General features: G+C 45.9%; 2 protein-coding genes and 1 long non-coding RNA gene across 6 annotated transcripts; 2 read left to right on the top strand and 1 right to left on the bottom strand.

The window, feature by feature from the left end:
- Positions 1 to 16,154: 16,154 nt before the first annotated feature.
- LOC141023049 (ubiquitin-like-specific protease ESD4) lies at positions 16,155 to 16,970 on the bottom strand. The gene is made up of 5 exons (XM_073499354.1): positions 16,902 to 16,970; positions 16,702 to 16,818; positions 16,512 to 16,627; positions 16,358 to 16,433; positions 16,155 to 16,271 (listed from the first exon to the last, which is right to left on the bottom strand). The coding sequence occupies exons 1-5, from the start codon at positions 16,968 to 16,970 to the stop codon at positions 16,155 to 16,157; spliced, it is 495 nt and encodes a 164-aa protein (XP_073355455.1).
- A 477-nt stretch (positions 16,971 to 17,447) lies between these two features.
- LOC109758724 (uncharacterized) lies at positions 17,448 to 23,094 on the top strand. 4 transcript variants are annotated; one of them, XR_002231870.4, is made up of 7 exons: positions 17,455 to 18,061; positions 18,227 to 18,354; positions 19,614 to 19,717; positions 20,100 to 20,206; positions 20,548 to 20,655; positions 21,274 to 21,423; positions 22,634 to 23,094. It is a non-coding gene; the product is annotated as an uncharacterized lncRNA (long non-coding RNA). The 4 variants fall into 4 exon arrangements; XR_005758058.3 differs by having other exon boundaries at positions 17,448 to 18,354; positions 20,548 to 20,737; XR_005758059.3 differs by having other exon boundaries at positions 17,449 to 18,354; positions 20,548 to 20,708.
- A 10,037-nt stretch (positions 23,095 to 33,131) lies between these two features.
- Positions 33,132 to 36,037, top strand: LOC109758723 (uncharacterized). The gene is made up of 7 exons (XM_073498217.1): positions 33,132 to 33,418; positions 34,487 to 34,549; positions 34,624 to 34,686; positions 34,760 to 34,855; positions 35,208 to 35,324; positions 35,409 to 35,652; positions 35,741 to 36,037. The coding sequence occupies exons 2-6, from the start codon at positions 34,547 to 34,549 to the stop codon at positions 35,490 to 35,492; spliced, it is 363 nt and encodes a 120-aa protein (XP_073354318.1). The 5' UTR covers positions 33,132 to 33,418; positions 34,487 to 34,546; the 3' UTR covers positions 35,493 to 35,652; positions 35,741 to 36,037.
- The last annotated feature ends 36,052 nt before the right edge of the window (positions 36,038 to 72,089 follow it).

Genomic DNA, 72,089 nt, shown 5'->3' on the forward strand with positions numbered 1-72,089 from the left:
GTGGCGAAGTTTGGCAATGCAAGGCCTAGACCCAAACAGAATAGGTACGTACGTACTAGGAGTACTAGTGTTAAAAAAGAAAGGCGGGGTTTTCCTTCGCGTGATTTAATCGATACAAATCCTCGTTTCACGTGTCAATTAATGCGTATTTTTTTCTCCAAAGACCAAAGAGCTAACCATCTCACTCCTCATCGCTTGATTAATGCAGCGCCATGCAAACCAACCTTCTCACTTCCGCATGCATGCAGGGGATATTAATGTCCTTGGTTGCTAACCCCATCAATTTTGCCTCGATTAGTGTTAGTGGCCCTTTGCAGATTGTAATTTTGATATACTGGCCTTGTGTACAAGAAAATGGAGGTAGTAACTATATTTGACTTCCTTCCCCATTGCGGTGACGTCGATGATATCTTTTTTTTGGTGGTTTGGTGAAGTGCGTTCGACGGAGAACACCATTGAGGGAGACCACGGTAAGTCGTTCGCAAGTGCCTCCTACAAGCCGAGACAACCGCCTTATTTGCATCCAGGAAGTCCTTTACTAGTACTACTAGGAGTACTAGTGCGGTGAGATGGTTTCTCGAAGAAGACGATGGAGAAGCGGAGTCAGCGAAGAGTGAAATGATGGTTGCTTCGTCCGTGCTTTTGTGATTTGACGCCTCACTGCTTTGTGATTTGTGACAGAAGGGACAGGGGAGTAGACTCTGTGCTCTATACTGTACTACATGCGTCCAAGCATGGGAGAAAGAGGAGAGACGTTGCATTTTTCTATTCCTTCAATCAATCAATCAGGGAGCTTCAGTTCCATCTTTTTGGCTTTGGCAACACCGTCCACAATGGTTCCCACGATGCCAAAAGCTATTTTCACATTTGGCTACACATTGTGGATGCCCTTAACCGTAGCACTTGGTTTTGCTCCTGTGTGTTATCTATACAAATCTCAATTATATTGATCTAAAAAATTATAGAATCAAGATTAGTAAAAAAGGAGGTGATTTTGCCGCATGGATGGCAGGGGTGGTTTCTTATTTGAGCAATGCTACATCCACGTAATGGTTTACGTAAAGTTACGAACTGATGTGATGTGGGACTATTTGATTGGATTAAAGGAGAGGATTAGGCCCACCCCACCTGAAAATCAGGGGGGCATATATAGATTAGATGGAAAGTATACGTAGCAGCTACGTAGCCCTTTGTAAGTCTAGGATTAGGCTTCTTATTTTCAGAGGACGTTGTCCTGGCGGTTTGCTAACATGCGGTCCCACGTGCCAGTGCTTTACCAAGCTGATCCGCGTCCCACATGAGGCAGAACAACGACAGAAGCAACACGTGGTTAAGTTGAAGAAGATGAGGGAGAAGCGGATTCAGCAACGAGTGAAATGATGGTTGCTTCGTCCCTCCAACTTAACTGCGGGAAAGGTGCAGCTTGTGATTTGACGCCTCATTGCTCATTACTACGCCGGCGCCATGACTGGGGTGCTTCACCCCGGCTGCTCTGCACTGTATTCCAGTATGGCACGTGGACCCGGTAGCTTGATGTCCCACATGTCGGCGAAAGGGACTAGAAGATTTATGAAAGCGAGCGCTCCACTCTTACGACGGAGGAGTAGACGACACGACGACCCAGTGAACTGTCACTTGTAGTACTGTATAGTACTATAGTTTTGCTGTTTCGCACGATCCATCGATACAAACCCGATTAAACAGGAAAGGGCGGGATTTTTCCCGCGCGGTAGATGATACTGGCCATACATTTCAAAGGCAATTTTAATGTATGCAAACTGAATAATTATAAGTAACAATATGATATCTAGTAAAACTAAAAACACATATATTTATTGTGTTAGAGTGTAGTAGTAGTGCTGTATTGCATAGTTGTTAGATGTAACATGCGAGAACGTGTAGAGATGTAGTTTTGGAGGGCCTACAGAGAGAAAAGCGTAATACGGTCACCGAACTTCAGAATAAGCTGATTACGGTCACTATATACGTTTTGCGTTGATTATACGGTCACTTGCTCACAGTTCAGCATCGGATTGCACTCTGTTGACCGGCCAAATAGTCTGCGTGGCGCCATGTTGACTAGTTAAATTGACCACGTTCCTTGTGGGTCCCACTTGTCAGTTCGCATAGGTAAAAGGTCAGATAAACACAAATTTACGCAGGCGCGACAAGGCTCCAACCCGTGCGCGGGAATCACCTGGTTGTGTATGTGTCTGTCAGGGCCTGATGTGTGCGCATGCACGTGTAGGTTGAGCACTTGAGCGTGAGAGTGTGTGTTGGTCGTGTGGTGTACTGGTGTGTGCATGCATGCGTGCGTGTGTGCGTGTGAGTGTTGCGTGTGTGCGTGGCTGCGTGTGTACGTGTGAGTGTTGCGTGCGTGCGTGGGTGCATGTGTTTGTGTGAGTGTTGCGTGGATGCAGTTCGTGTGCATGCGTGCGTGTGTGTGTAATCACCACACCATCTCCTGTGTGTTAAAACAGACGGCTCAGCATACCAATACAAGGCCACCTTGTCCGCTGTGCCCGCGGTCATGACTTCGAACCACCGTCCAAATATTTTTTTGTCGTTTGTTTTCATTCTTACTAGCAAGATGCCCGTGCGTTGTACGTAACATCAAGATGCATTTGTATGACTTGTTTATCTTGTGAGAGAAAAGGATGAACGAGGGAAGGCCTTATTTGCAAATATGGAGAGGTGTGTGGGTACCTTTTTGCAAAATTGCCATAGTTTCTTTCCTATCCGTCAGATATAAATCGGACGGCCTATATTGCAGGATGGCAGGCACACCATCATCACCAACTCTATTTTTTATAAGAGTGTATTTCATGTATTTTTATAAGAGTGTAGATGTAGAGTAGATACAAGTCGACAGGTGGGCATGATGGTAGTGAGATAATGTGATGCAACACTAGAGGTGCCACGTGGAGCGTTTAACTGGTCAACTAGTCATGTCATGAGCAAATACAGAGTTGTAAGGTGAGCCCGTGACTGTATAATAACCACTAAACGTAAATGGTGACCGTAATGAGTGGATTCTGAAGTCCAATGTATGTATCGTGCTTTCGCTTCAAATACAATGATCGTCATTGCATATATCGCGAGAGAAAGATGAAACATGCGTGAATTTTCCGGGGGCTTACTTTTAGAGGACCTGGAGATAGTTTTGTGTGCAACATAAAAGGGGCGTACATGGGGGGTATGCAATGGAGAGAGAGATGCTCTTCGTTTCTCCTTATTATGACTAACTTTGTATATAGTATAAAAATATACAAATTCACAGTGCGGAATAAATATCATTGTGGGCACCATGCAATGCAAATTAGCATTCGTACTCCTCCATATAACTTTGTGATGTTGTATATATGTAGAAATTCTAAAATAATTTTTTGGCCACACTTTATTCAAAAGGAATGTTGTATGCGAAATAAACATGAAGAGAGGGCTTTTTAGATCAATGGGGTACGTGATGTAACATGTGTGAATGTGTAGTTGATGCATTTGGCGGGGCCTAGAGAGGTATGTGTGTGTATTACGTATTCGAGAGAGGCATGGATAGAGGGGCCGACAGGGGGGGGGGCGTGGGAGAGATAGCACGATAAATGAGAGTGGTCTAGAGAGAGAGAGACGAATATGACATCACGACAAGAGATTCCATTCCCTTGAGTGTGTATATGCAAGGGGGGAGGGAATAGAGGCACCAAGAGAAATTTTCTGTGTGTGTGGTGTTTGTGTTGGTATGTGTGGGTGTGAGAAGATAATGAGACGTGGGGGCAGAGGGTGTGTCACCGCGTGAGGTCCGGTGGGTCGAGGTGAGGCCGTTCGTTCGGTTCCGACCTGCGCCACATTGGTCGGCCCATGACGCATTTTGGAAGACCCATGGATGACTAGTTGTACAAGACAATGATAGCAGAATTGTGAAGGACTCTATGTCCACTGACAAAGCCGGCTAGGATTTGTAACCCTAGGTTCTCGGACTAAGGTAACCCCTTTATCTCTGATATTACTATTCATCCAACCTAACTTTAAGGGGCATCCTACAGAATGCTCTGCTAGAATCATACTCGTCGATTAGGAAGAGAGGTGTGAGACAATGCGTGAGACACAGGCGTAAAGATAATGTGCGTACATGAGACATGTAGGCAGGTCCATGTATATAGAAAGGGTCGATGAGGATTGTGCGTGTGTATGTTTGCGAGAGGAAGAGTGCTTGTGATAAAGGTTAGTGAAAACAGTTGTAAATGGTTACGAGAGGGAGGGAGGGTTATATCTAGAGCATGTGTGCGAGAAAGACACCTCGGGAGAGAGTGTGTGAGCATGTGTGAGAGACCACCGATGGAGAGTGAAACTACACGTAAAAGACTGCTCTACACATTGATTAAAGATATAAATTGTATCCAAATATTAGGATGGGATCATGATATTTGCAATTCGCGTAAGGAGCCGTCATTGATCCATCAGACATCTAGATTCTATCGAATTTGAGCATGTCTATGTTATTATTCGACACAATTGATCCACATAGTTAGTATTTTGAACTCCAGACAATGCATCGCTTTAGCAATCGAATATAAACGTGAGTATAGTTCATGTTGTGTGTGTAAAGCACATTATACATACGAAAGTTACACAATGGACATTATAAATAGCTACCTATGAAATAGCATACATTTGAATACAACTTAAGGTGGTTTAAAAAAATTGAATTCAACATGAAGTCCATTCAATAATTTGAATTTGATATCATGGCATTTGTAAACCATACCTAAATTATGGGGGCACCAATCTTTGCTCTGATTTTGTACATAATAGCATATGTAGTCATGTACAAAATAGATTCAAATTTAGCTCATCCATTCCAAAATAATCCTAGTTATAGGATTTTCAAGTGTCAAAAATTCAAAAAGAAGCGGATAATTTAGTGAGGTTTTCAAACATACAAGGTCAAATATAACGTTGTCTATTTAGGTCAATCCTCGTAGTTCAACAGTACTCTAAACGTGAATGCTTGTGTTTCAAAATTTCGAACGAAGCGCCAAAAGAGCCTCTACTCGCCTGAAACCGCGTGAGACCAATGTTTGGTAGTATAGGGAAATTACTTTTCTAATAACTCCGACCCGTGAAACCTACCGGCCTGACGTCCAAAGGTCTAAACCGGGGTAGGTTTGCAGCTTCATCTAGACGCCACGCAACCGCATCCAAAAAACATTCATACACAATGGCCGCCTAAGCACACATGCGCGCGGCCGAAATAGCTCCCGCCCACTATTTGGGACACGTGGGATTACCATCCTACCCCCGACCCGCGGTAGGTCCGAAATTTAAGAGGGGGCAAAGTTTGTACTTTCCCCAAATTTCAAACAAGCGCGTCCCATCTTCTGTTCAAAAAAGCCAAAAACAAGCGCGTCCCAGACCGAAACATGGTTCCCCCCACCCATCCGATTCCCCATTCGTACTCCGTGGGCGCCAAAACTACCTCTCCACCAGCCGCGAAACCCCGGCGTCCTCCGTCCGCCACCCCATCCCACCCATCAACCGCGCCCTCCTCCATCACGCCGGAGCCGATACCCCGACGTCGTCGTCCACCGCAACCTCAACCACAACGCCCTCCACGGCTAGTAGTTGAAGCCGAGGCCGAGCCGTCCGTACCCGAGCCAGTTCAACCACGCCGTCCTTCGCCTCACCGCTGCCGCTCCAACTTCGCCACCCTCCACCGCACCAGAGCTGTTCCTGCTACGCCGTCCTTCGCCGCCTCGGATCTGCTTCCCCTCCGCCGACATACGGCCACGGCAACACAGTCAACAATTTGGCCATGGGTTCGTCCAAGCCTGCACCCTCCAGAACATCGGTTTCCCCAATAAAAAGAAGAAGATCGGCGCGACATGTGGAGGTGACCACACCGGCAACCGAAAAAGGTACTCCTCTTCCCTTATTCGTGCAAATCTTACGTCTCTGCTTGCACGGTATTCATCCCACAGAAGACACTAGTTGACCGCTTCTTCTTGATACTAGATGTTCCTAGTAGCTCGCGATGCACAAGGTTTCTCCTCATATACTATTTGACCTTAGCTAGAGGTCCGTCGCCCCCCTGAATTTCAATTTCTGGCCAGTTGATTCCCAATTAACGGAAGCATTCCCCGGCATAACAAGCGCTAGTACGCCTATTACACCGGGGAAGCAGCGCCTTGGTGTTTATCTTAGGGGCGTGTGCGTCCTAGAGCTACTGGCGCCCGATCTGGAGGTCGGCCGGGATTAAAGGGATGGCCTGGGGGCGCTGCCAAGCACGGCGGTGGTGTGAGGTCGATGGGAGGGCGGGGCGGCGGAGGCAGGGGTCTGGGCCGGTGGTCGCTGGCGGTTCGAGAAAGATCGTCAACAGTGACTGGCGGGAGGTAGATGAAGGCCATCTGCCCGTTCCTTATAGATCGGACGGTTCATTAAAAAAATCGACTGACCTATTTATTTTCAGTCGACTGTTATCTTAGATATGACCACATGTGGTGGTGTGCTGGAGGAGTACCTGCATTTCCTGTGCTCATATATTACAAAATCATACGAAGTAGAATCTAATTTTGTTTGCCATGCAATGTTGTAGAGCTATCATATGTCTCCTGTCATTTATTTTTCAGCCACCTGCTATCTGCTACTTTTACAGTGCACAAGTTCTGCACACACTTCACCCTTACTCTCACTATTGTGTTTTTATGCAAGGGTATTTCAGACTCTGCTGCCATGAGAGAAGCCAAAAAGAAAAGAGAGAAGTCGCTCCAGCTTCGTGTGCGGTTAGGCAAGACACGTTACAGCGCTATAAAGGGTGCAGTGTCAGCAGATGGAGACGGTAAAAGTGGCTCTGGAGTTGATGACCTCGCTCGCAATGAACCACCATCCCAGGTGCTTGCTTTAACTTCGCGGTGTCATATGTGGTTGCATGTTCCATATGGTGTCTAGCTTGTATTCGAAAGGCCGAAGTCGGTAAGATAAGGAAAGATATTTTTTTTACATGAACCACCATCCCGTGAGCACCAGAAGACAAATAGCTAGTCAGGGCACTGACCGAGCCAGTGACAAGCCCAGCAAAGATAGGCATCACCTGGAAGCCAACTAAAAAGCTGCGATGGTGGCGAAGCAGCCCGCCTCCCACCAGGCTCTCAGGTCCTAGATGATCATGCTCACCACTCCAACCGGATGTCTAGCTTGTATTGCTTCCAATTTGGTTAAATTGCATCTGCTTAGCTTACACATTATACCTTTGAATATGACATGCCTTTCTGTTTTTGGTACATACTAGTACATCTGTGTATTAACCATGTTCTTACATCAAACTAATGTTCTTGTGTATCCCTCATCAATCACTTATGACGAGGCAGGCAGGCAAGGGGACTACTCCTCATTTAAAGAATGCAGCGTCAGCCTCCCGACATGATTCTCAAGAAACAGAAATGCTAGATGAAGATAGTGAACGTAGCTCTGTAGTTGATTACATCATTTCCCCTACACTAGCATCGCAGGTGCTTGCTCTAACTTGGCAGCGTGATATGTGGTTGCATGTTGCATATGGTGTCTAGATTGTAATTCTTCCAATCTGGTTAAACTGCATGTGCTAGTCTGCTTAGCTTATACATTATACCTGTTAATGTGACATGCCTTCCTGTATTTAGTACATAGTACATCTGTCTATTAAGCATGTCCTTACATAAAACTATTGTTTTTTTGTATCCCGCATCAATCAACATGACGAGACACCTTTAGTATATGCAGTGCGATATTAGTTGCATCTTTCATATGATTTATAGCATGCACTGCTTCTAATTTGTTGAAATTCCATTTATGATGGGACGCTTTTAACTTGGCAGAGTCATATTGGTTGCATCTTTCATGTGGTGTCTAGCTTGCATTGCTTCTTATTTGCTGGAATGGTTTCTGCTTAGTTTACACAAACAGTTGTGAACATGCCATGCCGTCTTGTTTTTCGTACATATTCCATCCTGGTATCATGTGTTTGCCTTACATCAAAGTAGTGATTGTCAGTATCATGCATGAATGAGTTCTGAAGAGAGAATTTTATTGCTTTTTCTTGTCGGTTTTACTTGACAATTCGAAATCAATAAAGCGGAAGGAAGTTAGCAAGGCAGCGGATAAAGGTGCTCCTTCTGAACGGAGGGCCTCTACAGTTTCTACTCCTCCACACCCCCAAGATGATTTCCAAGACAACACATGCATAGACACTCAACAAAGTTGTGTTTATGATGAGCACGTCTCCCCTAGTGCAGCATCACCGGTGCTCCCTCTAACTTGGCACTGTTATATGTGGTTGCATGTTATGTGTGATGTCTAGCTTGTATTGCTTCTAATTTTGTTGAATTCCATCTGCTTACTTTACACATTATACTTGAATAAGACACGTGTTCCTGTTTCTAGAACATACAATATTTGTCTATCACACCATGTTCTTACATCAAATTACTACTGTTGTGTAACCTGCAACAATCACTTATCATAAGACACGTTTGACTTTGGAGTGTGATATAGGTTACATGTCACATTCTTTTCTAGCTTGTACTACTAATTTGTTGAAATGTCACTTATGACGAGACCGTTTTAACTTGGTAGAGTGATATTAGTTGCATCTTTCATACGGTGTCTAGATTTCATTGCTTCTAATTTGTTGAAATGCCTTCTCCTTAGTTTACACATCATAAGCTGTGAATATGCAATGGCACTAATGACGAGGGACCTCTAACATGGTAGTGCGATGTTGTTTGCATATTGCATATGATTTATTTCTTGTGCTGCTTCACATTTGTTTAAATGCCATTTATGATGAGACACTGTTAACTTGGCAGAGCAATATTTGTAGCATCTTTCATATGGTGTCTACCTTCCATTGCATTGCTTCTAATTTGGTGAAATGTCTTCTTCTTAGTTTACACATCATAGTTCTGGTTATCTCTTCCGTCCTGTTTTTCATACATATTACATCCTCCTATCATGTGGTTGTCTAACATCAAAGTTCAGTTCGTCTGCATCACGCATCAATTTGTTTTGAAGAACTAAATTGTTATTCGTTTTTCTTGTCGGCTTGACTTAACATGGCACAGAGAAAGAGGAAGAAACACAGAATGGCAGGGAATGAGAAGCGGATGAATCCTTCAGATTCTGCTTTCACTGATGGTGCAATAGAAGGTCAAAGTCCAGCGAAAAATTCTACAAACATGGCATCCCATGCTACACAAGTTGCAAAAAAATCCAAACAGAAACAAATAGCTGCCACCAAACAAGTAGAGTCAGCCCTAGTTCTTGCAACACCTACCACAGTACTACCAGCTGCACGACTTACTCGTGCGTCAACTGAGCTAGCAGCACGTTCCCAAGCTCCCTTGCCACCTGACACTACTTCCCAAGCACTCTTGACACAAGACGAGTTGGCAATATCAGATGAACCTTGTGAGCTTCAACAGCAAGAAGGTAGTTGCTGGAGTCAAGTTACAGTTGCATGCTTCTTTATATGTAGTCTCATAGTTTGATGTACACTAACACTTCCTATGTTCGTTGTTGGACTAGCACCTAGGCGCAAGAGGAAACAAACATCAGGGATAATGCTCGATAGGTTAACTAAATCTAGAGGAGGAAGAATGGAGATCCGTTTTGAGGCAGGTTTAAAAAGGCCACGTGATGCTACAGAGTCAGCCAAGTTAGTATCAGAGGCAGCGGTTGCCGTTAAGTGTCATGTACGTATCCTCCCAACATGGATTCAGTACAGGAATGACAAAGACGAAACCCAGTTCAACACCTTCCTCGACCATTTATCTGTAAGTATGGTTATGTATGGAAACTAGTAATATCGTCTTGCTCTGTCCCATACTTTCTAGGTTGCTGATAATGAGACTCCCATAATTTTCAACAGATGACGTTCAAGTTGGATAGCCAAGATGATGCAACCAGACAAGCTTGCACCCATGTTTTCAAGTCTGCTCTGCGACAATATCGGTATAACTTGAGGAAAACTCACTTTGAAGGCAAGGCTAACAGTGAACTTTCCCAAACATCTCCAGTGGAAAATATCTCGGATGAAGAGTGGAGGGGCCTTGTTAAACACTGGTCTGATTCGAAGTATCAGGTACATTATATATATGTGATCAGATCACATGTTGAAGTCCTATTTACGCATGTGCCACACAAATCTAGCTTCTTTTAGGTGAACTGTTCAAAGAACAAGGCCAACCGTACGAAAGTGAAATTCCAACAGACGATAGGATCTCGTAGCTATATTGCACACTGCGAGGCTCTTGTAATTAGCTGATGTTTCACTCTTTTCGCTGTACCATATTATCAGATCTATATTGACTTGTTCGAAATGCAGAGGAAAGCCCGCAAGGACCAAAAAGTACCTGAACCAAATGCTGTGGAAATCTTCAAGGACTGTCACACCAGCAAGAAGAAGGGCATGACTACACCAGTCAAAGCCGCTGTTGTAAGTCCTTAATCCTCATGCCTTTTAACTACTACTTACTCTGACTTGTGCCTTGAACTGCATGGTTTGCAGCCAATGTCTATTACTCTTTTCAATTTTATACACAATTGTCTTAGCGTATCATTGCACCTTACAAGGTTTAAAAGAGAGGAGTGATGTTCCTTTGATCTTGACCCGTAATCTAGTTCCGTGCTGGACTTGCCCACACAACGTTACAATTGCCTGTTTGTCTGTTCTCAGTTGTTTTGTGATATGAATGATGTCATACTATGCTTACCGTATTATAAACTTCGTCTCTTTATCCTTAGCCCTCAATACAATGTGAAGAAATAGACAATACATTAGCGATGGTACATGGTCATATGTTTGGAACCTGGTTTTATTATGTACTTTGCAATAAAATACAACTAATATTTACATGGGTTCACCAGAATAAGTTCTGTATATAGACCAAAGCTATTTTGTTTGGTTTTGCTGCCTCCTTAATATCTTCTGTTCTGGTACTACTAATGTAAAACCTCAACTTTTCAGCAAGCTATGGAAAAAATGGTGGAACCGCCACCTTCTGAAGGCGGCGAGGCAACTATAACCGCAATGCCAGCTCTTGCTGCAGTGGGTCAGTACCTGTCCACTAACAGTGCCAAAAGCACATTCCTGCATAATACTGGGTTGGTTGTTAAGGCAATATCGTCCAAACTGCCTCATGATCAAGATATGCAAGCTCAAAGCAATGTTGTATCTGCGCTCCAGGCACAAGTCCATTCCCTAACAGAGACCCTTTGTGAAACAAGGAGAAACATTGCTCAATGTCGTCAAGATATTAATGGTTTTGAAACCAGACTATCAGACATTTGCTATGTTGTTCAGGAGCCTAGGGGAAATGAAGGCGAGGGTTATGGTGCTCCATCAGACAATACAGCATGAAAACATAACAGTCAGGTCAAATGAACTGAGCTTCTGAACTTCTGGTGGTGCATTTATCTGCTAGACTGTTAAGTTTTATGCCAACCTTCCTTTTGTTATATAGTTGTAATTTGTTTTGGTGCGATACAAAATTTATTCTTAACGTGCAGCCACCGGCTGAAGAAAATAGCAAGCCATTTTTGTATAGTGTAGGGTGTTCCCTATATTTGCACTGGTGGCGATCTTTGATGCCGAGTGGATGTAATCTGTGCAATCGCCTTAATAGCCTAGCATTAGTTTCGGCCTTATTTATTTCCTAGTCTTCTTTTTCCCTGGTTTGCTAGTGGCCGCAACTACCATGGGCCATGTACGGGCCGTAGGATCCATGGATCTCCTACGGGCCGTCGATAAATGTGCCTGTAATCGGTGGGCCTCGGGCCGTCGGATAAATGGGTCTACATGGGCCGTAATCGGGCGTAATTGGTATCGGCCCAGCACGGTAACAGGCCGTTAACAGGCTGTAGGACAGCAAAGGCTTAATTCTGTCACAGGCATAACGGGTCGTTAATGGGCCAGAATATAGGACGGGCTGGAAACGGCGCAACGGGTTAACAGGCCAGAAACGGGCCGACTCTTGCCATGGGCCGAATTTGGCCCATTAGGGTAACAGGCCAGTAATGGCCCGACTCTTGTCATGGGCCGAATTTGGCCCATTAGGGGAACAGGCCAGTAACGGGCTGACTCTTGTCATGGGCCGAATTTGGCCCATTAGGGGAACAGGCCAGTAACGGGCCGGAAGTAATCGAGGGCCGAAAAGGAGCCAAGAACGTATGGGTCATCAATAGGCCGAAAGCTAACACGGGCTGGAAACGACCCATGTAAATCACGGGCCGTTAACGGGTATAAAGAAAATTACTGTTCATTATGGGCTAGAGTCATCGTGGGCCTGTAAAGGGCCGAAAGATACGAAGGCCTCATATGGGCCGAAAGACGTCGTGGGCCATACATGGGCCGAAAGTGAAATGGGCTGGTGTTATATTCGATGGCCCACATGATGTTGTTGGGCCGATTTCCTTTAGGGCCTAACGGGCCGTGAGTTAACGGGCCGTAAAATGGGCTATTTGCAAGGAGACCGTTAACAGGTTTTTCATGGGCCAGCCCGTTAACTTTTGACCAAGTCAAACGGGCCGTAAAATGGGCTATTTGCAAAGAGACCGTTAACAGGTTTTTCATGGGCCAGCCCGTTAACTTTTGACCAAGTCAAACGGGCTGGCTTTGTAAGCTAAATGGGCCAGTGGTGGGCCATGGCACGTGTCGACATATCATAGGCGCCTAGCTGACCCACTGACGAGCTGACACGTGTTTCGTCCGGCCAATAAGAATTTTACACGTGGAAATTTCCCATTGGTCGGGGCTGTTAACGGGTTATCGGATCCAAAACCCGACCCGATAGCTTAACGGCGTTCCGTTATGGTGGATGCCACGTGTCGGTCACCCTTGACGAAAGCACTTCTGTGACGCGCGATTTATCGTCATGGAAGTGGACACTTCCGTGATGATAATTTTGGTAATGTCATGGAACACTTCTACGACAGCACATGTATGACTATCTTGATTCTGTCATAAAATCGTCATGGATGTACATGCATGACAAAAAACGCGACCTACTGTGACAAACACGTATCATCACGGAAGTGTATTTTTTTTGTAGTGCATGATATATACTCTTGCAAGAGGCCAGGACCTTGAGATAGCGCTTTTAGCATATATGGACTAAACAGGAGGCTTTCACTAGGGACTTCAATCATGGAAAATGGATAGCATTTTAGCCATTGTAATGATGGCATCTTTTGTGTTGTCTACTCGAGTTATATTATATTAGAAAACTAGACGATACCCCGCACGTTGTTGTGGGAATGTTTTGCAATATATTCATAGAGAAATGGTTACGTGGAACATGTATATGTTGTTGCGGGAATCTTTTGTTTGCATGTTGTGGTGGACCTTTCTCCATGCATGTTGAATGATGAGGTGGAAAACTTGCATGTTAAGAGAAATAGGTTAGTGGGGGCTAGTTTTTTAGATATAGAAGATGTAATTATGTGTGGTAATAATTACTTTTTTTCACTCCTCTGGCTCATCACCATTTAGATATAGAAGATACCAACACACTTCGGTCTAGAGTATAGACTTGGTACCGAAAACCCCACCATTTTCCCCGCATAAAGAAAAGAAAAACCCACCATTTTATGGCTTGTTGTGTAACTCGGGCCGCTTGTCGCGATGCCGTGGAGGGGGGGGGGCGACGGATGCCGTTAGACGGCGCGACACACGGCCGCTCCCGTTGCCGAGCCCATTTAACAATTTTTATTTTGATTATAGCCCGTTTAAATGGGCCGCGCTGGCCACCTGGTCGGGGCGGTTCTTCCCTCGCGATCTCCACGCTCGTTCTTTCTATCCACTGCGACCGCCGCCACCGATCCATGTCTTGTCGCCGGTCGCGTTACGCCATGGTTTTGGGGAGTGACGAGTCGAGCTCTTCTTCGGACGGCGAATCCGTGACTACCCTGCAGGTACACTCCTGCTATATAATCTCCAGATAGTGCTAGTCTTAGGGTTAGGGTTCTTCATTTCCGGTATTTAATGCAGGGCGTTGATTTGTGCATTATCTCCGTTGCTTAGCTTGACTATCCCTTTCTATGAATGGAGTGGCATTGCTCATGATCTGTCTTCTCGTTGTCTGCATCGAGAACCTTGCGTTAGGCTAGTTGCTTTTGATTCCTTAGACACTGGCAGACGTTTTCTTGCCTATGGTCAGAAGGTATGTTGTTCCGTACTGTAAATATATGTTTACATTAGCTCGTGCTCGATTTACTTCGCAGTAATCCATTGTTCTGCCCATAATTGCATACAATTTCAATTAATTTGTGCATTTACAAAGTCCGTATTTATGTTGTCTTTTTTACGGTCTAATATTTGTTTTAGCCCATAATAGCATATACTTGCAGTTAATTGATCCATATATATATATATATATGTGTGTGTGTGTGTGTGTGTGTGTGTGTGTATGTATATCATTGCATGCTACATTTTTTGTTCATATGATTGAGACCATATTTGTAGTGCATTGCATGTAATTGTAGTGCATTTGTGCATATATGATTGAGACCATATTTTTTCATACTGTAGGAAGAAGTGAAATGTAACTATGTGGAATGGGTAGACCCAGAGTGGTCAGTGGCTACGAAGTTCTGCCTCAGAGAACTATGGAGCATGTATGACGAGAAGCTGAGACAGAATGTTAAGAATGCTGAAGAAAATTTCAATTTAATTGGAGAAAAGAGGAGGACGGAGGAAGAGCTGAGATTTTTCAAAATGGACTTTGCTATAATGGTGGCTGATAAGGAGGATGCTCTCACGCAGTTGGGAAATGCAAGATTGTCACTTAGCGATCTCAAAGAGGAGCTGGAGAAGAATAAGATGGCAGACCATGGTTGTGCCAATCTACATCAGGTCGTGAGGGCAAAGGCTGAGAAAGACCGGGATCGGGTGGTGCTAGAGAGAGACCAAGTGATGAGAGAGAGGGACCAGCTGAAGCAAGAGAAGAAAAAACTTGAGTATATTATTGCAAATTTTCTCAAACAGAAACATGGGTACGTTGATAAGATCAAGAAGCTGAAGGAGATTTATGATGAATTTTAAGTATGCATTGTGGTTTATTGTTGAACTGAATGATCAAGTCCTATCTGCATTGTGGGCAGTTCAATTGTGTAAGGCCTAAGTATATTATATTAACTAATAAATTATATCACTTTCGAAACAGTTTTCCCTTCTCTGGCGTGCATCCTAATACGGGTTCTCGGCTAAGCGTTGAAATTCTTTTGCTTCCACCGGAGCTCCTAAATCCTACTCATCAAGGGGGCGAAAGAGTTGTTGATCATGTGATTGATGGTGCTACTGATCCTGATCTTCATGATGCAGAAAAGGAAAAGGCTAACAAAAATGCAGCACAAAAATCTGTACAACGTGATTTCATGCAACACATAACGCCAAGGGAGTCTGGCGCAAGACACGAGGAAGATCCACCTGTGGACGCCGATCCCGAGAGATCCAGCGGCAATCATGCGCACGGGATCCCAGGCGGATCCGCCTACTCCACCCACCGCAGGATCCACGGGTGGCCCGTCTGCGTTCGACACGCGGGCTGTCTCCACCGAGCGGTCGGCGGGACCGGACCTGGCGCGTCCCCCCATGCCAACTGGCGCTCGTCGACTGGGTCGCCCGCGCCTGGTCCGCTACGCAATGATGACGCTGGCAGGCGGTCCCCACAGCGTGTGTCACCCATGCGTCAGCCGCATCTGTCGTTGTCTCAGGCACGGGATCCCACACCGGATCGCACGACAACCGAGGGTGATTCTGAGGCAAAAAAAATGAATTTGTCGAAATTTTCTTTTTTTATTGTTGAATAATGCCAAATCAAATAAAAAATCCAAAAGTAAAAAGGAAATGAATTACTCTTCCATGGAAGAAAAGAATGAACACAACAGCAAAAATCATTAAGCTAGAACAAATGAAGGGAAGCAAAAATGTATTGGTATGAAACGTATAGTCTGACTGCATTACACATACACATGTATGTGTAAGCAACCAAAAATCCACATAAAATCCAAGGTATCGTGCTTATTACATGAATGATAGAAAATCCAAGTTGTCCATGCCCGGGAAACGTGCTTCCAGACTTAAAACAAACGACTAAAACTAGAATCTTGAATCATGTATGATCTCTTCACGCCTTGCTTTTCTTTGCGATGTCGCAAATTTTGTTCTTCACACATTCGAGCGTGTTGGTAGGTGAGAGAACCAACTCGGCGACGAGACGTCTTCTCCTTGCATTAACCGTGTCCTACAATTTTTAGAAGAAGGTTTAATGAATAGAAGTTGGTATTATATGACAATTGTACAAGTGTACGAACAGAGAGGACAAATTACCTTGGTAAAATCGGCAGTCCATCGTTCCCCGTCCCAATGCTCCATAACTTCAATCACAAAAAGGCCACAAGAGTTCCTAATATATATGCAAACATTAGTCACCGTGCACACGAACATGTCTTTCGTAAGTAGAAATTGATGAACCATAACTCACCCGTCCTCTTGTTGTGGCATGTCCATCTGAGCTGTGATAGGCCACTTAGTGACGTCTGGATATTTTCCAGGTGTAATACGGTTTGCCTCTTCCATATCAATTGATATTGCTAGTTGCTATTTCAAAGAAAGTAGTAGTGAGAAACCATACGACATTTCATATGAAGAATGCTCGATGTTGGGGAGAGTACCAGTGCTTTCACAGTGTCGAGAGGATAGAGCGAATCCATAACTTGGAATTGTTTCTTGCGGTTGTGCATCACCACGGTGATCCAGTGTGTATTGCCGACGTTCAACGGGATAAACGACTAAAATGTGGAACACATTTGTAATCAGATGCAATAATGCTTGTTAAAATGAGTGTTAATGAACTAGTAAGAACATATCGTACCTTATCACGGATGGTATACTCGTCCAGAACCCTACGTACTGCTCCAGCTCTACTCAGTGCACTATCCATGTTGTATACCGACGGTTTTGGGTTGTCTCGTGCCTTAGCACGATCAACAAGGTATTTGGACCTCCAGGCTAGACAGAGGTATCGATCATGACCAACGCGCAGCGCCAAATGTGTCTGATAAGCATCGATAATCTGCATAAATAAAAGAACATTTTATGTTCATAGCTGACACCTAGATTATGCACTTAAATAACAGGACATCAGACTATAAGTATCTAGGGAGAACATGAGGCTTCTCAGAGCTCAGCGACTCTCGGCCGTCGGATCATTTCGCTTGATGCGTTTGGGACCGTCAGAGCGAGCCCTCAGGCGCTCCCAGCCGCCGGATTGAACTGAAAACACTGTTGCAATGAATAGTTTGCTTCCCAGCTAAAATATCTTGTGCCACCGCCGTTATTACAGTGCCCTGCCGAGGGCGTTTTCGTCTTTTCACATGTTGGCCCATGACGCGTTGATCCCTGGTTGGCCCGTCAATGGATGAGACGAGGGAGGGCGTCTGCCTCGCCTCTTCGTCCTCCCAGTCACCCCCACCATCCCCGCACTCGCCGCTGCCGCCACCCTTCATCCCCCGTGGTCCGCCTCCTCCCCTCCCCTCCCATCGCCCGAATCACATGCCCGCTGGTCGGGCCGCGGTGGACGGATTCGAAGATGGCCGGGCGGCGACCATTCCCACGAGGCCCGGCGGCGAGCAGCGCGCGCCGAGGGGTGGAAGGGCGCTCTGGATCCGGGCGCGATGGCGGCCATGGCCGAGCTCGAGCCCAGGCGTGTGGGTGCGTTGGTGAGCGCGGCGGTGGTCGGGGCCGAGCTCTGAGCACGGCAGCGGCCATGGCCCCGTCCTCCCGCATCCCAGCCCCGCTCGCCCCAGCCCTCTCCCCGACCTCTCCCTCCACCAGACCTCTCCGCCCTGCCCACTTCGCCGCCACCAACACCCCGTAGACCTCGCCGCCACCGACGCCCCTCAGACCTCGCTGGCGTGGACCTCTCTCCTCGTCTCCCTCGCACCACGCCGCCCGCAGCCTCCCCCTCTCGTCATCAGAAGGGAAGGGAAGGGAAGGGAAGAGGGAGAGTGAGCAGGGCAGGCGGCGGCCAAGGTGCTCACAGATTCGCCGGCGATGTCGTCCGACCTTGGCCTCCGAGTGCTTGTGCTCTGCCTGCTCCCGGCCCATGCAATGGCCTGCTCGGGATGCCACCCTCCCCCTACTCCAACCCTAATCCCCTCCCCTTCCCTCACGATGTTGCTTCTTTTGGTCATGCAGGTGCACGCACGCGTCCCTGCTCCTCTGGTGGACAAGGTCGGTTCCGATCTGGATGAGCAGCAACTGCTGCAGGTGGACGAGGCACGATCCCTCATGGCTCGTCCCTCCTCCTACTCCCCCTGAACGTGGTGAGCTCCACCCTCTCTTCCTACCCCTGCACATCTATCTTATCTAGCCAATTTGATTGCAATTTATCACAAAGTGCCAAGCAGCAGGGCTCGATCATCCGCTAAAAATCTATTTGCCATTTGTGCTTCTCTTATTGTTATACCTGAATGCTTATTGCCTTCCAGCTCTATGTTTCATGTGCCAATGGCCACTGGTGTTAATTGTTTGGTCAGTGTGCGCTTTAATTTTCATAAATTGCGAAAACAATATATGTTTACCTATTTTGGATTTTGTATCCTATCAGCATAAGGGATAATATTTGTCATCTGCTCTCATATTCTGATATACTTCCTATGTTAGTTTGCACTTCCTCCAGTCAAAGTGTTTAATGTATGCTTGGCTGCATGTTACTTGTATTGAACGTAGATGAATGGTTGCAAGGCGTAGTAGCAGTAGGTCGGTTTAGTCCTAGCCTTGGATCTAGCACGATTCATCCAAAGTAGTTTTTTGTTGTCTTCCTGGTTCTATTTCTCTGTCAAGAAAGGGACAAACTTTTGTTTCTTTCTGTCCAGGAGGAGCTTGGATCTAGCTACATCCTTGGAAGGATATATTTCTGTCCTATGTTCTTTGGTTGGTATTTCTTTTTTCCTATCCTAGAGTGTAAAACACGAATCTCGAGTCTGTGCTATGATGGTTAGTGTGGATCTTGCCAATTGTTTTTTGGATAAACTAAGTGGATCTGGTCCAAGATTAAGGATAAAATAATTTTAGAAATCTCAGGTTTGGTGTCATTGCAGACTCCACTATTCAACCTTAGGTTAATGTTGGTGGGTGGTACCAAATTAGGTGCACACTTGTGGCATGTTATATGGTCTAGGTAGGTTCTAAGGAAGGGGATTGTTGGACAGATGGTTGTGCAAGCTTTCTCTTACAATTAGGTTTACTTCATGTGTCTTGTTGTATGCTGGTGCCCCATTATGGCTTCAGGATGAATCTTCTTTTCATATTGGCCTCAATTATATGCTGGCGCCCCATTATGGCTTCAAGATGTGGATGCTTGCTTAGGATCAAATTTACTTCCAGCTTTGTCTTGGCCTTTTCCTGAATCTTGTTCAACTGTTCATTGCAACGTGGGATATACCGTGTCTCTCTTCCAATGCAACCTGCAATTTTTTTAGGAAAATTGTTCTAATACTCTTTTTTTCCATTTCTAATACTCTTTTTAGGCCCACATATGCTGGTTTCTAATGCTCATTTTTTCCTTCTTTTCGTGTTCAAGGAAACAAATCGAGTGCTGGAGTGAATCATCTAATTCAGGGACGAAACACAAATCAGATTGTGCTTATGTCGCTACCTCCTACGTCTACAGCAGTACAATTTCAGGTCCGTATATATGGATCAACCTGTTATTTGTACCATGTCACTGATTCATACTGGTTGTTAGAATTTAGTTGCTTGTCAAATGTTCATTGTATTAAGAAGTATGATGTAGCGTCTGTATCCAATGCAACTTGGCTATAGCTGGCTCTGCCTGGTGAAAGCATTCTTCCATGCTAAGTAGCCAGTCATTTTGCATTTAGTTTTGTCATAATATTAATTCAGGTTCTACAGTCTGCTAGGTCATGTTTTTTATTTACTTAAGTTCCCATCTAATTGACTGAATTAGTCACGTATGGGAGAGCAGTCTGAAAGTTATAACAGGGTATGCAATAATAGTGTGATTTATGTTGCTGGAAGTACTGCCAATGCTTTTGTCATTTTTCAGGTTTGCTCTCGGTTCTGTTGGCAAGGGATCTTTGGTCATGTATCAATTGTAGAATGGCAATAGTTGAGCATCAAGGGACAACCGAAATTACTATGATGATATTCCAGGTAGTAATTACTCGAACATAAACTTTTCCTGTTCTTCTTTATTTTCTCCTTTATTTTGGTATAATGATGTGTTGATGCCCCCTGTCATGTAATTATTCCAAGATAGCCTGACTGTAATATTTCTGGGAGAAATATTATTACGAATAGAGAAAGCTTTATTTCAGGCATCTTAATATTTCATATCGTCCTAATATTACAGTCAGGCTATCTTGGATGAAAGACATAGTTCGTGTGAATCATGACCTTCTATGCAATATTTCTTTCTATGTAATCATTCATGTGTGTATATGTGGGTATGTTTGTTGGTATCTACTCACTATATTATATACCGTGTTATTCAGAGATCCCGGGCCATGCGGGGAGATCAAAGGCTGGCAGTGCATGCAACAGGGCATGTTAATCAGGCAAATTATCGTTCAAAGACTGGGTCTATGATGCTTGGCGCGAAGGTCCTATTTCTCTCATTCCTCCCTTCCAACCCTCAACTTTCTGGATCATGGAAGTAAGCTGTGCACAGTCACATTTTTTTGGGTAAATGCATATGAGCAATGAACTTGGGAGCATTTTTATTCTAGTGTTAGTTTGCTTGATCTAAATATATGATGTATTGATATGTACGCTGATGAACAATTTGGCTGATGCATATTGTTCCTTAGCTGATCCGTCTGACCATCTCAGTTATGTGGCTTGATTGGCTTTGTGACTTGATTACACATTGTGGTTCGACCAGATTGGCTTGTGAGATGCGATATTATGCAGGGTAGTCCTATTTTTATTTCAAAAGCTCAGTATTTTTTTACAATGGATAGCACAACTTAGGCACGCTTCACTTCTTTGCCAACCTGTTCCCAGAATCTTTATTTTAGTTCCTTCCTGCATCAGATCTTTTTTATCTTTAGGCTGAATGATAGAGTGGAGATGTTAAACTCCTTCATGCTTAGAACATGGTGATAAGGAGAACATCTTTTTTTAGTTATGATTTATTTGAGATGTTTAAACAATGATTGCTACTTTCAAATAGATTTGATATGTTTCTCTGAAGTTTCATTCATTTCATGGTTGTTCAGGTATATATACTAGAAGTTATTATGGCTCACTTACATTTATATCACGTCGACATAGCGGATCAGCTGGTTAGAATTCTGTATATTTTCTTCACCTCGTGAGAGGCACATCTTTCAACCAAGAATGTCATCAGCGACTATCCTGAGGACATGGTGAGAACACAATCTCAACACTTGCATTTTCATCTCCTTCTACCTTTTTTGTTTTTTGAGGTGTTAGAAATTGTGGGAAACAGTTCTGGATTGTGTGTGTATGGTAGTTTGCAAGTGAATTTGCGACTATTTTGGATATTGTCCCCAATTGAGGTTAATTTGAAATTGTGGATGCACACATGGTTTGTGTTCTTTATCATGGGGTATCTGTTCTTGTGCACATAGGTAGAAAGTGCTTGGTGGGTTTTTTCTTTTAGTTCAATTGGCATGGCCTACTGATGTGTGTGCTGGTCCTGCGTGTCCTGTGTCATGCCAGTGGCGTCAGTTTGTGAGGATTGTTTGATAGAACATGCTCATCATAGTGTGTTGTCAGGAAGGTGTGGATGCAATAAGACATGTGCCCTTTAGTTTAGTCTCATTTTTTCTGGTACATTTGAATTAGTCTATTAGTCCGTGTCCATGTATTCTTTTGTTTTTGGTTGGCACTTTCAGGTTTGTTTGCCGAGAGACAGAGAGTTGTTTGTCCATTCACAGATGATAAACAGAGGGTTGGATTTTTTTGTGTTGGATTGATGCTTGTGAAAGAGTGTGGAAATGATAGGATGTTTATTGGGTTCTTTTGTTGGATTCGTCTCCCGATGGTGCCATTGTTGGTCTAGTTTGGTTAATCCTTGCTTATTCATTTATCTTAGGGGTTGGATCGCTCACATGGTTTGTTAGGAAGTAAATGGAGGTTGTACACCTATTGTGGTTGCAGTTCTGTTAATCAAAGTGCTGTTTAGTGGGGGTTTTGTCTGGTGCTAACTTTTTGGTAGGAATTTCACTTCTGCCCTGAAAAAGCAACCTGCAAATGTCCAACTGATAATAGTTCCAATGTGCATTTTCTTGCTCAGACCATGAAACCTCTTACAACAGCGACAATGTGAGAGATAATCGTAAAAATAAACAGAAATACCGGGTGAATCATGTATGTTCATACTATGGCAGTTATCTTCAGTCAGTGAGCGAGAATGGACCTGAGCTGCAATCCTCGCTTTTCTCTATTCCTTTTATGAAATTTCATTCATGGTGAAAATGTTCTCTCTTAATACTGTTGTTGCATCACCGTCTGAGATAAGTTACTCCAGTTGTACATAGGTATCCATCCTTTTCCTGCTCAAGTATCAAGTGGATGATATGTTGCTCTCACCTACATCATCTTTTCTTGCAGGCACCTTCTTCTTTCAGCTGCAATATTTATTTGGATCTCTGTTGTGTAGTGCCATATTTTCTACTTATACTCTGCAGGCACAATGTTACAGATTTATTTCCAATCTCAGTATGCCATCTATCCGAATTTTGTATAGCTTGCATAGTGCCTAATATCATGAGCTAATGCTAATATTGTTTATAGAGCTTTCATATTATCATGATGACACCTGTCAAGTATTGTCCACTACTAATTACACTCGCTTCGCCTCAGAACGTGGAAAGAGGAAGTAGAGTTATCAGTAGTGATCAGCTATAACGTACTGTAGATATCGATGTTTCCAGAGCATCGTTTCCAATTGTCTGTTATCTCATTGTGTTTATGAGCAGATACAACATCTCCTGTAACACTTATTCTTACAGTTCCTGATATGAACTACTTGGCATTATTTTATATAATTTATGTCTTTATGTTTTGTACCACTCGATACAAATTAGTTGTCCTCGGCAAACATTTGGCTTGCTTTTGGTAATTTTTTTTCTTTATTATCTATAGTGAAATTGCGGTTATTCTTGGTAACAACTACACTTTGCTTTTGGTATATATTTAATTTGTATGCCCTATATTCAATTCAGTCATCATGGGCAGCAACTTACCTTGCTCTTGATATATCTTTGTAGTTTTTGTGATATATACTGAACACATTTATTGTGAGGTTATTTTAATTCCTTTGGATGTTCTGAACGCGTTGTTATATTGAGGTTTTAGTCGCTGGGTCACCGTGCCGAGCCAGACAACAGCATTGCCTCCTTGACCAAAACATTTGGACCGGCACCCTCGCGCCAAGGTGCGATCCCGATCTAGTGCTAATAGAACTTACGTCATCCGCTAGCCATCTATGCTCATGTACCGGTCGTATGCTCTCCACAGTCACGGAGGTGCCACGTTCATTGTGTAAACTCTTTTTGTCATATTCTTAAACCGAGCAGCTGCCTCCACAAACGTAACAGCAGCATCGATGAGTTCCGGCATCAAATCGTCCTTAACAACCCCTTCCACGTCACGGTCATTAAACAGAGCTGCATGAAAAATTACGAACGTCAAGAATGGTGACTACATGAATTGGTAGTAAATTAAGCAGTAAGTTAGCTAGTAACAGCACCTCTAGTTGTGGTAGTGTTGCCGGATGGCTTAGTACCGCGTGTGTTTCGCTTGCTGGGCTTGTCTAGTGCAAAGGGAATTCAAATTTCTTGGGAACAGTACGTCGGCGCTTCCCGGATATAACATCCTCTTCTTTCGCGGTTGCTGCAGACTTTTCCCCTTCCTCTTACCCACCATCTCGTTGATAGAACTTGCAGAAATGTCAATGTCGGACGATTCTGCTTGAGGAGAATTACCTATGATCCAAGGGTTCTCCGGTGTTGCGCCGCACTCATCAGTAGGCTTCGTTGGCTTGTCAACATTTAACTTGGCAGGTGTTTTCTAGTTAACAAAGAAATAATGTGATAGGTTCAGTTTACGAAAATGAAGATGCATAATTGAGATAAATGAAGACAAATAAATGAAAACATACTTCCTCATCATCGTTGTTCTGGTTTCCAACAGGCTCGTCAGGCTGTGTCAAATCAATCACCGGCTCTAGACCGTCAGAGTCATCCTTGTACATGAATTCTTTTTTTTCTGGCGGACCATTCTAAAAGGAATCCACTTCTTTGTCTGCATCGTTGTTGCCGGAAGCCACAGCAGCCGCTGGCTTGCACATCACACCATTTTGGTTCAACTTCTCCAACAATCTCTGCATTACATAAAAAAGATTAATTAATGTGGGCATGGTTTTGCAACTTAAAAAATGTTGTAAACATAGAATTAAGGGTGTGTCACCTCGGCTACTTGATCCGGTATTTCCTTCATTTGGCTGTGTATGTAATCCATACACCGTTTCATGATGAGCTTCATCATCTCATCCGCGTTTGAGGCTAACTTAGACTTCTTTGCCGCAGCAACGGCGGGCTTCATTTTTGGCTTTTCTGGTTCGGGTACTTTGCGCTCCTGTGCCCTATACTCCTTGGTTATGTTGTCTTCAATCTGCATGTGAAATACAAGTACATGTGATCAATAAAAATATTAATACAATTAATTATGTTATATAAAAGATTTAAGAAGTACCCAACGCAATGAATTACCTTGACGTTACCACGGCCATGGCCGTGGTCATAATCAAACTTGTCTCTCCTAGAGGCTGCAGCTTCAGTCCAATTCCTCATGAGAGGTTGCATGGACAAGCTAGGATTGAACGCGCATTCACCTTCCAAAGGCTGAACCTTCTCCCAGTACAAGTACTGCATGAATATGAAAAATTACAGTTAGTACTATACAGCAGGTAAATTTGCAAGCATATATTTTTTGCAATGGTACAAGTTTGAAAGGTGTACCTGCAGGAGAGCTAAGTTGCCTCTCGGCCATTGGCGGAGGTGTTTGCCTTTCCTTACGTTGTGAAGGCAGTCCAGCAGAACCCGGAGGGTGAACACATTTCAATTAATCTTGGATATACGCTTCACATCGTCCACCAATGCGTAATATTGCCTTGGGACAATCTTGCTCGACATGGGAGCAAGAACTGTTCCAAGCAACACGAGGACAACTTTCCGAAGGAAATCGTCGTCGGCAGATTTATTTTTTATGATGTCCACAATCAGATAATCGATGACTATATTACATGTGGTCTTGCTCAGGAAATGAGGCGACACTCGTTCTTTAACATCTTCACCTTCCTCACCGAGAATATCTTCTGCCGACAGTCCGTGGTTCTCCAAGGACAAGATGCACTCAACATCCACGGCACCGAGAGACACTTCGCCAACCAAGTGTTGTACAATGAATCTGCCCTTGCTAGGATAAAAAATCTCAACCATGTACCGGATCAACAGTGTACGCATCTTCAACGAAGGTATCTGAAGCATGCTACGTAGTGGTGTTTCGGCAAGTGCGGCGCGTTGACCGGAAGATAGACCGGCAAGAAGTTTGCACCATTTTTCAATGGCGCAAACAATTTCTCCATTGAGTTCATCCATCCTGTTGAAAAAAAATAAACTTGGTTACAGTAGCAAAAATTGTTTAATCAACTTTTTTCCTAACATACTGTTGGATAAAACATAATAATGGAATACACTATCCAACAGTAGATCAAAAACTATACAACATGATTCATTCATAATGAAACATTCAGCAAAGACACGTGCAACACGTAAAATGACAGTTTAAGTACTTATTTAATCAATTAGTTTCAAAATCAAAAGTAACATAATTTTTTTAATCATTTATTTTCATATGATGATGTCCAAATAGATATAAGAATCAGTGACACTGCCTAATTAACTGTGAATCGAAAACAAAAGTACAAAATTATGCATACTGGAACATGCATCAAACAAACGTGCAACACATACAATATTAGTGGGCGTCTCATAGTTGCAACATGCATGTCTTAGGGCATTGCTATAACTTAAAGTGACTATGCTATAACTAACACTGATTAAAAATTCTTGTTTATTCATCAAACCAACCTAAAAGTGAAAGACAACAAACTACATGCATAAACTAATTTGCAATTGTAGGGCTATCTAATCTAATACACGCACAAACAAATCTACTGTCATAGGCCTATCTAATCTAATACACGCACAAACAAAAAACATCTAATCCAATAGATGTAATGCGAAGATTATGCGCTAATTAATCTTAGGCCTATCGAATCTAACACACGCACAAAGAAAAGCGTCATGAATGCGGTACGGCAGCCAACATGCTGGATTGCTCGATGAAGATGGAAGTTGTCGGCGTTGCAACGTGGACGCAGTTCATCCACGGCGGCCAGCACGCGCTGATGATCTGGATGTTCTCGACGATCTTGCTGGAGTTGGGCGGATGCTAGGGAGCCGTCGTAGACGACATGTACGACGATGCCGAGACTATATAGGAGGAGGAGGATCTCCTAGGTAGTCGTAACCACCAGGGAAAGTACGTCCGTTATCTTTGCTTTCCTTGGTTGAGGAGAGGCGGTACGTGCTCCTAAATGAAAGGGATAGGCTTCCCATGCTCGACGTTTTTTTGGATATTCCGATCCGGGAATTGTGTAACAAATCCCGGCTGCTCCTCTCTTTGAGCAACGAGGGACTCGTGTCATGTACTTTTTATCTTTTATTTTTTTCTTTTCTTTTTCATATTAGAAAATTTGGAAATCAAATAAATATTTCAACTCAACCAAATGGTCCCAAAGTTTTTTGACACAATGGGATACCATGGTAGCATGCATGCCAATTCTCGTCAATTTCCGACAATCGATGCATTTACTAGGATTTTGCCGGTGAAAAAACCACGAAACGCTGCCCGGACGTGACGCAACATTCATTCGGTGTCCGGAATGGCTTAGATGTTGCATGGGGGCCTACATTGGGCATCCTCACATGGTTCCAAACTTGGTGTAATTTCATGCAGGCCACCACATAGCACATGTGCAACCAGCAACATTCGGGTCTGCCGGAGGGGGAGACCGAAGGACGTTGTTTCTCTAAACTGAAACAAATGGCACGAAAGTTTTTCCACACAATGGGATCACCATGGACAACATGCATGCCAATTCTCATCGATTTCCGACAGTCGATGCATTTACTAGGAGTTTGCCGGCGAAAAAACCTCAAAACGCTGCCCGGACGTGACGCAACGTTCATTTGGTGTCCGGAATGGCTCAGATGCTGCTTGGGGGCCTACATTGGGCATCCTCACATGGTGCCAAACTTTGGTGTCATTTGATGCAGGACACCACATAACACATGTGCAACCAGCAGCATTCGGGTCTGCCGGAGGAGGAGCCCGAAGGATGTTGTTTTTCTAAACTCAACCAAATGGCACCAAAATTTTTCCACACAATGGGATCACCATGGACATCATGCATGCCAATTCTCATCGATTCCCGACACTCAATGCATTTACTAGGATTTTGCCGGCGAAAAAACACCGAAACGCTGCCCGGACGTGACGCAACGTTCACTCAATGTCCAGAATGGCTCAGATGTTGCATGGGGACCTACATTGGGCATCCTCACATGTTGCCAAACTTTGGTGTCATTTGATGCAGGCCACCACATAGCACATGTGCAACAAGCAGCATTCGGGTCTGCCGGAGGGGGAGACCGAAGGACGTTGTTTCTCTAAACTGAACCAACTGGCACCATAGTTTTTCCACACAATGGGATCACCATGGACAGCATGCATGCCAACTCTCATCGATTTCTGACAATCGATGCATTTACTAGGATTTTGCCAGCGAAAAAACCCCGAAACGCTGCCCGGTCGTTACACAACGTTCGTTCGGTGTCTGGAATGGCTCAGATGTTTCATGGGGGCCTACATTGGGCATCCTCACATGGTGCCACTTTGGTGTCATTTGATGCAGGCCACCACATAACATATGTGCAACCAGCAGCATTCGGGTCTGCTGGAGGGGGAGCCCAAAGGACGTTGTTTTTCTAAACTCAACCAAATGGCCCCAAATTTTTTTCACACAATGGGATCACCATGGACATCATGCATGCCAATTCTCATCGATTTCCGATGCTCGATGCATTTACTAGGATTTTGCCGGCGAAAAAACCCCGAAACGCTGCCCGGATGTGATGCAACATTCGTTCGGTGTCCAGACTGGCTCAAATGTTGCATGGGGGCCTACATCGGGCATCCTCACATGGTGCCAAACTTTGGTGTCATTTCATGCAGGCCACCACATAGCACATGTGCTACCAGCATCATTCGGGTCTGCCGGAGGGGGAGCCCGAAGGACGTTGTTTTTCTAGACTCAAGCAAATGGAATTTTGAAATAGAAGAAAAATTATAATTAAGAAGTGAAACAGAAGACAACATACATTCATGGAATTTTGAATTTTAAAACTATAATAAGAAATAAAAGACAAAACATATACTTGATATACAACTATTTTTCAAATAGAAAACATTAAAATATTAGAATTAAGAAGTGAAATAAAAGACAACATACATTCATGCAATTTTGAATTTTAAAATTGTGAGAAGAAATAACAGAGAAAAAAATATTTGATATACTTTTTTTGAAATAGAAAACAGAAAAGATCTATTATAATGAAGAGGAAACATATTATCTAGCATTTTTTGAATTTTAAAAGTGTCAGAATAACTGAAAGAGGAAAAATAGATTTGATTTTAAATTATTGTAAATATAAAAAGAAAATAAATATTTGATTGAATAAGTGAAATATAACACATTAATTTTCCATACGTTAGTGAATTTAAGAACTGTCACAAAAAATAAAATAGAATTGATTTTAAAATATTTTAAATATGATAACTTTTTTTAGTGGTAAACCAAAACTTTATTACGAAGTAGCAGCTCGGTTTAAATATGGTAATATTCTGCGCGCGGGTGAGGCTGGCTTGGGATGGCCCACCCGAAATAGGCCGAAGAGAGCGTCGCGCCGGGCACATCCGAGGGGTGCTGGGAGTTTAGTCCCACCTCGCCAAGCGAGGGGAGCTCGCACCCGTTTATATACCAGGCTGAGCCTCCCCTCTCAAGTTCCTTTCTAAAGCGGGCAGCACATTGCCTAACCCTATCTGTCCCTGCCCTGTGGGGCCTACTAGCAGTCAATATTTTCAATCCGGAGGGCCTGCATCCTGGCCCAATAAATGATTGGGTTCCTAGTCGTATGCAGGTCGTTGAATTGTGAACTATGCAGCTAGTAGGCGGACTTTTTTTCCATATTTCATTTTTTGCATTTGTCACATGTCAATTATTTGTTGTTCTTCAAATCACCTCATAAATTTGTATACATGCTCACTTACATGTATACGAATTTCAACAAGCCACTCTAAAATATAAAGAATATAACACAACATTGTTTCACACATTTGTGAATTTTATAACTGTTAGGACAAATAAAAGAGAAAAATATATATGATTTAAAATTATTTAAAACATAAAACTAAAAAGAAATGTTATAATTAACAAGTGAAATGAAAGACAACCCCAAACTGTGTATCCAGGTAGCATTCCATTACACACCAAATGATCATATACGGTGTTTCGCTTCAACAAGTTCCTATTGACACATCTAACGCATGGACAATGGATCTTGGTATCTGAACTTTTTCCAGTGTATGCAAAATGAAGAAAACCATCTACGCCAGCCAAGTAGTCTGCACTTGGTCTACGAGAACTGAGTAACTTTTTAATGGTTGTTAGATCCGTCGACTCGCTGTGTTAAAGTAGCAAATGTCATTAGTGAATTTATTATAATGCTAAAAGGTTGAAATTGTATTGAACCATCAGTACTTTAATAGCTAATTTATTATAATACGGAATTAATTTAGCACTAATGGCCTCAACGTGAAATACATGGTTGTGCCTTTTATGACAGAGGTAATAAAATTGTCGGTTCTGATGGTTGCAGACAGAGGATTGGGGTTCTCAGGAATACATCCTGATCCAAATGATAATGTTGAAGCATGCATATTGATTTCTTAATACTTTTGTAATACTGAGCTAAGGCAAAGTGGACATCATATTCTGCAGTATGCGTTGTGACTCACAACGTTCTAAGTGCAAGATTTCATTTGCAGCTCTAACAGCACAACAAGGCATTGAGTTTTTCACAAGTTATGGGAAGCATGATTGGCACTGTGTGAAGGCAATGGAATTCCGAATTCTGAACATTATGAACTATCGATATACTCAGTACTATTATGTAACGGAACGCGCCGTGTGTTCCTTTAAAGAAAAAAATTAAATGAGAGGCACAGCAGGGAGTTCTGAATCTCGAGCTCTCAAACCTTAGCTGGCGCAGTCTGACGACATAGAGAAGCAGCGACCCCCGCCGCCAGATTGTGGAGAAGCAGCGTTAAAGGTAATGGTCGGGCGGAGGCGATGTCCTGCGCTCCCGCTGTCTCCCTGTCTTCCTTCTGTGGAATCGGGCGGCAGCTCCTGCGGCCGGTCGACGAGTGGATTCGAGCGCCGATAGGAGGCGGCGTGGGCGACGCTTCGTGTGGACTCGAGCGGCGGCGGCACGGCCTCTCTGTGGCGGCGATGCGGCCAGCGCTCAGGTCGGGCGGCGGCGGAACAGGGGGTCGAGGCAAGAGATGAGGAACGAATTGATAAAGGTTAGAATTTTTTTGGTGTTTTCTTTTTGGAAAATTAATATTTACATAATTCAACCGGCTGATTTGAAGCTTCGTGTAGGTCGCGCAGGAGACGTCCAACTCTTATCGTGTGTGCGTGTGCCCACCTCCCAAAACTCGTTGCCACGTCTTTTCTCTGCAAGTTTCTTATATCCCGTACGTGTCAAAAATAGGTTTCTTATCCCTATAGCAGCTGTCTTTTATCATGTATGCACGCGTTCTTGTATTGGCGGCTCGTGTACATGCCAATCGCACATAAGTAATCAATTGGGACCAAATTGTATTACAAGCAAGTATATTTATTTAAGTATAAGTTGCCTAAAAAATGGATTTGGGTTGGTCGAATTTCATGGAAAGGAAGACGGACGCGCGGCGAAGCACCGAGGTAGTCGACTGCGGCACTGGGGCAAGCTATAGCGAGGCATGGAGACACGACAAGACCTCGGCCAGGCACAAGTGTAGTGCGCGATAGTCGGCGAAGGGATGGCCGGGGACGGTGGTGAGGGGAGGCCGGGGCTGCGAGGCTGGCATGGGAGCACCGCGGGGCGAGAGAGGCTAGTGATTCGACCAAGGGTCTGTGGGGCGGTTTGATGAAGAAGATGAACAACAAAGGTAGGATGTTGTACAATGCCACCTGGGCGTTGGTTTTGCATCAGACGACTCAAAAATGAATCACCCGATCCAAAAACAGCTTCTAGTCGACAGATCTCTAACCTATCCTTTATAGGGAAATTGATCAAAATAGAACAGTTAGTTTTCACTTGAATAACACTTAAAATCACACAGCTGATCCAGGGGTGGTACTAGCCAGTTGATGCCTACCGCAACCTTTTCTCAGTTTTTTTGGGGGGGGGGGGGTATTTGTGGTGATTGAAGTGAACCGGCCAGTTCAGAGCAAATCATTGGTTTCAACTACCCGTGTACGACCTAGCCAGCCGCCCACTCCCTAAAAAGTTAGGGTTCCTCTACCTCCCACCAGCGCCGGTCCACCCCGTCTCCGGTGGCCTTAGGGTCATGGGGCGGAGTGGATCCCGACCCTTGGCGGTGGTAGGGCTCCATTTTTAGATCTTTTTTCGAGTTTTGTTAGTGTTTGTGTCTTACTCGGGAAAGCAAGACGGTGGTGGCTCCCTGAAGATGGAATAAAGGTCTTCCCGTCTAGTCCTCATTCCGTTGATGCGTCTAGCATCGTCAGTGGACGTGTGGATTTCTGGTGTGTTGGTTTCATGGGACCTTAGCACGACGACTTCTCGACTGTCTACTACAACAAGGTTTGACCCGCTCCGACGAGGGAGAGGCGATGACAGCGGCGCACCTTCGACTCGCTTCAGTGCTTGTAGTCGTCTCAGTGCCTTATTTCTATCCCATCAATTAAATCACAAACACAACTTGGTGAATATAAAGCAATCATCGGTTCTGATTGCAAATACCTTTCCCCATGGTACTCTCGAAGAGAGCACTACTCTCATCACTCCCTGCAAAGGCGTGACTCCACAAACTCACTTGTCTCTCATGTTGCCTTACCATAGATGGTGGGAAAGTGCATCTCTCTGCTGGACACCGCCGGTGCCACTATTGCGAGGAGCATCTCTTTGTTCTGAGGATACAGGAGGCGAAGCGAATAGGTCAGATCATTATATATGCGTGCACGTCACGTCGTTCGGAGGTTCCTTGCTCTCTCGCCGTCGGAGTCCTTTGGGAGCACCTGTACTTCACCTGTCTTCTCACATTGCAGCAGGCGCGGGGGCTTCCCTCCTCAATCGACCTCCCTCTACAGTCAATGACGGATCATCAATCAATTCCTCGCACGTACATGAATCTCTTTTTCCCGGCCAGGTCGTCGGACTCCACAGGTGGCGTGGGCACGCAACATCCGCAACATCCATATCAGGAGGTGTCAATCGAGGCGCACCACCAGTCCACCACCTCGGAGTCGCCGGACTTGGAGGTGGCAGTACGAATGAAGGTAAGTAATTGTTTTTTACAACGTTTGCTATACAAATTCACAAATTTATATTGTTATATTCACTTCATAAAGAAATTACTATTTATAACTATATATTATTTCCTTCTCAATAATGAAATAAATACAAAATATGCTCCATTTTTTCCATTTTAAACATTTCTCGAATTATTTATAGATATAATATTTTTTCTCCAAACAAATTTTTTTGCCAAACAGTCTCCGGATTATTCCCGCAAAAAATTCCTCCAGATCTCAATTTCCCTCCTCCACTTCTCGATGGACAAAAATTCCCTCCAGAGCTCCCAATTTAGTCCCGCTTAATTTTCCCTCCGGTTAACTAACAAAGCGCTAAATAAATTAGATCGCTAATCCCATCTGCATCATTCGCGCCGCCCTCAAAGCCACACCTCGGCGGCCTCCGTCGCCGCCCCTCAGGGGCCACCTCGCCGCCCCTCCAACGCTCGCTGCATCCTCATCCGACGCCACCTGTCAGCGGCTACCCACGCGCCTGCCCGTCCGTCAACGCCCGAGTGAAACCATCGCTGCCCAGATCTGCCTCAGTGGTTTGCATCGTTGTGGCAACGACATCGTCGATCCTCAACTCTGGAACTAAATCCAGAAGGACTACACCATTCTCGCGGCTGGTATCGATCTAAACTCCCATTTCGTTGCTTTCTCCCTTCTATGCCTGACTGATTCCTTTCCTCCTCCCTTTGTTTTCCTCTCTGAATCTGGTATTAGGTTTGTGCGTACCAGGCAGTAAATCAACCTGTGGTTAATTTAGGATAAGAATGGAGGATGGGCTGTAATCATTAGTCACTATGTTAAACTGAGATACGACTTATAGTCTGGTTTTTGTGCACTGCAGAAGTAGTACCATGTTCTCTGAATTTTTTTTATTCCTCTGCAGTTTTGTGTGCTACAAGCCTATCACATTAGTATTCTCAACATGAATGCTGGCAATATTACCATTGACCTTAGCATCTATATATACGTGAGATGTTGGCTGCTTTTCCCCCCTTTTGCAGTTTAAGGTTTCAGTCATTAACCCCCTGATTTTGTAGGCTGTAATCCCCTGATTAGTACTGATATATGCAGTAGTTATACAATATTAGGGGCCCCAGATCTTGTACTCCGAAATTCATAGTATATCTTGTAGAGTACTGATAGTACTCTGAGATCAGTACTCTGAAATGCATAGTACTCAGAGTAGTACTGATATATGCAGTACTTCGACAAAAATTGGGACCAAAGATCTTGTACTCTGAACTCTGATTATTATTGATATATGCAGTAGTTAGATTGGGGCCAAAGATCTTGTACTCTGAACTCTGATTAGTACTGATTTTTAAAATTTATGTACCCTGAAATTCATAGTACATCTTATACAGTCAGTATTCAGTTTATACCCTTGATTTAGGAAGTCAGTATGTGCACTGTGTACTAAAACTAAGCTTGGTCAGAGAAATAACAACCTTGGTGGTGGCTTGACCAGCAGTATATTGTATCCTCCATCGTGTAAAACACTTACATATTATCATGTAATTTTCCTCCAATTCTGTATGAATAAATCCTAGATTTTAACAACAATATGTCATTGTAGATGGCTGTGGAAAATTGGAAAATTAGCCTGTCCTATGAAGGTATTGTCAATATATTCGACATGTGTTAGTTCATTTTCAGCTCCTCTTTATAAATATTTCATTTTGTAGAGAGTTCATGCCAATGGACCCAATGCAGAATACATAGTGATCAAACCCAGAGATACAACAATGGTAAATTTGTTTATTTATTACTACACTTTATAAGTGTCTAATAACGAATTAATGCCTATTCATGTAAAATGCAGAATAAAACTCACCCACATCGACATGGCACGCACGAAGATAATGACATTCTGTCAGGCAAACAGGTTAGAATCTTCTTGTTACTCATGCTATAAAGGATAGACTACAACTTATTAATGTACTTACATTGTTGTATAGAAGCATCATCTTGAAAATGAGGGCTGCAATAAACTCTCATATCAAGCACCATCATCACCAGCCCATCCTGTTTTCGATCCTATTTTTTATGGAGAGGTAATGGTTATCTCTTGAGAAATCTGCTTCCTAGGCAGTGATAGGAAACATTTTCCATATGAATTATTGATGGCGTGATTTGTTATTCACGCACTTTTAGTTAAAATATCATGTTGTACTAGCGATTTCTCATTCAAGTGCAATCCAATATTGATACTATTGACTCATATTTGTTTGTATAATGCTGAATGAATGAGTTTCTGCATTTTAAGTTCGATTTGCATGGAATGGACTCTCCTGAGGTTATAAAATGATGTTGGCACATGTAATATTTGATGAATAAAATGTACTGTGAACTTTGCATTGCAAAATCACAAGGATAAATCATTTTTCCTCTTATGTTTATCTGTAGATGAGAAAGAGCAGGGAGAATATGGATGGAAATTTGACTAGAGTACACAAACAAAGCACTCAAGACAAGTCTGTAGTCCATGTGTCCTCTAAGCAGAAACGTAGTCCTTCCATGGAGGTAATAAAAATAGCGTGTTCATACTAGATTCATGTTCACAAAATTGGTTTTTATTACTGTATATTAATTTGAACCTCATTTCAGGTTGGCACAAAAGTGATTCTGAAGTCCTCAGTATATCCAAACAAAAGGCATGTGGCACATGCTAGCATTTTGGGTTGCAATTAAAAAAATGGTTGGTGGTGTTGAGCTAGGTCGGTAGTTCATAGAAGTGCAAGTTGATCAACCTATTGAGGAATGTGAGCTCTTGGTAAGGGAAAGGGAAAATTGTAGGACAATTGGCGATACTTTCACCTCTGGATTAACAATTGCTTGGCCTTCAGCATGTGTAGGTCAATGTTTAACTTCTTGGGTTTTGTTAAATTAAATTTATGATATACTTAATGTAGTCGTAACTGATTTTTTTTTTTTGGCAGATTGAGAGGTTCAGTGGTTGAGTTGATTTGGATGATTTTGCTTATGAGGAATCGAGATGCAAATATGACATATTGATGCAAGATATATTCGAGGGGCACATTCTAGTGAACATGAATAGGGGTGTCACATGGTATCAATGATAGGAAATCTTTCGCATACTATAGTTTACATTAATGGGTTGAGAAACGTATTTTTCCCTAAAATATGGATCTTCTATATGTTTATTGTTACAAATGCTATGGAATGGCATGGACCATATTGATATTTTATATCCTCGTGCATATATGCAAGCTTTATGTCCATGGCCTTTTTATATAGTATACACTGTGTGTCATATGCTTATCGATTTTCACTATGAGAAAGTATAAAAACAAAAATGTATTGATACAATATTTCATAAAAAATGGTTCCAATAGCACATTGTACTAACTATGTCGTGTTACTATAGTTAGGAAAATGTGTTACTAGGTTGGCTACCAATCACCACTAGAGATGTTACAATATATACAAAAAAATTGTTACTGTTGCATTGCTACAATAAAGAAAATATGTTGCTGAAATATCAAAACCTGTTACAAAGGCCTATTGTAATTAATGCGAATCATTAATAATTGTGTTGCAATTTTGTTAAAGCGTGTTACTAACCATGTTACTACACCAGGAAAAACATGTTACAAAGTGTGTGCCTATAGTTCTAAAAAAGTGTTACCAGGGCCTTCGGTAACACACATGGCGTGTGTTGCAACAATACTTAGTAACACGTTTAAATACATATAGGAACAACTCTTATGTGCTACAGTAGACACCACGTAGTAACATAGCCTACAGGAACACATACAAAAGTGTGTTACTGTGTGCTTCAGTAACACAATATCTAAGCTGTAGTAGCACATCAACGTGTTACAAAAGATCAATCCTGTAGTAGTGAACATATTATCTTGCATATTTTGAATTTTAAAACTGTCAGAATAAATGAAAGAGGAAAAATAGATTTGATTTTAAAATATTTCAAATATAAATAAGAAAAGAAATACCTAAACATCATGGCAATGCACATATGGTCAGGGAAGCAACAAACAAAAAGAAACATGACAAAGAGGAATTGTAGATATCTCCTAAGCAAATCCTATCTGCAGTACAATAACATCTGCATTTTTTCTCAAAGAAAGGCTTCCCCCTTCCGATTTTCATTACTAAAAACCCACTTCAGAACCAAAGTATTCATCCTAGCACTACCAGATTCCAACACATCGCAGCATAAACCCATATAACCAAAAGCCAGCATGGCCTGCAGTCTGCCTAACCCATCATCCTGGGCTTACCAAGTTCACGAGGACACCAAAATAACAGCAAAAACTACTAAAACATCGCAACAAAGTAAAGGCCACATCTTCAGCAAGAAGTAGTCTTCTTTTTTTATCCTTCCAGTCTTGCCACGTTGATTCTCCACCCCTGCTTCGCTGTGTACACTTCACTTGCTACTCGCTCTAGCAGTCTTGCTCCCAGCTCCAGCACCTTTTTTTGTAGCTCCTTTGTCTGCAAAATAGACCAATCAACAATCCAATGCCTCATTAGTTTGATCATAGAGAAAGTAAAAATGGGATTGTTTTTGAAAACAAAAGGATAACATATGCATTGCATTAACAACTGTAATACATAACTTAACAGGTTGAACACATCACATTTGCACTACATAAACGTCATCAGTACATAACTTAACAGCAAATTAACACCTACTGCAGTTCTTTGGGTTTGATAGCATAGTACTATATAAACCAAAGTATTTTAAAAAGAGGTTATTGCATTTAAGCACTTACCAACTCTATTTTTAAAAAAGAGGCTACAGTTTTTATGCAGAGAAATAACTATAGTTTTCTCAATAATACAGTATTAAAATCACAGTTGTTAGGGGCAACCAAACAGCTCATTGTAAATAAAACTAAGGTAATCTCAAATATTGAATTATTCTCAAAGAACTTAGAACATACTATGCCATCGAACGAGGCCAAACTAACTCACACAGATAGACTAACTGAAGACACTGACATGCCATCACTCTGTTTTCTTGTCTTCAACTTCTGGATGCACTGTGAGTGACAAATGCCCATGCGGATGTAGGTCTCCGCTTCAATCGGCATGGTCCTGTCTCCGAGCTGCGGGATCCCTGCCCCCATAATCTGCACGTCCGCCGGCTGCTCCTGGACAACATCTTCCTGCTCCTCCTCTCCATCACTGTCGTCCAGTAGCACAACAACCTCCTCTTCCGCGCTCTCATCATTGCTCTGCTCCACATCTTCGCTATCACTCTCATCCTCGCTCTGCTCCACATCTTCACTATCACTCTTATCCTTGCTCTGCTCCACATCACTGTCAGAGTGAACATTGGACTGATCAACCAGAGCTGGCACCGCGAGCACCACTCCGACAAGATCTGGCACTGGAACAGGAGGGGCGCGGCGGCGGGAGCGGTACATGTACCACCTCGCACGCTGGCGCGGATCCGGGGAGTTCTCCGCTTCTTTCATAGCCCAGAGGAAAACCTGGACTGGAACAACTCCTCAAGCAGCACCAAACAAGGATTTCTTCTCATTGCCCGTAAGCACTTTGATGAGACCCCTACCGTGGTCGATGAACATCTGCAAGCTAGGAAACCAGCTGCAGATCTCCTGTACGTTCGCCCTCTTCTCCACATCGCCCTGATAGAACTTCCCAACCGCCTCCTCCTACTTTTCTTGAGCGCGGCGACAATCACTTGCCGACCGCGACCTACTACCCTTCTTGGCCCCCATCGCTGGCGACGCCATATGTGAGATGTGAGCGCACGGAGTGAATGGGGAACGGCAGCAAGACCTAGGGTTCGTCTCCGCGAGATGAAATGGGGAATTTTTCCTCTCTCCAGCTGATAACCGCGTGTGAGGCCGGCCTAGTACGACCCACCCAAGTTAGGCCCAAACCAGAGCCGCGCCGGGCACAGCCTCGGGGTGGTGGGAGTTTATTCCCACCTCGCCAACCGAGAGGAGCTCGCACCGGTTTATAAACCCGGCTGAGCTATCCATCTCAAGTTCGTATCTAAAGTAGGCAGCTCATTGCCTAACCAGTCCCTCTCTGCCCTGTGGGGCCTACCGGCAACTTATATACATTCCCCACGGGCCTGCATCCTGGCCCAATGGGTTACTAGTCGTATGCAGGCCGTGGGGTTTCAAATATGCTGTTGATAGGTGGGCATTTTTTAATATTTATTATTTTTTTTGCATATGTCACATGTCAAATTTTGCACACAAGTTTGAATCATTCAAATTATCTATTTTAAATTAAATAGAAATTTGAAAAAATTTGAAAAATGTTTGGACCAAACATTGCCACCATGTGAGGATGCCCAAAGTCATTTTCTAAATTTTTATTTAATATTTTGCATATGTCACATGTCAAATTTTGCACACAAGTTTGAATCATTCAATTTTCCTATTTTAAATTAAATAGAAATTTGACAAAATTCGAAAAATGTTTGGACCAAACATTGCCACCATGTGAGGATGCCCAAAGTCATTTTTTAAATTTTTATTTATTTTTTTGCATGTGTCACATGTCAAATTTTGCACACAAGTTTGAATCATTCAATTTTTCTATTTTAAATTAAATAGAAATTTGACTAAGTTTGAAAAATGTTTGGACCAACATTGCCACCATGTGAGGATGCCCAAAGTCATTTTTTAAATTTGTATTTATTTTTTTGCATATGTCACATGTCAAATTTTGCACACAAGTTTGAATCATTCTATTTTTCTATTTTAAATTAAATAGAAATTTGGCAAAATTTCAAAAAGTTTGGACATTGCCACCATGTGATGCTATCAAAAACTGAAGTATTCTCAAAGAACTTATAAAATACTTTGCTATCAAAATCTGAAGTATTCTCAAAGAACTTATAATACACATTGCCACCATGGTCACCTCAAAATTTGCACACATGATCTCCTACTCAAACACAGCTAGGTTTCCAAGGATTTATATTTTTTTGAATTTATACTGCCCTCTAGACTGACTGATCAAAACATCGGTCTATACCTCAAGGGGGCATTGTCAAATATCTGTTTTCCAAATTTTCTTTCATAGCCATGTTTGGCACATGCAGGTCACCATGTAAAAGAAAATTTGGGTGATTTGGAGGTGGTGGAAAAAATCACCTTTGTCCCTCCGTAATGAGGTCATTTTTTGGACCTCCTCTAAATCACCTCAAAATTTGCACACATGATCTCCTACTCAGACATAGATAGGTTTCCAAGGTTTCACAATTTTTTTTATTTTTTTGAATTTTTTATGCCCTACCCAATGCCAGTTCAAAGCAAGCGGCTTCACGGAGCCACTATAAATTGTACAAAGGTATAAAAAGAGGAAATCTTTCTTATTCTTTCTATTTATATCAAGGAGATTGAGGTCATTTGGAGGTGGTGGAAAAAATGACCTTGCTACAAGAACTAGATTAGGTGAGACCAAACGGTCCGTCCGAAATGAGGTCATTTTTTGGACCTCCTCTAAATCACCTCAAAATTTGAACACATGATCTCCTACTCAAACATAGATAGGTTTCCAAGGTTTCACAATTTTTTGATTTTTTTGAATTTTTTATGCCCTTCCCAATGCCAGTTCCAAACAAGCGGCTTCACGGAGCCACTATAAATTGTACAAAATTATAAAAAAAGGAGATCTTTCTTATTCTTTCTATTTATATCAAGGAGATCATGCCTACAAAAATTGAGGTAATTTGGAGGTGGTGGGAAAAATGACCTTGCTACAAGAACTGGATTAGGTGAGACCAAACGGTCCGTCCGAAATGAGGTCATTTTTTTGACCTCCTCTAAATCACCTCAAAATTTGCACACATGATCTCCTACTCAAACATAGATAGGTTTCCAAGGTTTCACAATTTTTTGAATTTTTTTGAATTTTTTATGCCCTGCACAATGCCGGTTCAAAAAACACACGGCTTCACGGAGCCACTATAAATTGCAGAAAAGGAGATCTTTCATATTACAAAAAATCAACTTGAATTTCATGAATAAACTCCTTCATATTACAAATAATCATTAAATCTTAATTCAAATGTTGTTTTTTGCACACACACACACACCAACTTTAACTACTTTTTATTATTATTTGATGAAATGATGGAATATGTGCTCAGTTATTGGAATATTTGATCATATGGTGGAGTATTTGCTATTTTGCTTACTCAAATGATGGAAATATGTCATATGTGTGGGTGAACAATTTCCACTTCACTAAACAACATTAATTAACTTAACGCAAAGTTGTACATTTGGTAGGATTTGCTTATGGGCACAGCATGGGAATTAATTGCATCATTGCCACAGCATGTTCCACATGGCCACAACATGGGAAGTGTTTGCAGCATGTCTGATCAGTGAAGCAACACTGATGCACCATGTCTGATCATTGCAGCAGGTAGATTCAGAAAATGCACACTCAAACAAATCATACATCACAACATCTAAATCTAAGGAACCATAATGGCAGATTTAAGGGACACAAATATAGATAGCAATATAGATTACTACCATAGATAGCAGTATCCACACAGCACACTTGCTGATGCAGACACCTCCAAGTTCAGACCACTACGAGGTTCACATCACAGTACTACACTTAGATAAAGTTCATACTACATTACCACATAAAGTTTCCACCATCAGACTACCACATTAAGTTCACCAAAAGCACTGAGGCTTCCTCCATCTCATGACAACCAAGGTCTAGGGCAACTACATGTTAGGGATTCCTAGGACCTTCACGAGGGCAGCATGCTGCACCCTGATCTTGTAGTCATCACCGCTGATCGTTGTAGCCCGACAATGTTCCATAAGATGCTCCATTAACCCAGGCCTGGGCTTGGGCTTGCTGTAGTAGGGGCAACGGAACTTGTCCATCTTCGGGTAGTGGTACATACCAGATCCCTGGGCCCTTATCTTCTCCACCACCTTCTCTGCGAAGGACTTGACGTTCCCCTCGACCACATCATCTCCAGAATCATACTGCACACATTAATGACTGACATTAATACATTATGCATTCAAATACTATAAACATATAAGACGAAATCAATGCACAAATAACCTTTCAAGTAGCCCTTACCTCGTACGACTCATCTTCATCTCTATCATATGGGTAGAACCCAGTCATGTCAAACTTCCTCTTGTTGCCCACAAGATCCTCCTTCTGCTATATTGCCAAGCAAGCAAATCAATTGCAAGGGATTGAATTGCAGTTCAAAGAATGTCATTACAAACAAACTTGTCAATGTGAACCACAAAGGTATGTTGCAAGTCACCAATATTGTTAATATATTTTCCAATGCAAAAAATTTAATATGAAACCTACAGATAAACAAATAAAGCTACCTAAACAATTTGTTTTTGCATAATGATGGAAAGCTCCAAACTATATTGAAAAAGTGCACATGTTACACATGGTATGTACATTTCAACAACTAATTGATAGACTATGTATTATGCTATCTAGGTATTAAACAGTATGGTTATCAACATACAAGTTCATTGATATGGACATACAAATAAATGCTTTCCTTATAAATACAGAATCTAAGCAACCAATCAACAAATAATTTTTTCCTTCATATATGCTAATGAAAATCCTAGCTGGATTCTTGACATTCCCTGGATTAACCCAACACTTTTCCTTTGTGTATGTCCAAGTTATGAGGTTGAAACTGATCCAATGTTAACTACTAGACATCAAATAAGGAACCCAAAAGGGATAGAAATATGTCTTCATGCAATTGTAAATGTTTTGGTCGAGACACTAATCTTTGTTAGCTCAAAAGAACATCAAGGCGTAGCTAAAAAAGCCTACACAGTGAATTACTTGGGGACATACAAATCCAGATTTTGCTTTTGAACATGCATATGTAGGTATAATCAATAGCCATTCCTCTCTTTTTTGCAAGCAACCACGCGCTGCAAATTATTACTTTCTTATATATGTGCAGTAAATTTAACAATGATAAATTTATTCACCAGTGAAATAGCAGGTTTTGACGGACAATGCAAATAGGACCTTTATATATAACTTGAGGAAGTTTTATATTCAACGTGGATTTGTAGTGAGCACATAACCTAAAAGATGAGATATAAGCGCAAATATTACTGCAATGCAGTTTTTAAACAGACATTTAGAGATATAGAAACTATTTTTTTGTTATATTAACAAGAGCTAGCCATACCTATAAACTATGAATTTATATTATCAGGTTTTCATTTCATTTCAAATATTAATAAATATTCAGTGACTTACTCTATGAGTATATAGTGGATTTATTTCAGAGAAAACGTCAAATTTCCAATCGAAATCGTTTGGAGCTAGCTAGTACAACAGTACAATCAAGGAGGCAGATAGTCAAAATATCTAGAATACTATTTAGAGAGACTGAAATTCCAATCATGCATGTTTAATGGTCTATAGACATAAATTCACATGAACATTGAAGCTACGTGTTAAAAAATTGAAATTATGTCAACATACTCATACTTCTTGTTCTTGAAATATCACCTAGCCTTTTTTATCTTACTATCAAATGCAGTATGGTATGAGCAGTTCTGAATGAGCACTCATAGGTCAGAATGAGTGAAATGGTGAAGCCTAACTCCTACATCTAATTAAAATACCCTAACTCCAACATCTAATTAAAAAACACTAACTCCTAGATCCACTGGATCATTGAATCACAAAGTTTACTTACATATATCATTGGATATAAATGAATCCAATACAAATAACCCTAACTCATACATCTAATTTTAAAAAAAAAATCCTAACTCTTACTTCTACTGCATCATTCAGTCACACAATTTAATTACATTTACCACTGGCTATAAATGAATCCAATACAAAAAACCCTAACTAAACATCTAATTAAAAAACACTAACTACTACATCTACTACATGATTCAATCACAGAAACTATATATAACTGGCTATAAATGAATCAAATACAAAAAAAACCTAACTAAACATCTAATTAAGGAACCCTAACTACTACATCTACTGGATGATTCAATCACAAAATCTACATATCACTGGCTAAAATTGAATCCAATACAAAAAAACCCTAACTAAACATCAAATTAAAAAAACCCTAACTACTACATCTACTGGATAATTCAATCACAGAATCTACACATCACTGGCTAAAACTGAATCCAATACAAAAAAATCCTAACTAAACATCCAATTAAAAAACCCTAACTACTACATTTACTGGATGATTCAATCACAGAATCTATCCAAACTTCTATGTACCCCATCCCTCAATCTGGCTACTTCTAAACTAATCTAATAATCATATGTGGTCCACCATTCTTGCATGAATCAAATACAGAAAACCCTATAATGAAGAGAAAACTTCCCATCCAACTAGTCTAACCCTCCATCCAACTAATCTAAAGCAGAGAAAACCCTAAAATCTAAGAACTACCAACTAAAAGGGATAAGCAATTACCTCCTGCTCCACCTGCTCCTCGCCAGAGCCGGCCTCCACCTTCTCCACCTTGTGCGCCTCGCCAGAGCCCGCCTCCACCTTCTCCACCTTCTGCGCCTCGTCGGAGCTCGCAGAGCGGGCGCATCTGGCTGGACTGCGCCGCTCCAGCCCGCCTCCACCTTCTCCAGATCTACAACATCTGCTGCACCGCGCTGGACGCCGGCACGTCCCCTCACAAATGTGCCCGCCGCGACCTGCTATGCCATCGCCACCAGATCCGCGCCCCAATCGGTGTGCTCGCCTCCGGCGTCCTCCATGGCGATGGAGGTGATGGAGAGGATGCGGTTGGGGACAGGTGAGGGAGTCCTGGACTAAGGGGTCCTCGGGCGTCCGACCTGTTATTCATGGGCCGGACTGGTGGGCTGTGAAGACATGAAGACCGAAGACTGTACCCGTGTCCGGATTGGACTCTCCTTGGCGTGGAAGGCAAGCTTGGCGACCAACATGAAGATTCCTTCTTATGTAACCGACTCTATGTAACCCTCGATCCCTCCGGTGTCTATATAAACCGGAGGGCGTAGTCCGGATCAGATATACTCATTACCATAGTCATACAGGCTAGACTTCTAGGGTTTAGCCATTACGATCTCGTGGTAGATCAACTCTTGTAACACTCATCAAGATCAATCAAGCAGGAAGTAGGGTATTACCTCCATAGAGAGGGCCCGAACCTGGGTAAACATCGTGTCCCCTGTCTCCTGCAACCATCGACCTTAGACGCACAGTTCGGGACCCCCTACCCGAGATCCGCCAATTTTGACACCGACATTGGTGCTTTCATTGAGAGTTCCACCGTGCCGTCGACGAAAGGTTCGATGGCCCCTTCGATCGTCCATAGTGACGCTGTCCAGGGAGAAACCTTCCTCCCCGGACAGATCTTCGTGTTCGGCGGCTTCGTACTGCGGGGCAACTCGCTTGGCCATCTGGAGCAGATCGATAGTTACGCTCCCGGCCATCAGGTCAGATTCGGAAGCTTGAACTACGTCGCGGACATCCGCGGAGACTTGATCTTCGGCGGATTCGAGACCGCGATGATCGCTCCCCCCCCCGCTCCGATGAACATGACTTAAACCTATCATCGGGTCACATCCAGGAGATGGTTCCTGTTGCTGCAACAGCCTTAGAGCCGGAGCAGATCGTGCCATCCGAGGCCACAGAGTCCGCGGCGTTCGAGCCGCACACAGACTCGACACCCTGCAATATTTGCGTCAACGGAACTCCGGACTCGTCTCCGGCTATAAGTTTCGGATCATGTACACCTGCGGACACCGAACTGGATCGGTTATCGATTTTCAAATTCAGCGCCGCAGACCTCTTCCAGCACTCACCTTTGGGTGATGTGCTAAACTCTTTAAAGAATTTGTCCTTGGAGAAGGACTCACAGCTGAACTATGTCCGGTTCGAGCTAGACGCAGATAATGGGGAACTTCGTTTCCCACCCGCCACCCACTTGATAGCCACTGTCGAGGACTTAACCAACATACCCGATTATGGCTCCGAAGACATTGACGCGCCAGTCACCGGACGTGGGACGGCCACCACTTCGTACGACGTGTACATAGTCGACACACTTAAAAAAGCGCGCAACAATGGCACCGGAGAAAATAGTACTCCGGACGACGCCGAAAACAATGAAGACCCTGTTGGAGCAAGATCCGAACAGGAGGAACAGGAAAACAGGCAAGCCAGCCCCGATGAAAAGGCCCTGCCTAGCGAAAATTTGGAGGACGACAATTACCTTCCGCTCTCCGAAGACGAGGTAAGCCTCGGCAACGAAGACTTCATCGTACCCGAAGAGCCCCTCGAGCAGGAGCGCTTCAAGCGCAAGCTCATAGCTACGGCAAGGAGCCTGAAAAAGAAGCAGCAGCAGCTTCAAGCTGACCAAGACCTACTCAATAATAGATGGACCCAAGTCCTGGTCGCCGAAGAATACGGCCTTAGTGGCCTGGCCAAAAGCTACCCGAAGCATAGATTGTTACATTAGTTCGATGACGAGGCGTTGGAGCCCGTACCATCATCACACAATGCGGCATGTCGTCGACAATTTCCGTCCGGATAAAGAGGCAACTCAAGCCGAACACCAGACTGCCCCACCGCACCAAAAAGGCAAGATTAATGTAGCTCACGGTTATCCAGACAACCTGCAGCGAGACATGGATAGTAGGGCAGGACACGCAAGACCGACCTACGGATCGCGAAAGCATACCTCGACACGCGATGACAGCTACTATTCGGACGCGAAAAACCTAGCCATGCCCGAGCCGAAAACCGCAAATGGATTCCTTCGGAGTTACGTCGCAGTGTGGCCCAACATAGAGGCACCGCACACCCGCTTTGCTTCACCGATGAAGTAATGGATCATGAATTCCCCGAAGGATTCAAACCCGTCAATATTGAATCATACGACGGAACAACCGATCCCGCGGTATGGATAGAAGATTTTATCCTCCACATCCATATGGCCCGTGGGGACGACCTCCACGCAATTAAATACCTCCCACTAAAGCTAAAAGGGCCAGCTCGGCACTGGTTAAATGGCCTGCCTGAAAATTCCATAGGCAGCTGGGAGGACTTGGCGGAGGCCTTCCTCGACAACTTTCGAGGAACATACGACCGGCCACCGGATGCTGATGACCTAAGTCACATTGTCCAGCAGCCCGGAGAGTCAGCCAGGAAGCTCCGGACTCGGTTCTTAGTCAGAAAGAACCAAATCATCGACTGTCCGGACGCGGAAGCGCTTGCGGCTTTCAGACGCAGTGTCCGGGACGAATGGCTGGCACGTCACCTCGGTCAAGAAGGACCTAAATCCATGACAGCCCTCACTGCTCTGATGACCCGCTTTTGCGCGGGAGAAGACAGCTGGCTCGCTCGTAGATGCAATAGCGCCAGCGACCCGGGCACTTCCAAAATCCGAGATGGCAACGGCAAGCCACGAAGAAGCAAATACAACAGTCACAATGATAATGAAAGATCACGCGACACAACGGTCAACACCGGATTCAACAATCCTATGCCTGGTCAACGGAAGAAGCCATTTAAGGCGAAACGAGACGAACCATCCAACCTAGACAGGATACTGGACCGACCCTGCCAGATTCACGGCCACCCCGACAAACCAGCTAATCATACTAACAGAAACTGCCGGGTCTTTAAACATGCCGGCAAGCTCAGCGCCGAACACAAGGGGAGGAGGCCGCCAAGCGGCAGGAACGACGGAGAGGTTCACCAACGAAATACCGGGGGCCTGAAGCAATTTCCACCCGAGGATCAACTACTCCCAGTGCGGAAATAGCAGTCCGACTTCTGCCGCCCACCTCGTACACCTGCAAAATTTGTGCCGCGCATACATCACTACACACTCAAGATACCATGGGCATTGGCAGAGGCACACTACAGACAAGCCTGCAAGCATCCCCGTAACATTTTTTATCCATTTTCTTTTTATTTCTTTCTTCACTATCCCTTAAAAACAGGTGACGAACAGGACAAACATCTGAAACTGGCTCTATCGGAGTTCGGATCCATACACTCTCCTAAGGGGCTAGCTTCCATCATGGATTCCCCCCGCCGAGGACTGGCGGCGCAGACATGCGACAGGAGGTCCAAAATAACTTTTTGTAGACCGCTCTCTCTTTTTTGAGCCTGTACTATGCCTGTTCCTCCGCCTCCGACCCCGAGCATGTCAAATAGCCAGGAGTATGGCTTATATATATATAATAAGTAATCATTGGCATATTGCTCAGGTCCCAGAAAATAGTATCCGAACTAGTCATTAATGTTGTTTCGCCGATGACTATGGCTCTTATGGCTGTTTTACAGGCATACCCTGGCATAACCCGCCAGGGGCTCGGTATGGGAACAAATGAGTTGCCAGCAAAAGTCCGAACAGCTCTATAGCGTACTTCGGCGTCGCAAGTTTGGCCTTATATGCATCAGCTCTGAATCATTGTCTTGGGTCAATAGTTGGGTTGCCCGGCTCGTGGGCTTGCTACCCTACGTTCCGCTCAATCGGCTAGGGTAGTAAAGGGAGAACTACTGCGATTGTGCTTCCGGTTCATCTGGTTAAGTACCTTAGTAGAGAAAGCGGAAAACTGACTGTCATGATGCGGCGAGAGCTGGTCACCACTTGACGACTTATTGGAATCTTTAGCGATTCTCCGTGTCACACGAAGGATCTTTTCCAGATCAAATATGTAAGGCACCATACGCCGCATACATACCAGGGCCTATGTCGTAGTCCCACCATAAAACTCCTATGGCTAAGTGAAAGTGTTAACGCCCTCTAGTCCGATTGCCTGGTTCGCCGCATTATCACCTCCTTTATGGACCAAGACGTTGGATAAAGAGTGATTAAATGCTTTTCCGAACACCCCCGTACTTCCTACGAGGGGGGCTGAAGCCGACGACTGGAAAACTTCCAGATTGCATTAAAACGGCCGCACAGGAGGAATTCAAGCTTTCAAGCAAGACATAAAAATAGATTAACTATAAAATTGTCTTTTACAATTCTCATACACCTTACTCAAACATTATGTCTTTCGAGCATTGACCCTCTATTAAGCGGGCAGCCTCTAGGACGTCTTCAAAGTAACGCTCCGGTTCAGGACGGTCCTTGCCCTTGGGTGGACTCTTAGCCGCGACATCGATGGCCTTCATTTTTCCCCAGAATGTCTTGACTCGGGCAAAGGCCATCCGTGCACCTTCAATGCACGCTGACCGCTTCACAACATCGATTCATGGCACCGCGTCAACAAGTCTTTGTACCAAACCGAAGTAGCTATCCGGAATAGGCTCAGTTGGCCACAACCGGATTATGACATCCTTCATGGCAGCGCCGGATATCCTATGAAGTTCGGCCCATTGGGACATCTGTTCATTGAGCAGCAGAGGGCGTTTTGATGTGCCAAACTGCGACCAAAAAAGCTTCTCCGTTGCATACCCATCTCGCCCTTGGTAATACTGCGCCACATCGGAAGAACTCTTCGGCAAGTCCAAAAACTCGTCCAGAGAACTCCACACTTGGTTAAGCTGCGCATAGTCCGGGTCACCGAACTTAGTTTGCAGCAGAAAGTGCTTTCCAGCCGCAATCTCCCTAGCCTTCCGAACCTCCTCACGGGCTGCTCTGGATTCCGACCGCGCTTCTCTCGCCTCTTGTAAGGCCTTGTCCAGTTCAGCCATTAAGGCTTTATTCTCCTTCTCCGGAAATTCACAGCGGCCAGTGGCATTTTCCAGTTCGAGCGCCATCGTGGATATCTTCTCCTCGTCTCAGCGCCGTGCAGCTCGTTCGGCTTTTAGCTCAGCCGATGCCTTTTCGGCAGCAGCATTGCCACACCGGGACTGCTCCTTGGCCCCGGGCAGCTCCGCTCGAAGAACTTGAACGGCGGCAGCACCATCTGCAGCCATGCACATTTCAGCATCTAAATTTCAGCGTCATGCTTATACCACAAAAATGTATGGGGATTGCCTCGAATACATACCTTGCGACTCGTCAAGACGCATATTGATTAATGTAAGATCATCCCCTGCTACATCAAGCTTCCGTTGCAGCTCGGCAATTTCCATAGTCCGGGATGTGGCCAAGGGGGAACCAGCCTGTGTTCAAATTCATCAGGTTAGTCCTCAAAACGATGCTTTTCGATCCTCCGTTTGCTTCCCAGTGGAAGCCAAACCGAGTCTCAGGGCTACTACCTATACACAGGCGCATCTTTGCAAATAAAACATAACTAAAAATATTATATCACAAACCTCGAAGCCCTTCAGCAGGCTCATGAAGGCTTCATTTAATCCGCTCTTTGCGGGCAAAATTTTCTCAACCACTGTACCCATCAAGGTACGCTGTTCCCCAGAGACAAATGCATTTTGCAACATGTCCCATAATATGTCTGGAGCCGCTGGGTCTCCGGAAGCCGCTCTAGGAGCACAATCATCCTTTGAAGGAATTTGCTCACCCATCTCCGGAATCATCGTCGACTGCAAGCCAGACAGTCCGGGGTCTATTATTGGCCCCAGAATCCCGGATGGACGGAGATCCACCTTCGGGTACTACCTCTTTCATCCCCTGCATATCTTGTTTAGCAAGAAAAACCCTTCGCGATGACACTTCGGAGTCGTCCGCCTTATTGGGCGTTGAGGTCGGGGGAGGCATCTCGCTTTCCATCATCTCTGGGAGGAGACTTCTCGAAGAAGAGGATTGCCCAGAAAAACTCTGTGCCAACCTGTAAAAGTGCACGAACGCGTTACGTATATCTTCGGCAATAGCAACGGAGTGGGACGCTATCAAAGTACTCTGGATTCACTTACGGTTTGGCCGAGGGCTTGTCCCCTTGTTGGAGCTGTTCAACAGCGTCATTTTCCAAACCCAAGCTGCTCGACGGTGGCATCTTGCCCCTCTTGGGAGACCGCCCCTCCCAACCTTCGGAGGCGGCCCTTTTCCCCCTTCTCGAGGAAGGGATACTGGGTCCTCTCCCGCCTCCGTCTTCAGGTGAGGAAAGATCGATTTCTCTGGACTCAGTGTCTGACTTACCTCCGGAACCAAGGTCATCTTGGGTCTTCTCACTCTCCTCTTTACTCTCCCTTGCCGGCGCCTGGTATGGTGCTGAGGCCAGCATCCTTGTTAACATAGGACTGGCTGAGTCTTTGGGAAGGGGAGCCGGACACCTAATCCGTTCCACTTTCTTTATCCAGCCCTGAAAAGGATGATTCGGTCAGTGTCTTGCCACTATCCGAATATAAGGTATTCGACGGACGGGTACTTAGCGGGGTGTCCGGATAGTTGCAGTCGAGGCCGATATATTCGGTGATGTCCGGCCATTGCTTTCGCTTCCCAAAAAATAATTTCCACATTCCTTCGTGCGTAGTGCCGAAGAAGTGCTGAAGAGTCCGCGGCCCTTCTGGATTGAAATCCCACATGCGGAGAGGCCGTCGCTGGCACGGCAGGGTCTGGCGGACCAGCATTACTTGAACAACATTGACGACATTGATGCCCCTCTCAATAAGGGTTCGGATGCGACTTTGCAAAGTCCGCACCTCGTCCGTCGATCCCCAGTCCAACCCCTTATTAATCCACGATGCCAGCTGAATTGGGGGGCTGGATCGAAATTCAGGCGCAGCTGCCCACTTGGAGCCACGGGGCTCGGCGATATAGAACCACCCCTGCTGCCATAAGTCGGAAGATTTGGCAAAAGATCCTTTCAGCCAGACAGCACTAACAAGCTTGCTCACTATGGCGCCACCACACTCTGCCTGCTTCCCCTCTATCACTTGCAGCTTTACATTGAAGGTCTGGAGCCATAAGCCGAAGTGCTGAGGAGTTCGGAGGAAGGCTTCGCACGTGACGATAAACGCCGAGATAAGAAGAATAGAGTCCGGGGCCAGATCGTGAAAATCTAGCCCATAATAGAACACGAGCCCTCGGACGAAGGGGTTAAGTGCAAACCCTAACCCGCGGAGGAAGTGGGACACGAACATGACCCTCTCGCCGGATCTGGGGGTGGGAATAACCCGCCCCTCGGCAGGAAGCCGATGAAGGATTTCCGCGGTCAAATACCTCGCCGCCTGAAGCTTTGCAATATCTCCCTCCGTGACAGAAGAAGCCACCCACCGGCTTTGACGGCTGGATCCGGACATAATTGGAGCTTGTGGCGATTGGAACCCGGGTGCTGGAACTCAGGGTAGCGGGGGTTGAGGAAGAAGCAAGCGTGAAAGGAAAAGATGGGCCTGTGCCCCTATATAAAGGCCGTGAATATCGAACGTCTCCTCCTAGGCCTCAAGACTTGCCTATTCCCTAGGAGTTGTACCCAAGTGACGGTTGGGTTACCCACGTCTGGGTTGATAAGAATCCCTTAAAAAAGGAGGGAGAGACACGACCTTCGCTGGGATAAGACATGCCAATAAAACCACGTCTCGAGACGTGGGACGGCGGGCTAGCTAACGGTCCAGATACAATCATTACATCTGAAGACTATCTTGGAGTTCGGAAAGGGGAACCCGCCTTGCAATGCCGAAGACAATCTGCAGGCCGGACTCCTCGTCATTGAAGCCATGTTCAGGGGCTACTGAGGGAGTCATGGACTAAGGGGTCCTCGGGCGTCCGGCCTGTTATTCATCGGACGGACTGGTGGGCTGTGAAGACATGAAGACCAAAGACTGTACCCCTGTCCGGATTGGACTCTCCTTGGCGTGGAAGGCAAGCTTGGCAACCAACTATGAAGATTCCTTCTTATGTAACCGACTCTATGTAACCCTTGATCCCTCCGGTGTCTATATAAACCGGAGGGCGTAGTCCAGATCGGATATACTCATTACCATAGTCATACAGGCTAGACTTCTAGGGTTTAGCCATTACGATCTCGTGGTATATCAACTCTTGTAACACTCATCTTCATCAAGATCAATCAAGCAGGAAGTAGGGTATTACCTCCATAGAGAGGGCCCGAACCTGGGTAAACATCGTGTCCCCCGTCTCCTGCAACCATCGACCTTAGACGCATAGTTCGAGACCCCCTACCCGAGATCCGCCGGTTTTGACACCGACAATGGGGAAGGGGAGAGGGAAACGACGAGGTGGGAGAGGAGAGGGAGAGGATAGGGAGACGATGCGGCGGGGGGAAATGGTGGGCGATGCGGCCGGAGGTGGTTCCCGTCGTCATTTATAAGATGGGACAGCTTTGGCAACTTCCCATGACACGTGCTGCCCCACGCGCGGGCGGTTGCACGCGAAAAAGAATCGCCGGCCGTATACGAGTACGACTGAACGATACGCATACAAACTAATCGGGCTGTGTACGGGCCGCGCATGGTTCCTCGACAGCTATACACGGGGCAACAAAGACGATCATGCCCCTAGTTCTGAACCGTTTTTGGTTCATCCTGGCCATCCTTGTGTTTTCCCCCTCGCGTTCAGCCCGGGGGGGAGCACCGGAGTAGAAACGCTCATACACTGCATGTACACGCCCTAGATAATGGCTGTATAATGCTCATGTGCACCGCCGTGCTGGCTCGCCTTGCTCCTCCGCGCTCGAGCCCCGCCTCGGTCCGGCCTCTGCGTCGACCTGCGGCCGGGTGCCCCGCTCCTCGCCGGCTCGTCGCGGCCGGCTCCGGCTCCGCCCCGCCCGTCCGTGCACCCACGCCGGTTTGCTACGGTCGGCCGGTGCCTCGCCGGCTGGCCCCGACCCGGCCGCTTGCCAACACCGCGCGCTCCATCTGCTCGTCTGCTGGCTCCCTGCGCGCCGGGTGATCGCTGGCTCTGCCCCTGCACCCCACGTCGCTGCTACGTCTCGCGCCGCTGCGGCCTGCCGTGCCCGCAGCACCCCTCGCCTGTGTCGTGCGTCCGAGCTGACCTGCTGCTTGCACGCAGCCTCTCCCTCTCCGTCATGGACCCGGCGGCTGCATCCTGCTGGTCGGCCACTCTGCCCCGCGCCGGCCTCCTCCACTGCTTGGTTCCCAGCTCTGCTCCACTTCCTTTCACGCACGGGCATGCTGTCTGCGCCTCCGTCCATGTGCATGCATGCACTCGAGCCTAACTAGCTAGCTAGCAAAGCCAGTTGACTTGGCTGCGCGTATGCTAGCGTAGCTAGCTAGCCCGGCTCAATGTGCACGCAGGCGGTGACAGCCAACCTCGAGCTCGGTCCGGTCGCCCCCGCGCCCGCCTCGGCTTGTCCCCGCCTCGCCCACCAGCCAGCTCAGCGCGCTCGCCTTGCTCTGCGCCGGCTGCTCCGCGCATCGACTCCGTGGGCCGTCTCCTGCCGCGCCGCCTGCTGCAGCCGGCCGGCCCCGCTCCCTTCACGCGCGTGCTACTGCACCCCACCGCTCTGCCTGCAGCACCCCTGCGCGTGGCAACCAGCCGCTGCACGCACGCCCGGGTTGGCTCCGCCCGCTCGCAGCGTCCGGCTGTGGCTCGCCAGCCGGCCTCCGCGCGGCCGCCTTCTGCAGCCTCGCCCCGGCCAGCTCCTCCTCTGCCCGCGTCGGCTGCGCCCCGCGCCGGCTGATTCTGCCGGCTCCTCGCTGCGTCGCCGCCTTCCCACGTGCACGCCCACGCCGCCTGCTCCGCCTCCCCGTCTCCCGGCTCCGCCAAGCGCTCCGTCCTGCTGGGTTCAGAAAGAAACAGAAAAGAAAAGAGTTGGCCCGGCTGCTAGCAAAAGAAAAAAAGAAAGAGAATATTGCGTCTGGCTGCTCAGCCGGATGACAAAAAAATTACGTACAAAGTATGTGCGTACATGCACGGCCGGCTGCGCATCCGCCTGCATGACCGGCTACACGGCCAGCTGGTCCGCTTCGATGCATTGCCGGTTGGAGGGCCGGCTAGGCCGCCTCCCGCTCCGACGCCTGGCCGGATGGGCCTGACCGGCTGGGGCATCCCTCGAGCGCCCGGAGGCTCAGGCCGCCTGCTGGAGATCATCTCCACCCCGACTGCGCCAAAAGCAATATCAGCTCCTCACCCGCATATTTTTGCACCGCACAAACACAGATAACCCCGAGCGATGCTCGGGGGCTATCTCCGCATTTTATTACAGTTGTACCAATGTTAGCCTGGAGGCTGGCTGCTTGGCCTGAGACGTTCGTTCCCACAGATGGCTTAGTAGCATGCACGGCACCAAAGGCTCTCTCTTCGTCTCAGCTACAGACCGCAGCACGGCTATCCGGCTAGCAAGAGCAAACGCTGGAGGCCACCACGCGAAAAACGTCCAGGGAGAAAACGGTTCGGGCAACCCGGCCATTTGCTTTATGAGTATCTGCTCGGCTGAATCTACTCCCAGAGTCTGAGTACTGAACACTCCACTCCGCGGCCCACTCTCAGCCACAGACCGCAGCGCGGCTGTCCGGCTAGCGAGAGCACAAGCCAAAGATTGGAGGGTACATGAAAAAGGTTGAAGTGGGATCGGACGAAATCGATTCGGCACCCTCCGCATAAAACTTGCAACGCTAAAAGCCAACATTTGATATATCTACGCGGACTAACTTTGACTTTTGCATGATCATTTCCGTGGGTAACCCCCCTCCTTGCTCGGAGGCTACACCCAGTGGGTGAGCTGGCGCGCCCCCATTGGAAGCAAGCCGCGCCGGCTGCAGCCCACAGCCGGCTGTCAGCAACAACATCAGTCGACGGACCCGCGTCCGCGCCCGACAGCATTAGTCGACGGACCCCGCGTCCGTGCCCGACAGCATCAGTCGGCGGAACCCTCGTCCACGCCCGACAACATCAGTCATCGAACTCCGCGTCCACGCTTGACAGCATCAGCAGACGGACTCCGCATCCGCGCCTGACCCCATTAGTCGACGGACCCCGCGTCCATGCCCGACAGCTTCAGTCGGCGGACCCCGCGTCCGCGCCCGACAGCACCAGCCGGCGGACTCCGCGTCCACGCCCGGCAGGGCCCCGCGCCCATCAGTCGGCAGACTCCGTGTCCGCCCCCGGCACCCGCGACGCCGCCGTCGGCTTCTTCACCAACAACAAGACCCTCCACCCAACTTTTCCAAGTTGCCCGGAGGCTACACCCAGCGGGTGCGTTTCCGCGCCCCCACTTGGAACATGCCGCACCTATTGCACGCCCGCTGCCGGCTGCAACCGGCCCCTCGACGCCATCGTCTGCACCAACAACCGCGAAAAGCCTCCGCCCAACTTTTCCAAAGTTGCCTAGAGGCTCGGGGGCTACACCCAGCGGGTGCGCTCGCGCGCCCCTGCCGGAAGCAAGCCACGCTGGCTGCGGCTTGGAGCCGGCCGTCATCAGGCATCTTCTACATCAACACCCACTAAAAAAACCTCCGCCCAACTTTGCCAAGTTGCCCGGAGGCTCGGAGGCTACTGTTGGGGTAATTGACCACGGGTACCCCAAAGTCGGCGAGACAATATTTCAAGACATCGGGGCTAGCAAAGCCCCTCAGTCCAATTGCTCAGGCCGCCCCAGACGGCCCCCTATCCGACTGCCCGGGCCGGCTCGCCACCCGGCTGCCCGACCTGCTCTCCATCCGGATGCTCCAGTTGGCCTGCTACATGAAGTCAACTACGACGTCCCATCGGACACGACATGAACGAGATGGCTGTACCTGTGCACTATTGGCGCATAGTAGAGCACTATGCACGCGTCACCCTCAAGCCATCATGTATAGTGTCACTTGTCCTTGGGCACTATTTATGAAGTGACCCAGGGGACAAGCATGACATCCACACCATGCCCACCTAGCTTACATACTAAGCTAGCCACACTATATAAGAAAGACCAAGCCATCCATCCATCTAGAGACTCGCGCATGCATGCTCAGGCACATGCGGCCACAAGCCACGGCCACACACACACTTGTGCTCATATGCATATACGAGATCTGGTGCCCATGTTACTGATCTCAGATACAGCTCCAGGAGCACTTTGTACTGCCAGATGTATACTCCACATAAATATTCAGACATGGAGGAGTAGGGGTATTATCGCTGCGGAGAGCCCCGAACCTGGGTAAACTAGCGCGTGCTACTCGGATACCCGTCCCCGGATATTCCACGACAGTCTTGCCCTCACCTCAAGCCACCCCGTGGCATCTGCCGACTCGCGATACCCCCTGCCGACTGACGCGAGAATACTCCGACAAGTTAACTGAACTATTCCCGCATGTGGGGTTAAATCATGGACAAAATATCGTGTTCTCGATGTTGCTCCATGAGCGGCCCGAGAGCAAACCCTAGCGCCACCACTTGTAGACCTTACGTGGCCTTTTCCCCTCGCCGCCGCCGAAGGGCATTATTGGGCAAAGCTCACGTGGCGTTGACGGTGACAGGGCCTCTTTTCCCACTCACTAGCGGCAACAACGGTGCGGGACTTTGAGCTCACGGTGGGGCGAGGTGGGTCGCGGGGTCGATGCCTAGCACACGTGCTTCGCATGGGGCACGGTGCGCGAGCTGGCGGCCAGGCATGTTGGTCGTTGTCAGATGGCTTATGCGGCTGGCCTGGGCACGTGTGGCTGGACAGGTCGCAGTGGCGTGCGGCTAGGCGCTGGTTCGATGCGTCGGAGAGGCGTGAGGGCACACATGACGTCGCTGGCGTATGGATCTCTAGGGCATGATAGAGGTGCAGCACATGAGGTGCTGGTGAGGTGGACAGGCTAGATCTGGCCCGTCTATGAGGCATACGTTCCTGGTGATGGCGCCTCGGGCCTTAGGAGGGCGTGCAGGCGTGCTCCTTAGCGCAACTAGCCCCGGGGCGTGCGGTTGATGTGGCTACTACGTGACGACCACTGCGGATTTGGGCGCGACGACGCATCTTTGGCCCGATCTGCTGCCCTGGCGTCCAAGCAATCTATAGGAGGTGGTTGGTGGTCGAAGGGGTTGAGGGCGCGCTGGTCTTGACACGGAGATGTTTGCATAGGTGGGCTAGTCAGGTCCACGGGTTGGAAGGCTGAAGCTGCCGGCGAAACCCATACTCCGACAATGGTCGGAGTCATCGATGGCGGCGCCGGTAATCGCCGCTCCCTTTCTGAAGGCGTCGATGTCATAGTTTTGACCGCCCTTCCCGACTTTCTCCCGGGGAAACCCCTAGATCTAGTCTTCCGGATCGGACGGCGACGGCGCTAGTAGTTGTGCTCGACACCACTTTCCCTCTTGGGGGCATCGTCTTGGAGGTGGATCTGGTCAGAGGAACCCGTGGCTCGTGATAGTGGTGGATGGCGGCTTGCGGAGGGGTGTTCGTTGGGTGATGTCGGCGGCTATGCTCCTGTGGCAACGATGATGGGATGAACGATGTCGGAGACATGGCATTGGGCCACAAATTTCATAACCAATATTTTCAGTAGGTGTGGTAGGTTGAGGGGCAACTAATTGTGCTTCCGGTGAGGTGAAGATACCCGAACAAACGCCTCAAAGGATGGTTCTACATAGTGACAAGTGACAATAAATTTCAGCACGTAGTATAAATTTTTCACGACAGATGTCCTTGTGTGAGGACTTAGTCGTGAGGCCAACGCATCTATGTGGTAGCTTGAGAGGGGTTGAGTGGGACGAGAGATGCGAGGTCTTTTACCCAGGTTCGGCCCCTCACGGCGGAGGTAAAAGCCTACTCCTGCTTCATTGATATTTATGATGATGATCACGATTAGAAGGGTGTTCTATCTCGAGAGCTATTGGCTTATCTGTCTCTCTAGACTTGTCAAACTTGTCCCTCTTGGGGTGCCCTGTCCCTCCTTATATAAGTTGGAGGGGCGGGTTTTCATGACTAGTCCTAGTAGGATTAGGATTATTCTATTACAAGTGGAGTCCTAGTCTTGCTTCCTTTGCAAGGGAATATTCCTTATTTCATCTTTGTCAAGCTGGCCCACCATCATGTGAGTCGGCCTTCCCATGAGCCGCCTTATGGTCCACCGGGTCTTGTCGCTCCTCTGTCCTGCCTGCCAGGTCACCAATGAGTCACCAGGCCCGGCCGGGTCATCAGTGAGTGGAGAGATCTGGGCGGGTCACTTAGTGAGTCGCCAAGTCAGGGCGGGTCATTAGTGAGTCGCCAAGTCCGGCCGGGTCATACCGCGGGATATATCCCCGACATTAGCCCCCTGTTTAATTTGGATTTATCCATGTTAAACTGATCCTGCAAAATAAACACAAGAACAAATTTGACAGGTTGTGCTTTGGGTTAAAAGTTTTTCTAAACCGGCACCTGTTCATCCTTAAGTCCTTGTCATTTCCTTCTTGATACGTGTCCATGACCTCATAGCAAATCTCTTTTAGCAGATATGTTCAAACTTTGCCAATGCAAAAAATCCGGGCACTTCTTCTGAAAATTCCGGGTCAATAGACCAGCTTCGTAGTCAATTTGCTAACATTGGCTTCTTGCAGAAAATATTATAGAGAATAATCCATTTGACTCAGCTTCCAATGCTCTAGCTTGACAAAACTATTGGTCTTGAAATACTCATCTGATTTTCAGCCAGCTTAAAGATGTAGAGCTTGCCGAGTTATGATTGCCAAAATTGTCGGTTTGTAAATATTGATGGCACCGGGCCATAATTGTTGCTAACACCAAGCTTGAAAGTGTACCTCCCTTATATGCATATCACCTGTAGCCCCCAAGTATTAAGAAGGGAGTGTAGTAACAGCTTAAGACTTGCTTCAATATAAATACTGCAACTTTGGAGAAAACTGGGTTGTTCATGTAAGTTGCCAATCATAAGCTGAACACTTTGTACTTCCCATGTGTAGCCCCCAAGTGCGGGGTCAGTATGCAATAATGAGCAGGGACTTTGTAGATTTGAGTATGTAGACTTTAAGCCGCAATGTGTTTCCCCCAAGGGCCGGCTCAGTAAGATAATACTAAGCTGGGACTTTATATGTACTTCAAAAAATAACACCATATGATGTAGCTCCCAAGTTTCGGGTTACCTTTGACAGGAGCAATTAGTAGCCCCAAGGGCCGGCTCATTACGATGTGATGAGTCGGGTCTTCAATAAGGCGAGTTAAAAATGACCTTGCATTAGCCCCCAAGTGTCATGGTGCATGCTTGCAACGACATGGGACTTGCATACTTGATATAATCATGATTTGAATAATGTAGCCCCCAAGTGCCGGGTCGTGTGCCTGCAACGACTCGGGACTATTCCTTTCATTGTAAAATAAAAGCATATCCATTGTCCAGATGATGTTGCTGAACGCCTTGCATATTCAATATTGAACCATGCTCTCTGCTGCGAGCCGGTATTCTTGGATAAAGAAATAATAGCCATTGCTTTGAAGCAGCTTTTGAAAACCTCAATCATAATACTGGTTATTGATAACCATAAAAATCCAGCCATGTTGGCTATTAAAGATTTGAATAATATAATCCGATATGAAAACCTCACTCATTCAATACCATAATGAAAATTCAAGCCAAGTTTGGCAATTAAATATTTGAATACTTTATCTGTTGACAAGTAAATCTGGAGTTTAAATACCCAGCGGCTCTTGGCCGATGGTGACTTGATGCTCATCCATTGTAATCCAGGATTTTTGTAACCCGGTGGCTTATAGCCTTTTGTAAAAATCAAGAACTGATAACCCTTTTTAAACACCAATTTAATTTTTGATGATGGGCTTGAACTTAATCATTTATGTAAGCCATAACTCTGCATGTCCTGCACAATGTTTAAACAACATATGCCCTGGCGACTTAACGTCAAAAGCTAGGGCGGGTAACAACCCAAACATAATATAGTCTTATGCAATTATAGAAAAGACTAGAATTAAGGCCATCGAAGCCAAAATATACTGGCGTCTTAAAGTCAAAAGCCAGGGCGGGATATCAAACCTCGCATATTCATATAACAATTAACAACATACTTGTAAAACTGGCTCATACTGCCGGCTTACATCGCCATATGTCGTGAGGGTGACAACCCAAGGATTATAAGCGCATGATTCCAAGGGCGCAATCCAAAATATACTGGCGACGTAACATCCAAAGCCAGGGTGCAATCCAAAATATACTGGTGACTTAACGTCCAAAGCCAGGGCAGGTTATCAAACCCAAAGATGCTCAATGATGAGTCATATAATCAAGGCTACATGACCCGTGAAATCGGTTTATACTGTCGGCTTGCAGCGCCATATCCAGTGAGGGTGAACAACCCAAAGATTTATAAGTGCATAATTCCAATTGCGCAATCCAAGTATACTGGTGACTCAACGTCGAAAGCCAGAATGGGTTATTAAACCCCAAATATGCTCAAATATGAGTCATAAGGATTAAGGCTACATGGCCTGAATCATTTTAAACCATACGTCAATATGGTACAAAGATATGAACCCAAACAATGTTCAAAGCAAATAACAAATCAGACAAAACAAGGCCTTCATAGACCGCCAAGCCTCAATATCAAGTGTTGTTCAAGGGCCGCACAGCAACTGAGTTAATCCTTTATTCAAACCTGTAAGCCGGGCCTCACATGACCAATCGCCGTTTTAACTTCGACAAGTTCAGGGTCTTTACAAGATTGACTGTCAAGAGTACGGCAGGTCATTCCAGGATTACCTGGGCGGCGTGGCAGGAATACAAAGGCAGGATAACCTGGATTTTTGGTGAATACATCTGGCGTCCAAGCCGATCAAAAGGGTAAATAAAGCTATGTTCATTGGACAGGATGTTGGGAAACGTAGTAATTTAAAAAACTTTCCTACGCACACGCAAGATCATGGTGATGCATAGCAACGAGAGGGGAGAGTGTTGCCCACGTACCCTCGTAGACCGAAAGCGGAAGCGTTAGCACAACGCGGCTGATGTAGTCGTACGTCTTCACGATCCGACCGATCAAGTACCAAACGCACGACACATCTGAGTTCAGCACACGTTCAGCTCGATGACGTCCCTCGAACTCCGATCTAGCCGAGCTTTGAGGGAGAGTTCTGTCAGCACGACGGCGTGGTGACGATGATGATGTTCTACCGACGCAGGGCTTCGCCTAAGAACCCCTATGATATTATCGAGGTGGATTATGGTGGAGGGGGGCACCGCACACGGCTAAGAGATCAAGAGATCAATTGTTGTGTCTATGGGGTGCCCCCCTCCTCCGTATATAAAGGGGGGGAGGAGGAGAGGGCCGGCCAAGGGGTGGCGGGCCCTAGGAGGGGGAAACCTACTCCAAGTAGGTTTGCCCCTCCCTTTCCTAGTCCAAGAAGGAGGGGGAAGGAAGGAGTGGGAGAGGGGAAAGGCAAGGGGGGCGCCGCCCCCTTCCTTGTCCTATTCGGACTCAAGGGGAGGGGGCACGCCTCTTGCCCTGGCCGGCCCATCTCTCTCTCCACTAGGGCCCAACAAGGCCCATTAGTTCCCGGGGGGAGGGGGTTCCGGTAACCCCCGGTACTCTGATAAATGTCCGAAACCTTTCCGGTGTCCAAACATAGTAGTCCAATATATCGATCTTTATGTCTCGACCATTTCGAGACTCCTCGTCATGTCCGTGATCACATCCGGGACTCCGAACAACCTTCGGTACATCAAAACACATAAACTCATAATATAACCGTCATCGAACTTGAAGCGTGCGGACCCTACGGGTTCGAGAACTATGTAGACATGACCGGGACACGTCTCCGGTCAATAAACAATAGCGGAACCTGGATGCTCATATTGGCTCCCACATATTCTACGAAGATATTTATCGGTCAAACCGCATAACAACATACGTTGTTCCCTTTGTCATCGGTATGTTACTTGCCTCAGATTCGATCATCGGTATCTCAATACCTAGTTCAATCTTGTTACCGGTAAGTCTCTTTACTCGTTCCGTAATACATCATCCCGCAACTAACTCATTAGTTGCAATGCTTGCAAGGCTTATAGTGATGTGCATTACCGAGTGGGCCCAGAGATACCTCACCGATAATTGGAGTGACAAATCCTAATCTCGAAATACGCCAACCCAACAAGTACCTTTGGAGACACCTGTATAGCACCTTTATAATCACCCAGTTACGTTGTGATGTTTGGTAGCACACAAAGTGTTCCTCTGGTAAACGGGAGTTGCATAATCTCATAGTCATAGGAACATGTATAAGTCATGAAGAAAGCAATAGCAACATACTAAACGATTGAGTGCTAAGCTAACGGAATGGGTCAAGTCAATCACATCATTCTTCTAATGATGTGATCCCATTAATCAAATGACAACTCATGTCCATGGCTAGGAAACTTAACCATCTTTGATTCAACGAGCTAGTCAAGTAGAGGCATACTAGTGACACTATGTTTGTGTATGTATTCACACATGTATCAAGTTTCCGGGTAATACAATTCTAGCATGAATAATAAACATTTATCATGAAATAAGGAAATAAATAATAACTTTATTATTGCATCTAGGGCATATTTCCTTCAGTCTCCCACTTGCACTAGAGTCAGTAATCTAGTTCACATCGCCATGTGATTTAACACCAATAGTTCACATCACCATGTGATTAACACCCATAGTTCACATCGTGATGTGACCAACACCCAAAGGGTTTACTAGAGTCAATAATCTAGTTCACATCGCTATGTGATTAACTCCCAAAGAGTACTAAGGTGTGATCATGTTTTGCTTGTGAGAGAAGTTTAGTCTATGGGTGTGCCACATTCAGATCCGTATGTATTTTGCAAATTTCTATGTGAACAATGCTCTGCACGGAGCTACTCTAGCTAATTGCTCCCACTTTCAATATGTATCCAGATTGAGACTTAGAGTCATCTGGATTAGTGTCAAAACTTGCATTGACGTAACCCTTTACGACGAACCTTTTGTCACCTCCATAATCGAGAAAACATATCCTTATTCCAGTAAGGATAATTTTTGACCGCTGTCCAGTGATCTACTCCTAGATCACTATTGTACTCCCTTGCCAAACTCTTGGTGAGGTACACAATAGGTCTGGTACACAACATAGCATACTTTATAGAACCTATGACTGAGGCATAGGGAATGACTTTTCATTCTCTTTCTATTTTCTGCCGTGGTCGGGTTTTGAGTCTTCACTCAACTTCACACCTTGAAACACAGGCAAGAACTCCTTCTTTTACTGTTCCATCTTGAACTAATTCAAAAACTTGTCAAGGTACATTCTCATTGAAAATCTTATCAAGCGCCTTGATCTATCTCTATAGATTTTGATGCTCAATATGTGAGTAGCTTCACCGAGGTCTTCTTTCAAGAACTTCGTTCAAATACTCCTTTATGCTTTCTAGAAAATTCTACATCATTTCTGATCAACAATATGTCATTCACATATACTTATCAGAAAGGCTGTAGTGCACCCACTCACTTTCTTGTAAATACAGGCTTCACCGTAGGTCTGTATAAAACTATATGGTTTGATTAACTTATCAAAGCATATATTCCAACTCCGAGATGCTTTCACCAGTCCATAGATGGATCGCTGGAGCTTGCATATTTTGTTAGCACCTTTAGGATTGACAAAACCTTTTGGTTGCATCATATACAACTCTTCTTTAATAAATCCATTAAGGAATGCAGTTTTGTTATCCATTTGCCAGGTTTCATAAAATGCGGCAATTGCTAACATGATTCGGACAGACTTAAGCATCGATACAAGTGAGAAAATCTCATTGTATTCAACATCTTGAACTTGTCGAAAACATTTTTGTGACAATTCGAGCTTTGTAGATAGTAACACTACTATTAGCGTCCCTCTTCCTCTTGAAGATCCATTTATTTTCTATGGCTTGCCGATCATCGGGCAAGTCAACCAAAGTCCACACTTTGTTCTCATACATGGATCCCATCTCAGATTTCATGGCCTCAAGCCATTTCGCGGAATCTGGGCTTGTCATCGCTTCCTCATAGTTCGTAGGTTCGTCATGGTCAAGTAACATGACCTCCAGAACAGGATTACCGTACCACTCTGGTGCGGATCTCACTCTGGTTGACCTACGAGGTTCGGTAGTAACTTGATCTGAAGTTACATGATCATCATCATTAGCTTCCTCACTAATTGGTGTAGGAGTCACAGGAATAGATTTCTGTGATGAACTACTTTCCAATAAGGGAGCAGGTACAGTTACCTCATCAAGTTCTACTTTCCTCCCACTCACTTCTTTTGAGAGAAACTCCTTCTCTAGAAAGGATCCATTCTTAGCAACGAATATCTTGCCTTCGGATCTGTGATACAAGGTGTACCCAACAGTAACTTTTGGGTATCCTATGAAGACGCACTTTTCCGATTTGGGTTTGAGCTTATCAGGATGAAACTTTTCACATAAGCATCGCAACCCCAAACTTTAAGAAACGACAGCTTAGGTTTCTTGCCAAACCATAGTTCATACGGTGTCGTCTCAACGGATTAGACAGTGCCTGATGAGGACATAGACCTGGGGTAGGGTAATAGGCCTGACCTATACCTCCTACCTAAGGTCCTTGTCCTAGAAGCAAAGAGGTTCAGGAGTAAATAGAGGGGACCCAACAAAGGTGTCTAGTGCAATCCACTCGACCTACCATTCACTCGTAGACCCCCCTTGTTTATGTCACTCGACCACTAAACCACTCGACATGCAGAAGACCTAAAGCCACTCCGCGCAGCAAAGGTCGGGCATTTACTCTTAGACTTAATAGTCATTTATATTACTTTACTGCATCCTGTAACGCTCCTACTTTATGAACATTGAACTCCTTGTAACGTGGACTGGCTGGGGTCCTGGCGCACTCTATATAAGCCACCCCCTCCACTGGCACAAGGGTTCGCACCCCCTGTAACACACACACATATAATCCAGTCGACCGCCTCTGGGCTCCGAGACGTAGGGCTGTTACTTCCTCCGAGAAGGGCCTGATCTCGTAAAACTTGTGCGTACAGCTTCTCCATAGCTAGGACCTTGCCTTTACATCCCTACCCCCATTCTACTGTCAGACTTAGAACCACGACAGTTGGCGCCCACCGTGGGGCAGGTGTTTTAGCGACTTGTTGGAGAAGTTGCAACTTTTCCGATCCCCATCAGCATGGTTTCAGGCGGAGGATTGACCGAGGGCCGCGAGATCCGTCTCTGCGCGCTCGTGTTTGTCGCCGACGACTCCGCTTGGCTCCAAGAGGCTCCACTCGACGTCGAGGCGCTCCCCGTCTGCGGGGCAACGCAATTTCGCGCGTGCGTCCACGGCGTCCTCCTGCGGCAGCAGTCGACCCAGTATCGGTCGGCTCCTGTGGCGTCTTCTCTCCCCGCAGCCCGCCGGCACAAGCGTTCCGGTCGGTAGAGGCTCCAGCGGTGGGTGCGGCACGCGGTGGCTCGCCAGTCGGCCACCCCTCAAGTCGCGGTGATCGAGCCCGATGAAACTCTCTACGGCCTGTTCGACTGGCTCCGTTGAGACCGCGTCCGAGTGCGACAGCAGTGACCCTGTGGCGGAAGTCCTGATGGTCAACGAACCGCGCAGTCCTCCTAGCTTCCCCCGTGTCGACGGTGGTGATGGCGGAGGCGATCCATTGCGTGCCCACGAGGAGTACCGCTCCGAGCCCCTCTCTTCGCAGCAGAGGGAAGAGCTTCGCCGCTGTAACATGGATGCACTTCACACTCCTATCGTTGGAGAAATCCCCGAGGCCCAGGCCTTGGAGGAGGTGCGCCTGGCCAACTTGGCTGAGCGCACTCGACTAGAGAATCTCCAGCACACACTCGACGAGCGTGCTCGGCAGCGAGTTCCTGAATCCAGTCGACGTCAACTCTTTCCGCCTCCAACCCAGGTATATCGAACTCCGATCCAGAATCTCACGGCTGCTGCCCGAATAGCAGAGTCGATTCAGCCTTCCCAGTCGGAGGCTGGTAGGGGTTTGATGCAGATCCGGGCTTTGCTCCGGGCGGCGGGGGAGCAGAACACAGTAGTGTCACAGTCTCGGAATAGGATTCATAGTAGATCTGTGATGGCAGGCACAGTTCAGTCGGCTCACAGCCCAAGATCGCCTCCAAGGCGTGAGGGACGTGGAGATCGACAGGATCAGTACAGGAACCGTGAGCAGTATGATCGTCGTCGAGAACCCACGCCTCCCCCAAGGAGTGGGTCATACGCGCCTCGGCAACACAATGACAGACGCCCTCACAGTGGTGGGCAAAGGATTCCAGTCGACCCCTGGGAGCCGGGCTTTGACACGAGATCCATTCTCGTTCAAGGTCTGGTTGACAGGAACAGAGCACACAAAGATGGCCACGATAGAGATTACCCGACCGGCAGCAGGGTGCATGTTTCAGGTCCCGAGTGTTTCAGCAGAGCCATCAGAGCAGCAGTGATTCCTCCCAACTTCAGGTGGGCGACTGGAGTCAGCAAGTTCACTGGTGAGTCCAAGCCTGACACTTGGCTTGAGGACTACCAAGTGGCTGTGCAGATTGGTGGTGGTAATGATGAAGTGGCCATGAAACACCTTCCTCTGATGTTAGAGGGCTCGGACAGAGCGTGGTTGAATCAGCTAGCACCTGGCAGTATTTATAGCTGGGAAGAGCTCGCTCGTGTGTTTGTCAGAACATTTGAAGGTACATGCAAACGACTAGCAGGGCTGACAGAGCTACAGTCTTGTGTACAGAAGTCGAATGAAACTTTGAGAGATTATATCCAGAGATGGATCACGTTGCACCACACGATGGAGGATGTGTCTGATCACCAAGCAGTTTGTGCCTTCAAGGAAGGCGTCAAGTATCGGGAATTGAATCTGAAGTTTGGTCGGACCGCAAATATGTCTCTGAGTTGAATGATGTAAATTGCCACCAAGTATGCTAATGGTGAAGAGGAGGATCGGCTCCGGAGTGGCAAGCACAAAACAGTCGCCCACGAAACCGGGGGAGGGAACTCCAGTCGGAAGCAAAAGCGCAAAGCCAAGCCAGCTGCTCCCGGAGAAGCCTTAGCCGTGACTCAAGGAAAGTTCAAGGGGAAGCCCAAAGGGCCATGAAACCCCAAGAAGGTAAAAGATCAAGATGGAAATGATGTGTGGATTTACCGTGTCACATTCATACCAAAAAAATGAGGAGGTTAATCTCATTTACCCGAAGCATACCATTCGACAGTGTCGGCTCCTAATCCAGCAATTCCGAGAAAAACAGCCCATGGAGAAGGAGAAAGAATCAGACAAGGTTGAGGATAAGAAAGAAGACGATAATGGTTACCCCCACGTCAATTCAACTCTGATGATTTTTGCTGATGTTGAGAGAGAAAGTCGACTGAAAGTCATCAACAGAGAAGTGAACATGGTCGTCCCAGCGACACCCAGTTATTTGAAGTGGTCTCAGACTGCCATTACATTCGACCAGTCTGATCACCCAACACACATAGCCACCCCTGGGAGGCAAGCGTTGGTGGTCGACCCAGTCGTCGAAGGCACTCGGTTGACTAAGGTTCTGATGGATGGTGGCAGTGGCTTGAATATACTGTATGCGGAGACCTTGAAAGGAATGGGCATTCCGATGTCCAGACTTAGTGAAAGCAATATGAGTTTCCATGGAGTTATTCCTGGCAAGAAGGCTGAATCACTCGGCCAGATCGCCCTTGATGTGGTTTTCGGTGATTCCAAGAATTACCGCAAAGAAAACTTGACGTTTGAAGTCGTCAATTTCCAGAGTGCTTATCATGCTATTCTGGGCAGGCCGGCTTATGCACGTTTTATGGCTCGACCATGCTACGTGTACCTCAAATTGAAGATGCCTGGTCCCAAAGGAGTAATCACTATCACTGGCAATCGGAAGAAGGCAGAAGAGTGCTTCTAGAAGGGCTCAAAGATCACCGATGCACAAATGGCAGTAGTGGAATTGCAGGAGTATCAAAAGAATGCAGATCCGAGTGATTTGTTGTGAGCAAAGAAGCCTGCCACGGATTCAACATTTCAGTCGTCTGGTGAAACGAAGCCGATTCATATTCACCCGACCGATCCCAATGCTGCTCTGACTCACATTTCGACAACGCTCGACTCCAAATAGGAAGAAGCGCTCATCCGGTTCCTCCGTGGGAACTGGGACATCTTTGCATGGAAACCTTCTGACATGCCGGGTGTTCCCAGGGGGCTGGCTGAGCACCGTTTGCGAGTCGACCCAAACGTGAAACCAGTGAAAGAACATCTTCGGCGGTCCGCCGTATAGAAGAGAAAAGCGATCGGTGAAGAAGTAGCTCGGCTCCTAGTAGCTGAGTTTATCCGAGAGATTTACCACTCCGAGTAGCTAGCCAATGTTGTCATGGTCCCCAAGAAGGATAACTCACTTCGCATGTGCATCGACTTCAAGCATATCAATCGGCCTGCCCAAAAGATCACTTTCCTCTCCCCCGCATCGATCAAATAGTCGACTCGACTGCAGGGTGTGAGTGCTTGTCCTTTTTGGACACTTATTCCGGGTATCATCAGATCTGACTGTATGGACCCGATGAGATAAAAACAGCTTTCATCACTCCATTCGGGTGCTTCTGTTATGTCACCATGCCATTTGGCCTGAAGAATGCTGGAGCCACATTTATGAGGATGATTCATAAGTGTTTACTCACTCAAATCAGTCGGAATGTGGAAGCGTACATGGATGACATTGTGGTCAAGTTACGTAAAGGTTCCGACCTGCTGGCTGACCTTGCTGAAACTTTTGCCAACCTCAGAAGGTATGATATCAAGCTTAATCCATCAAAGTGCACATTCGGAGTTCCGGGCGGAAAATTACTCGGTTTTCTCGTTTCCGAACGAGGGATCGACGCTAACCCAGAGAAAGTTGGTGCCATTCTCCGAATGAAACGCCCTGTGCGTGTGCACGATGTTCAGAAGCTTACGGGTTGTTTGTCCGCCTTAAGTCGATTCATTTCTCGCCTCGGTGAAAAGGCATTGCCTCTTTACCGACTGATGAAGAAGTCTGATAAGTTCGAGTGGACTCCTGAAGCTGATGCAGCATTTGCAGAGCTCAAAGCCCTGCTTTCCACCCAGCCGGTGCTTGCTGCCCCAATCAGCAAAGAGCCTTTACTGCTTTACATTGCAGCCACTGGACAAGTCGTCAGTACAGTACTTATGGTCGAGCGGGAAGAAGAAGGAAAAGCCTATAAAGTTCAACGCCTAGTATATTATGTTTCTGAAGTTTTGACTCCATCAAAGCAAAGATATCCAGATTATCAGAAGCTTGATTATGGGATTTATATGACCACGAAGAAGGTTGCACATTATTTCTCTGACCACTCCATTAGAGTCGTCAGCGACGCTCCATTATCAGAGATTCTGAACAACAGAGATGCAACTGGTCGAGTGGCAAAGTGGGCGATTGAACTTCTCCCCTTGGATATCAAGTTTGAAGCAAAGAAACCTATCAAGTCCCAAGCAATAGCAGATTTCCTCGCCGAGTGGATCGAACAGCAACTGCTGACTCAAGTCCACTCGGAGCACTGGACCATGTTCTTTGATGGTTCCAAGATGCTGAATGGTTTCGGTGCTGGGGTGGTACTGGTATCTCCCCGAGGAGACAAGCTCAGATATGTTCTCCAGATTCACTTTGATTCCTCCAATAACGAAGCAGAATATGAAACACTCTTATATGGGTTACGTATGGCCATCTCACTCGACGTCCGTCGCCTCATGGTCTACGGGGACTCAGATTTGGTAGGCAATCAAGTGATGAAGGAGTGGGACGTCAGAAGCCCAGCTATGACTGGTTACTGCAATGCGGTGAGGAAGTTGGAAAAGAAATTTGAGGGGTTAGAGCTCCATCATATACCCCGACTGAAAAATCAAGCAGCCGATGATCTAGCAAAGATAGGTTCCAAGAAGGAAGCCATTCCCAGCAATGTGTTTTTGGAACACATTCATACACCTTCAGTTCAAGAAGATCCTTTCACTGAAGAGCCCCCGCAGCCTAAGAGCGCCACAAATCCGACTAAAGTCGAAGTCCCAGCCGTGGTCGACCTGATCATGGACGTTTTGGTCATCACTCCCGACTGGACAGTGCCATACATTGCGTATATCCTTAGGAAAGAACTCCCAGAGGATGAAGAAGAGGCTCGACAGATCATATGTCGATCCAAAGCCTTTACTGTGATAAAAGGACAACTGTTTAGGGAAAGTGTAACCGGAGTCAGCCAGAAATGCATCACACCAGAAGAAGGTCGAGTGATCCTCAACGACATCCACTCGGGGACTTGTGGTCACCATGCGTCCTCTCGAACCATTGTGGCCAAAGCATACCGAGTCGGATTTTATTGGCCACGAGCAAATGAAATGGCGAAAGATATAATCGACAAATGTGAAGGCTGCCAGTTTTACTCCAATATTTCCCACAAGCCTGCGTCAGCCCTGAAGACTATTCCACTCGTCTGGCCCTTTGCTGTTTGGGGATTGGATATGGTTGGACCCCTGAGGACTGGTAGGAGCGGCTTCACTCATGTGCTTGTAGCAGTCGACAAGTTTACCAAATGGATTGAAGCCAAGCCTATCAAGAATCTTGAAGCCAGTACTGCTATCAGCTTCATTAGAGAATTGACATTCAGATATGGAGTTCCGCATAGCATCATCACTAACAACGGGTCGAACTTCGATTCTGATGAGTTCAGAGCCTTCTGTGCTTCCCAAGGCACACGAGTCGACTATGCTTCAGTCGCCCACCCCCAGTCGAATGGACAAGCAGAAAGAGCAAATGGCTTGATTCTCAAAGGACTGAAACCCCGACTGATGCGTGATCTCAAGCACGTAGCAGGCGCCTGGGTTGATCAACTTCCATCAGTTCTTTGGGGATTGAGGACAACTCCCAATCGGTCGACTGGCCGAACTCCATTCTTCTTGGTTTATGGAGCTGAAGCTATCCTACCGAGTGACTTGCTTCACAATGCACCCCGAGTCGAGCTCTTCTCTGAAGATGAAGGAGAACAGGCCCGGCAGGATGCAGTCGATCTCCTAGAGGAGGAAAGAGAGATGGCCTTAATCCGGTCGACCATTTATCAGCAAGACTTGCGTCGATTCCACGCCAGAAACGTGAGGGGTCGAGCCTTCCAAGAGGGAGACTTGGTTCTTCGAGTGGATCAGCAGAAACCACACAAGCTCGCCCCTGCTTGGGAAGGTCCCTTCATTGTCACCAGAGTTCTCCACAATGGAGCATATCATCTTTACAATGTCGAGCATCAGAAAGACGAGCCATGGGATTGGAACGCAGAGCTGCTCCGCCCCTTTTATACTTAAGTACTCATTTGGATGAGATGTAATAAGAAATACCTTTGTAGTTTGTTTATCAAAGACAAGAGCTTTACAGTCTTCCTAAATGATTGTTGTTACTTTTGTTTGCATCTGAAATCCCCCAGTGGGTGACTTAGCCATGAATCCGTTTCGCCTAAGTGTGTAAAATCCTACCGAGTGGTGAGCAAGCCTCTC

The sequence above is a fragment of the Aegilops tauschii genome, chromosome 5, assembly GCF_002575655.3.
Source record: "Aegilops tauschii subsp. strangulata cultivar AL8/78 chromosome 5, Aet v6.0, whole genome shotgun sequence".
NCBI lineage: Eukaryota > Viridiplantae > Streptophyta > Magnoliopsida > Poales > Poaceae > Aegilops > Aegilops tauschii.

Coding starts and splice junctions, on each gene's coding strand:
- LOC109758723 (XM_073498217.1), top strand. Junction 34,687..34,759: donor ACATTCTGTCAGGCAAACAG/GTTAGAATCTTC, acceptor ATTGTTGTATAG/AAGCATCATCTTGAAAATGA. Junction 34,856..35,207: donor ATCCTATTTTTTATGGAGAG/GTAATGGTTATC, acceptor GTTTATCTGTAG/ATGAGAAAGAGCAGGGAGAA.
- LOC141023049 (XM_073499354.1), bottom strand. CDS start 16,970: ATGGATAGTGCACTGAGTAGAGCTGGAGCAGTACGTAGGGTTCTGGAC. Junction 16,434..16,511: donor ATGCCACAACAAGAGGACGG/GTGAGTTATGGT, acceptor CATATATATTAG/GAACTCTTGTGGCCTTTTTG. Junction 16,272..16,357: donor GGACTGCCGATTTTACCAAG/GTAATTTGTCCT, acceptor TAAAAATTGTAG/GACACGGTTAATGCAAGGAG.